The sequence below is a fragment of the Mustela lutreola genome, chromosome 8 (assembly GCF_030435805.1).
Source record: "Mustela lutreola isolate mMusLut2 chromosome 8, mMusLut2.pri, whole genome shotgun sequence".
Lineage (NCBI taxonomy): Eukaryota > Metazoa > Chordata > Mammalia > Carnivora > Mustelidae > Mustela > Mustela lutreola.
In genome coordinates, this window is record NC_081297.1 from 142,558,412 (window position 1) to 142,627,160 (window position 68,749).

The 68,749-nt window shown below is 56.0% G+C and overlaps 2 protein-coding genes across 7 annotated transcripts in view; both read left to right on the plus strand.

Moving 5' to 3' along the window:
- The first annotated feature begins 255 nt into the window (after positions 1-255).
- On the plus strand, positions 256-33,286 carry TAB1 (TGF-beta activated kinase 1 (MAP3K7) binding protein 1). Of its 4 annotated transcripts, none has more exons than XM_059187018.1 (11): positions 256-361; positions 15,214-15,350; positions 15,731-15,884; positions 22,473-22,559; positions 23,023-23,161; positions 24,105-24,218; positions 24,825-24,936; positions 26,629-26,773; positions 28,367-28,589; positions 29,875-30,037; positions 31,586-33,286. In XM_059187018.1, exons 1-11 carry the CDS (start codon positions 329-331, stop codon positions 31,791-31,793), a joined length of 1,515 nt encoding a protein of 504 aa, XP_059043001.1. In that variant the 5' UTR covers positions 256-328; the 3' UTR covers positions 31,794-33,286. The 4 variants fall into 4 exon arrangements, with proteins under 4 accessions (XP_059043001.1, XP_059043000.1, XP_059042999.1 ...); XM_059187017.1 differs by lacking the exon at positions 256-361 and adding an exon at positions 626-792 and having other exon boundaries at positions 29,881-30,037; XM_059187016.1 differs by lacking the exon at positions 256-361 and adding an exon at positions 632-792.
- An 18,497-nt stretch (positions 33,287-51,783) lies between these two features.
- The window catches only part of MGAT3 (beta-1,4-mannosyl-glycoprotein 4-beta-N-acetylglucosaminyltransferase), a 38,828-nt gene continuing 21,862 nt past the window's right edge, over positions 51,784-68,749 (plus strand). Inside the window, exons 1-2 of one of the 3 annotated variants that reach the window (XM_059187025.1) lie at positions 59,359-59,525; positions 64,166-64,312. The gene's annotated coding sequence lies outside the window, so the exon portion shown is untranslated. Of the gene's footprint in view, positions 51,938-59,358; positions 59,526-64,165; positions 64,313-68,749 lie in introns of those variants that run through there. The other 2 variants (XM_059187026.1, XM_059187024.1) reach the window with 2 other exon arrangements.

Consider the following 68,749-nt stretch of genomic DNA (forward strand, 5'->3'; position numbering starts at 1 on the left):
GAACCCCACGCCCAAAGTGTTCATAAAGAACGCAAATCGGTGACATAGGGAGCCCCATCTGAAAAGCGTCCTGGAGAAAATACGCAAATAAAATAGGCTAGAGCCAATCATTTACAGAAGCCTTCCCTTTTCTTCCCAAGAGAGGAAAAGTGGAAGACTGGCGCCTGCGCACACTCTCCTCCATGGCTCCATCCCACTTTGGCCATGGGGTGGCGCTGTGGGCGTGCTCCCCGGCAGCCAGATCCTCCCGGCCAGCTTCAGGCCGCTCTAGCCGCCCTTCTCGCCTGCTCTGCTGGGAGGCGGGCGCAGCCCCGGGGGTCCCTCCAAGATGGCGGCGCAGAGGAGGAGCCTGCTGCAGAGCGTGAGGAACCGACCCGCTCTCCGGGCTGGGGGTTGGGAGCCCAAGGGGGGCCTGTCGGGTGCAGGCGCGGCTCCCTCTCCGCCGTTGGGCCGCCTCCTTCTCCCTGGCGAGGTGTGGCCGCCGGCCTCTCCTCTCCCGGTCCGGCCCCCCTCACTCCCGAGGACGGGGGCGCGTGCAGCCGCGCGTGCGCGCTGCCGCCCGGTCGTCGGGGGCTGGGATTCGCGGTTCAGCGACCCCGAGCGTCAAGGGCGCGTCGAGGGTGGGGTGCGTCCTGGAGCCGGAAGGGAACGTGGCGCGCTGCGGCGGAGATGGCCGGGGCGGTGAGCCCACCGCCGGCCCCGAGCGGCCGCGGGAGAAAAAAAGTCATAGTCGCAGCAGCCGCTGGTGTACAGCTTATCATCTCCCCGGTTTCCTGCCAATTGCTTTACGTTGTAAGCTTAGTTTATGTTCACAGCCCCGGGAGGTAGGTACTACAGTTACTCCCGTTGGACAGGTAAAGAGACTGCGGTACAGAGAGGCAGGCGGTCACTTGTCCAAGGCCACTCGGCAGGAGGCCACACGGCACAGTCAGGGTTAAAATCGGGCCGTCTGATTGCAGAAACCTGTTAACCTCTAGGCGCTGCTGAAGGCATGACCGGAGTGGGAGCCCGGGTTCTGGTCCTAACACTTAACGCACTATGCCTTAGTTTCCTTAACTCTTAAGGGGAGAGCAGGCCGTGGGAGATTTGTCCCGAGACTCACCCTTACCCCGTAGTCTGGACCCCACCCCCACCCCCGCCATGGGTTTGTCGCTGGTGTCTTGCCCCTGTATCGTCCTGTCTCACATGCACGTAGATACACACACATCTTGGTGCCCTGAGCCTATTCTGATAGTGTGTGGGGCCCCTGGGGCCTCACCAGATGGGGCAGTCTGTTGTGCTTGCCTGTGCACTTGTCTGCCTCCCCTACTTAGGATCTATGACGGATCTCACCAGCGCTTACCACCACTAGGTGCCAGGCACTCAATAAATACTGGTGAAAAAAAGCATTTGTAGCCATGTCCAGGCTTGGCGTGGGACTTAGAGCTACAGCAGACACACCCTCCTGCACTTGGGCCTGAAAGCATCAGAATCAGAGGGAGGGATGACCTTCAGGGCTGTGTACTAATGACCGGCTTTGTGTAGACTGTCTTTTGAATTTGCCCTTCCACCATAGCAATTCCCAGGTCTGCCCAGTGGGGACTGCTCTCTTCCCCCTCCACATCTTTGGCTGCCCTTTTATTTGACAAGTGCTCTGCAGGTCAGCCTTGTCATTGAGTTAGGTAGGCCCGGCCCTTTGCTTTGTGAGCTCCCAAAGGGCAGGGCCCCTGTATAAATTTACCCATTGCAAAAATTCCAGAAATACAGGCTGGACTGTAGAGAGTGCTGGAAGTGGTAACTGCTGTGGGCCAGCTCGGCTTCCTGATGGGAGGGGCGTCCAGCTTCCTTCTTTCCTGGGTATAATGGCGCTGAGGAGACTCAGGTTGGACAGAAGCTTTGCTAGCTCCAGAATGTGTTCCTGGGTGGAAGGGGAATCCTTTCAAGACAGGACGATTAGCTTTGAGCAGATAACATCATGATGAGAGGCAAGGCGATGACAGAGATGTCCACACAAGGCCCGTCCCACCCTAAGGATGACCAAGACATCTCTGCTCACAGGGTGTCTGAGTGTCCAGGCTGCATATGTTGCTTGCTGACTGGCTCTCCACTGTCCTGAGTCTGGTAGGAGCAGCTCAAATACCAGCATTGAGCAGATGGCCTTGAGGGTTCCTAGTCTGTGGTTGTAGGACCTGGGGATACAAAGATAAGAAGTGTGCACACCCTCGGGGGAGGGAGCCCTCTACTACTAACACAGTGTGGAAGGCACTGTGTGGTCAGTGTTGAGAGGCCGTGGCCGGCCTGGTTTGACTGGGTCAGTGGAGGCTCGCAGAAAGGGCTGGGGATTTGCTGGCAACATGGTGCCGGGTGGGCATGCTGGGGCCAGGTGGCAGAGCACTGAGGAGTTTTACCTTTGTGGTCCCCAGCCAGCATGGTACCTTGAAAGGTCTTTTGAAGAAAAGAAGAGCTTTTGAAGATCGCTTAATGTGTTCAAAGGAACTTGGGCCCTTCGCAATCTCGCAAAAAGTTCCAGCCCCACAGGGACTTGGGCAAGTCACTTAACATCCCTGAACCTTAGTTCCCAACGGAAAAGACACCCAGGAGTGTTGTTAGGATTAAATGAACTAACACATGACTGTCCTAGCCCAGCATGGTCACAGTCCAGCCATGAAGTGCCACCTTCAGTTCTGAGCATTTAGCTGTCACTGAGCACTTACTGTGTGGCCAATACTGTGTTAGTGCAAGGGACACTTTCCTCACGAAGCCTCTGTTCTTTTTTTTTTTTTTAAAGATTTATTTATTTGACAGACAGAGATCACAAGCAGACAGAGGCAGGCAGAGAGAGAGAGGAGGAAGCAGGCTCCCCGCTGAACAGAGAGCCTGATGTGGGGCTCGATCCCAGGACCCTGGGACCATGACCCGAGCTGAAGGCAGAGGCTTTAGCCCACTGAGCCACCCAGGCGCCCCGAAGCCTCTGTTCTGATAAGGGAGACAGTCCCAGTGAGTAAATACAGATTGTAAACAATATACCTACAGCCTCAGTTGGTGCTGGGAGGAGGAGTCTCCTAGAATGGTGGAGGGACCGTTTTAAGAGTGGTAGGGAAAGATCACTCAGCATCTGATGGGATGAAGTAGGGGAGGGAGTATCCCTGGTTGAGGGACCTGGGATGCCAAGGCTCATGTGTTTGGGGAGCACCAAGGAGGCCAGCGTGGCTGGAGCTGAGTGCTTTGGGGGAGTGGGGGTCGCCGAGGTCCAAGGGACCTTTGTGGACCCTGGTGTGGACTTTGAATTCTATCCTAAGTGTGCTGTGAAACTCGGTGGGTTTTAGGGATATTTTAGGTTTTTAGTGGGGGCTGTATTTTGGAGGACGAGCTGGTCGGATTTGCTGGTGGATCAGATGGTGGGTGTGTGACCGAGGAAGAAGAGTCAAGAAGGATTGCAAGGTTTTTAGTTGGAACAACTGTGCCCTTGACTGGGGAGTCTCTGGAAGTCCAGCACACTTGGGGCCGAAAGAATCAGGAGTTTGGCCTCTGCTCTTCTGTCCTTAATTATGAAAAGAAAATCAACTTGAAATTCGGTTTTTTTAACTTAGAAACCTTGAGCCACTACAGCTATAAGATCACAGGTGCAGGCTCTGAATTTTTTTCTAATATACATCATCAGTTCCCCCATTAAAATAAAAACATCCACGAGGCCATCACCTACAACCGTCTCATCCGCCGTCAGAATGTGGCCGAGCGGCTCCAGCCCGCAGTAAGTGCCCCACAATTATTAGCCCCTTTATGAATGTATTAGGACTATATTTGTGATGAAAACATAGAGAGCCTTTGATGAAAACCCTGCTGGGAGAGGTGGGGGCCAGGAGTTGAGCTGGTCCCAGAGGAGTGGGAAGGAAAAGGGGGTCATTCAGAAAGACAGAGATGGCAGGAGACACTGGGTATTTTAAGCTTTTTGGAGAGAAAGAACAGCTGCCCCCCCCCCCCAGCCCCCACCCTGAGCCATCTTCCTGGGGGCATTATTCTCTCATTCTGAGCTTCCTTTTTGCCTCCAAGGAATTCGGGTGCTTTCACCACAAAAACACTCAGCCTTTTCATACTATAATTTGATATTCAAGCTGTGGCCTGAACTTGGAACCATGCTTTGTCCACTTTTGCTGCCCAGGAGTTGGAGATGAATGTCTGTGGGGACTTGCATGGACTGTTAGTCTGTGACGCGATCACACACGTGTGTGAGGCCGCTGAAGGGTGTGTGTGTACCGAGTACCCGGAACACCCTTCGCCACTGACCGTGCACCTGGAGCACGATCAGTGCTTTTCCTACCAAAACAGGAATTTTGGGACTCCCTCATACAAGTCAAAATTAGGCTTTTTTTTTTTTTTTTTTTTTTTTAAGATTTTATTTATTTGTTTGAGCGAGTGAGTGAGAAAGCGAGCAGAAGCAGAGAGAGGCAGATGGAGAGGGAGAAGCCGACTTCCCACTGAGTGGGAGCCCTGTGCCACCGTGCCGCGCCAGTGTAGGACTTGATCCCAGGACCCTGGGATCATGACCCCAGTCAAAGAAGACAGACACTCAGCCAACTCGGCCACCTAGGTGCCCCTAGTTTCGGCTTTTTGAAATGGCCTTCTTTCCTTACTATATTTTGTGTTCAGTTTCTTCTGAGAAATTAATTAGGAACCCATCAAAGAAAGTGGTGCAGGCTCACTGTGGGGGGTGTCTACGCAGCTCGGTAATGAGGCTGCGTGAGCGCGAGGAGCCCCCTTCTCGGCTGCTGGCAGACCTGGCATTTGTGGGTGTGGGAGAAAGTATGCATCATTGTGCGCGCGGGGGTGGGGAAGGGAGTGGTTTGGGTGACTAGGAAATACGTGACCTTTCTGAATATTGTTCAGAGATGTGGACCGTGTCGGGGTGGAATCAGCAACAGAGCGTTGGTGTGGCTAATCCTTGAAGGAGGGGTGGAGGCTGGGGCAGCAGGATGGCCGCCCACCTGGTCACAGCAGCATCAGAGCCATTTCGGGGGCACTGCTGATATTGGGGAAGACCGGGGACTGTCTCACTCCCTCATGGGCAGAACTGGGAATTCTCTGGCCACTTGTCACTGAACATCCGAGGGGCTGTGGGGACTGTTCCAGGCAGGGCCTCCCCCGAAGGAGCACTCCTAAATATATGAGAAATTCTCCATGTATCTTCGCATCCAAGACATTAATTATAAGGACCCGCCATTATTTTATATACTGCTAAGAAAGAAAACATCCTACTAATTAACTTGTAACACATCAACTTCGGATATTTAAAGATGAGAATATATGTCTTGAAATCAGCAAAATAAGCAGCTAACAGCACTAGGCTGTGAAACAACACAACACAACAGCACAACAGGGACGCCTGGCTGGCTGAGTCAGAAGAGCGTGTGACTCTTGATCTCAGCGTTGTGAGTTCAAGCCCCACGTGGGGTGTAGTAAATTTTTTTTTAGGATTATTTATTTATTTAACAGAAACCACAAGTAGGCAGAGAGGCAGGCAGAGAGAGAGGAAGGGAAGCAGGTTCCCCACTGAGCAGAGAGCCCAGATGTGGGGCTCAATCCCAGGACCCTGGGATCATGACCTAAGACAAAGGCAGAGGCTTGAACCCACTGAGCCACCCAGGCACCCCGAGGGTGTAGTAAACTTTAAAAAAAACAAAAACCCAAGAAACCAGTACCAAGTTAGAGCGTGAAAGTTGCCAAGACACCAGATGGTTAATGACCGCTATGCCTCCGTGAACCCTGAGGATGAATTTCTCCGGAAAGGGGCCCTGTAGCATTGGGCAGTTATTTTCCTGGAGCCCCGGACACGTACCCTGAGAGGGTTTGGTGTATGCTGGCCTAAAACTTATTGTTACATATCCCCCAGGTGTTTTGTTTCTGTTTTGTTTTGTTTTTTTAAGATTTTATTTATTTGTTTACTTGACAGAAACAGCGAGAGAGGGAACACAAGCAGGGGGAGAGGGAGAGGGAGAAGCAGGCTTCCCACCAAGCAGGGAGCCCGACATGACATGGGCTCCATCCCAGGACCCAGGGATCATGACCCAAGCTGAAGGCAGGCCCCCAGGCACCCCCCTTCCTTTTTTTTTTTTTTTTTAAACATATCACACAGATTATTTGCTTTTCAACTCCTTTTCAAACTCTGATGATAATCAAGAGAGAAAGACTTGGTTTGTTCCTCTATGTCCTTAACACCTTTCTGATTCTTGCTAGTCTCCTCCCTGTTGTTTTTGTTTGTTTGTTTTTGTTTTTTTAAGATTTTATTTATTTGACAGAGACACAGTGAACAGCGAGGGAGGGAATACTAGCAGGGGAAGTGGGAGAGGGAGAAGCAGGCTTCTTGCTGAGCAAGGAACCTGATGTGGGGGCTTGATGCCCAGCCACCCAGGTGCCCCTGTTGTTGTTTTTTTAAGGATTTTATTTTTAAGTAATCTCTACCCTCAGTTTTCGCATGAACTCACAACCCCGAGGTCAAGAGTTACGTGCTTCACCAGCTGAGACAGCCAGGTGTCCTACCCCTGCCTTCTTTTTCTTTTCTTTTTTTTTTTTTTTAAAGCAGAACAGAGCTCCAGCTCAGAGTCTATGACCAGTAATAGGTTCAGCTAGAATTTAATAATCTTGTTTTGTTTTCATTTTTTATCTTCAAGATAAAGCAGGTGATACTGGTTTTCTACTTAAAATACTGAAAACATTTATATTCAAAATGAAGTCATTTGAATAGAATAAAATATGACAGTGGAAAGAAAAAAATAGGGGGGCTCCTGGGAGGCTTAGTGGGTTAAAGCCTCTGCCTTCAGCTCGGGTCATGATCTCAGGGTCCTGGGATCGAGCCCCACATCGGGCTCTCTGCTCAGCAGGGAGCCTGCTTCCCCCTCTCTCTCTGCCTGCCTCTTTGCCTACTTGTGATCTCTGTCTGTCAAATAAATAAATAAAATGTTTAAAAAAAAAAAAAAGGAAGTGGCTAGTTCCTTGAAGATAGTGAATGGCTGGTTGAGGTCTGGGAAACATGGGCCTCTGGCACTAGTTGGATCTGAGCAGGGCTCTTGGAGGTGGAACAGGGCTCGGAAAGACCAGAAAAGGGGAGGGAGGCCTTGCCTCACCGTGGATACTTTTTAGTATGCTTTTGGGTAAATTTTTCTTATTTCTCCTTTATCTTAATGCCAAGTCAAGTCCAATTGGTTAAGGACTTTATGTTTAAAGAGTGTCAGTATGAAATAAGTAGGTCTTTGCCCAGCAAGTTTAATGTATATAAATAGTTGTTTTAAAATGTGTGTCTGTTTCTATGGCTATACCTCTGGGGTCAGTAGCCTCTTTATTTGAGATCCCCCAAATACATTGGCCTTTCAAGTAGGGCAAACCTTTGGTAGAAGTGTTGCTTCCTTCCTGTGTCGGTGTGGACTCCTTCTGCCAGAAGTAGGTTAGCTTCCCACGCTTTTTTGTTCTGGTCATAGTTTTTTAGAAATCATTTGGAACACCGTATAGAAGGCCTTATCTGTACAAAATAGACAGCTGAGTGAGATTGTTAATCTTCAAAGGGTGAGATTCAAAATTATGTCAATAGGCTGGAAGGCTGAGATGAAAGCATTAAGATATAATCCAACTAATGTAAATTTAGGTTTTAAAAAAATCCTCTACAGGAGTGTGGTTAGGGGAGACTGACTGGCGAGAACCTCAGGAAAAAGATGCTGTGATTTTAGTTGACAGCAAGTGGGAATTTTCCGTTGGAGGCTGGATGCCAGTCTTTTCTTTAAGTGTATAAAGGCTCTTGGATTTTGTGTCTTGATTTTTCTGTCCTACCCCCCTACTGATTTCTTTGGTTTGAGTTAATTTTAACATTAATTCTTTAGGTTTACTATCCTGTCAACTGCAAATAGAGATAATTGTACTTCTTCAGTCCTTAAGCTCAGCAAATATAAAATAGAGATAATTGTACTGCTCTACTTCTTTTTTTTTAAGATTTTACTTACTTATTTGATAAGACAGAGATCACAGTAGGCAGAGTGAGGGGAAGGGAAGCAGGCTCCCTACTGATGTACTGCTCTACTTCTTAAGCTTGACTTCTTTTCTCTTATCTAATTGTGTGGGCTGACACCTCTAGTTCAGTGTTAGGATAGTAGAGAAGGTGGGCATCCTTGCCGTGTTTCCGATTTTTTTTTTTTTAAGATTTTATTTATTTATTTGACAGGGACACAGCAAGGGAACACAAGCAGGGAGGGTGGGAGAGGGAGAAGCAGGCCTCCTGCCAAGCTGGGAGCCTCACGTGGGGCTCGATCTCAGGACTCTGGGATCATGACCTGAGCCAAAGGCAGACGCTTAACAACTGAGCCACCCAGGTGCCCCTGTGTTTCTGATTTTAATGAGAATCCCTCTTGTGTTTCCCTATTAAGTAAAATGCTGGCATTAGTACCAACTGAAGCATAAATATAATGGCATGTTAAACTGTCCATTGACTACTGTTGTCTTGAGTGTTATTATTGGGAATGGACCAAGACTGTCCTTAAGTAAACAATAGCACTGGAGTCCATACTCATCGACCTGAAAACCAGTTACTAGTTAATCAAATAATACACAGTTGCCGGGGCGCCTGGGTGGCTCAGCAGGTTAAAGCCTCTGCCTTCGGCTCAGGTCATGGTCGTAGGATCGAGCCCTGCGTCGGGCTCTCTGCTCAGTGGGAAGCCTGCTTCCTCCTCTCTCTGCCTGCTTGTGGTCTCTGTCAGTCAAATAAATAAATAAAATCTTTAAAAAAAAAATACACAGTTGCCCCTTGAACAACATGACTTTGAACTATGCATATTTACTTACATGACGATTTTTTCCATGAATACAGTACTGTATTGTGTTCTTTTCTACGATTTTCTCTATAAGATTTATATATTTATTCGAGAGAGAGGCAGCACCTGAGTGCATGTATGAGAGGATGGGCAGAGGGAGAGCAGAGAAAGAATTTTAAGTGGACTCCACATTAAGCAAGGAGCCCAACGCAGGGCTCGATCCCAGGCCCCGAGATCATGACCTGAACTGAAACCCAAGAGTCAGCTGCGTAACAGACTGTGCCGCCCAGGGGCCCCATTCCTTATGATTTTCTTAATATTTTATTTTTTCTAGCTTACTTTATTGTAAAAATTCGGTATATAATACATATGACATACAAAACATGTTAATTAAACATTTATGTTATTGATAAGGCTTCCTTCCAGTCACCAGTAGTCTATGTCAATAGGTGAGTTTTTGGGGGAGTCGAAAGTTACATGTGGACTTTTGACTGCAGGAGGTTGGTGCTCCAATCTGAGTGGCATTCAGGAATCAGCTAGATTTCCAAAATATTGCTAGCTCAATATTATGAAAATCATATGTCAAAGAGAGCACTTAATATCACAGAGGTGGGGCGCCTGGGTGGCTCAGTGGGTTAAGCCTCTGCCTTCAGCTTAGGTTATGATCTCAGGGTTCTGAGATCGAGCCCCACATCAGGCGCTATGCTCAGCAGGGAGCCTGCTTCCTCCCTCCCTCTCTCTGCCTGCCTCTCTGCCTACTTGTGATCTCTCTCTGTCCAATAAATAAATCTTTAAAAAAATTTAACATCACAGAGGTGTCCAGGCTCTAGTCGTGAATACCTTCCGAGAGCAAAGTGCTTGTAAGTAGATGTACCGTTGTCATACGGTTTTTCAGATTCGGGAGAATCTGATTCGGGAGAATCAGATTCGTTTCTCCCACACGAGCTGAGTGTGGCTGCAGCGGTCTGGGCAGCGTCGTCCAGCTCCTGGTAGCAATGTCATGGGCGCCCATTGGGAATTGCTTTCAGATGAGTTGTCACTGTGCCCTGAAACGCCGACATGCCCAGGTCCTCTGTCATCCGTACCAGTTTGTTTCCTTCCTTCCTTGCGGAAGACTCTCATTGGTGGTTTTTGTAGCGTATCTCACAATATCAAGTGGGCCCGTAAGTGGCTTGGGTAGTACTTATTTTTTGCTGGAAAGTATGAATTTGTTGGAAAGATTCGAGTCCCTGAAGCCTGTCTCTGTCCCCTGTGGGAGGTAGAGAATGGTAGAGGAAGCACCACGGTTGCAACACCGATGACAGGTTTTGCATCCTGGGTGACACATTTATATTGTTCATCTCGTATTCAAGGACAAGTTCAATCCATCTGAAGCTCCTCTTTCATCACAGACAGTATGCTGTCTGTACTTTAGAAAGTATAAACATCTTCCATGCTTTATTTTAAAAGATTTATTTATATATTCGACACAGAGAGAGAGAGAGGGAGAAGCAGGCTCTCCACTGAGCAGGGAGTCTGATGCTGGGCTCCATCCCAGGACCCTTAACCGCTTAACCAACTGAGCCACCCACGCACCCCTTTGGCTGCCCTCTGAAACAGCTATGGGCCTTTAGGGTGCTGAATATTGGTCTCTTGACCCATCTTTTCAGGAGGAGGACATAGGACACACCTGACTGGGGAGGTGCTTTTGTGCTTAAATGTCATTTGAGTTGGAGGCAAGAGACAGACCCTAGAAAAAAAAGCTTCTTTTGGAAACTTATTTGCCAGGTTGTCTTTGTTAGGTCTCTGACAGTGGAGATGGATTAAGCAGATCTAAGACCTAAGGAATAATCGGCACAGAGCCGTTCATTGTAAAGTACTTAACTCCTTGGCAGTGAACTCTCTTCAGTGGCGTGGAAGGCCTTACCCTGTTCCCACCTAGGCACACGTGTATGAACACAGTAGCAAGCCACTTTCCCCTCTGGTCACTGCAGAGGCCACACTGGCCTTCTTTGACTTCGTAAATCTCACTCACTTACTTTTCCACCTCAGGGTCTTTGCACATGCTGTTACCTCTGCCCAGAAGGCTCCTTTCCCACTTTTCTGAGATGGTCACTGCTCCATCATCATTTGGGTCTGGTTCAGAAGTCGCCTTTTCTGACCACTTCATCTAAAAGAGCCATCTCTCTGTCCCTTACTGTAATTATTTTCTCCATGGCACATATCCCTGTCTCAAATAGCTGTATTTATTGTATCACATATTTAAAGTTTCTCGTTGACTAGAAAGGAGGCTTCAGACAAGGACCCTCAGTCATTTTCCGCACTGTGGTTCCAGCACCTAGAATAATGCTAGCCTTCTGTAAATGCCTAGTAAATGTTTATGGAATATGTTTGTATTAATGGAATGTACTCCTCCAGCATAATGTCATATGTGGATTCCGAAGACTTAATTAAGTTGTCATTTCTATTAAGAGAGACATGTATATTGCTTTCAGATGAGACAGGTAACGATTTCAGCTAGACAGTTTGTGTCACCATGAAGCAGTTTTTCTCTCATCGTATGTGTCTTGACCTACATGCCTGGTGTCCTCAGAAGCTGAGCAGAATTTCAGCTCTTGTTGCTGTTTCTTTTCCACAGCTAGGTTTCGGTCACATTTGCAGTTTTCGCAGGCTACTACTAATAGACCTTAGTGGCTTTTCAGACCTTGTGGTGACATCATGTGAATAAGTCCTGTAAAAATGTAAGTAAGATTAAAGACACATCACATCGATGAATTGAAAGATTCACGCGGTGAAGATGTCGGATCTCAAACTGATCTGTGAACAGTTCCAGTCAAAATCCAAGCGAGATTTTCTTGTAGATATAGACAAACTGAGATTTTATTTATTTGACAGAGACACAGCAAGAAAGGGAACACAAGCAATGGGAGAGGGAAGAGCAGGCTCCCTGCCAAGCAGGGAGCACATTGTGGGGCTCAATCTAGGGATCCCAGGATCATGACCTGAGCCGGAGGCAGATGCTTAACGACTGAGCCACCCAGGCGCCCCAGACAAAGTGATTTTAAAATTTATAGAGAAGGCAAAGGAAATAGGATCACTGAAGTCATTTTGAAAACGAATGAAGTTAGAGGCCACCCACTACCCAATTGTATAATATAGATTATAAGTAAAATGTAGATTTGATAATAAGAGATTTTGAATATAAGTTTATAAAATCGCGGTAATCAAGAGCATGTAACTGGTGGAGGGATGGACACACAGATTCATGGCACAGAGTGGAGACCAGAGACAGACCCACACAAGGACAGCCAGTTAATTTTTTTTGAAAGAGGCACAGAGATAATTTAATGGAGAAAGGGCAGTCTTTTCAACAAATGGCGTTGGAACAGTTGGATATCCACATATGAAACAAAAAAAACTTAGACCTAAACTTCCTGTCTTAGACAGAGATTAACCCCAAATGGATCACAGGTCTAAATGTAAAACTGTGAAACTATCAGAAGAAAACCCTAGGTCTCTGTGGCCGGGGCCAGGCAGACAGTTATTAGAACATGAAAGCATGCACCGTGAGAGAAAAAGCTGATAAAATGGGTTTCATCAAAACTAGAAACTCTTGGCCTGCAAAAGACACCAATAAGCAAATAAAATGATAAGCTACAGGGGTGCCTAGGTGACTCAGTCGGTTAACCTCTGACTGTTGGTTTCAGCTCAGGTCATGATCTCAAGGACTGTAGGATCCAGCCTGGAGTCAGCCTCCCCACTCAGCGGGGAGTCAGCTTGAAGGACCCCTCCCTCTGCCCCTCCCCTGCTCGTTCTCTGTCTCTCTGTCTCTCTCAAAGTAAATAAATCTTAAAAGAAAGAAAGAAACAAACAAACAACAAGCTACAGTCTGGGAAAAAATATTTGCAAATCACATGTCCAACAAAGGACTTTATCCAAAAGACATAAAGAGCTCTCAGATCTCAACAGGTGAAAAAACAAAACAACCCAACTGAAAAATGGACAGAAGAAAAAAAAAATGGGCATAAGATTTAAAACAGACACTTCACCAGAGATGGTAGGATGACAGTGTAGCACATGGAGAGATGCTTAACACCATTATAAGTCACCAGGGAAATGCAAATCACAGCACAATGAGCTAGCACTACAGGCTTTCTAGAATGTCTCCATTTAACAAAAGGGACCCTGCAATGATGAGGAGGCAGAGCCCATGGAACTCGCCTTGTGCATTTATGGGCAGGAGCGCAAATGGTACACCACTTTGGGAAACAGTTGGCAAATTCTTAGAAAATCAGACAGCCGTCTTATCCCTACTCTAGAGATGTGAAAGGTCACATTCACACAGAAACCTGCCTGTGACTCTTCATACCAGCTGTCCATACCTGCCCCAAGCTGGGAACAGCCCAGAGGCCCTTGAGTGGATAAGCAGATGGGCTTCTATCCAACTGGTGGAAAATTCTCCAATGAAGGGACAAACTTGTTGCCCGCAGCAACTTGTGGGGGGGGGGGGAGGAGGTCTCAGGCATGGTGCTGAGTGAGAGGATCCCATCTCAAAAGGTTATGCACCTTGAGACCTGGAGCAGAGTGGTGGGTTTGCCAGGGGCTGGGGAGTGGGAGGGGAAGTTAGTGTCCAGTGGGGACAGAGTTTCAGTTTTTCATGATGGAAAGAACCATGGGGATGGGTGGCAGGGCTGGCTATGCAGCAGTGAATAGTTAGTACCCCTGAACTATTAAAGACAATAAAGATCGTGAATTTTGCTATGTGTGTTTTATCACAATAAAAAGAAAAAAAGTCATGTACTGCCTAATTGCACCAAAGACATTCTTGAAAAGACCATGTAGTGGCGCAGCACAGGGCTAGAGGAGGGTGTGGCTACAAAGGGGCAACATGAGGGTCTGCTTTAGGGCAGTGGGGCTGTTCCAGATCTTGGGGCGGCAGTCACACGAAACGCCTGTTCCCATTCATAAACTCGCGTGCCAAAAAAAAGTCCATTTTACTATATGTTAATTTAAATACAAAAATAAGCTCCCACATCCTGCAGAAGTTGCTCTAGGGTGCAAAGCACAGAACTAACCCACTAGAATAAATGCAACATGAAAGCAATTAAAAAAGCCATAGAGTCCCTGGCTGTCAGTATGTAAATGAACAGAACATGAAATTTGCCACAAAAACTAACCACAGGCCTTTTATATATCCGATTGCAAAGGCCTGTCAAAGTGGTTTTCGCAGCCTTCTTTGAAGGCCCTGACTACTTCCTTGGAGGCAGTCGTGCACAGTACCCATGCCTGTTTAATACACAGCATCCCATCCAGACTTTGGGATTGTCCCAGTTGTTTCCATTTGCTGTAGTTCAGCCCAGTGGCCCTGGGAATGCTCCTGGAGCCCAGCCAGCTTCGGGGAGGCGCTCAGTGAGAAACAGTGGATGGCACCTGAGTGTTGTGTCAGAGTTGTCTCTGCGGCTAAAATAATGCAGATGCTCAGAGTGAACTCAAGATTTAGGCCGATCAGAATTTGTGTTTGGGCTGGGGCTGGACAGCTGTGTATGTGCGCGCGCGCGTGTGTGTAAGGTTCTAAGCTCCGTGTGTGTGTGTGTGTGTGTGTGTGTAAGGTTCTAAGCTCCATGGTGATGACACTGGGCAGTCTACTTGGAGATCCATGGGGTAGAATGGAAGTCAGACAGGGGCAGGCAGGAGGGAGGGAGCCAGGCGTACTAGGAGTGCATGGGAAGGCTGTCAGTCAAGCCCGGCTGGTGGTGGGGTGGTCTTCCTGAAGGAGGACTTCCTAGAGGCCCTGCCTGACTGCTGAGCCAGAGTCCCAAAGAGCATGGAGTAATGCCAGACAAGGAGTCTGTTCATGCAGACGGAAGGAGTGCGGTGCCGGGAGCCTTGTGCTGATGGAGAAGGCTGTGGCACCCGGCAGGTGGGAGAGTCACCAGAGGAGGACAGAAGCCCCAGGGGCACGGAGCAGGAACAAGGCGGTTTCTCTGGTGTCGGGCTGCCTGAGTCAGTCACCTGAAGGAGCTGCTGCATATGCCAGTGCCCTGGGATCGGCCCTTCTGGGGGCTGGGCCTAGAGGCCTCCAGTTAGAGCTAGTGCCCAAGTGATTGGCATCAGAGCCACAGCAGGGAGAGGTAGGGAGCCACCAAAGAGCTTTCTACCAAGTTTGCTCTCCAGAGTATGTCTCACTCATGTTTTGTAACATAGTTCATGCTTGGAAACCACTGCTGGGCCTTAATTTGGGAGCTCTAGGCTTTTCTAGACTTCCTGGGGAAAAGCATTGCGGACTTCCCATAAAAACACACAGACCCTTCTGTAGGCTTTAGTTCGTATAAGCATCGTTTTCCAGAAGGAAGTGGAACCTTCTCCACAGGGCTCGGGCTACTATGGTTTTGTTGGGGAAGAAGGAGGTGTGGGGCCCAACCTGGGGAGAAGGTGACACTTCTCCGTTTCCTGGTGTCCTTCTCAGGAGCAGCAGCCAAGCTGGACAGATGACCTTCCACTCTGCCACCTCTCTGGGGTTGGTACTGCCTCCAACCGCAGCTACTCTGCTGATGGTAAGGGCACTGAGAGCCACCCACCAGAGGACAGCTGGCTCAAGTTCAGGTGAGTGTGCCAGCAATGTCCCCCTGGGCATTGGAGGCAGATTTATGGGGCAAGAAAAAGCAGCACTTTTGCACCTCTCTCGAATGGGGCTCACTGCTGAGGTGGGGTCCGTGGGAGGCAGTACCTGCTGCTGTCCCTTGCACATCTGGACCTCACCCCCACCACCCAGGGCCTGCTACAGTGGGGGTGGGGAGCGTCCCAGAAGGCCATGCCCGAGTGGCATGAGGGTCAATGTGGGGAGACTCAGGTGGGCAGCTAAAGCCACCGCTGCCGTGTCTTTGGCCTCATCCCAAGTCCTGGCCCTCCTCCCCTCCACTTGGGAACTGGCGTCACTCTCCTACAAGCCCCCGGTCCCAAGCTGCTCCCACTCTCTCTGGCAGGAGTGAGAACAACTGCTACCTGTACGGGGTCTTCAATGGCTACGATGGCAACCGAGTGACCAGCTTCGTGGCCCAGCGGCTGTCTGCCGAGCTCCTGCTGGGCCAGCTCAGCGCCGAGCACACCGAGGCGGACGTGCGGCGCGTGCTGCTGCAGGTAGTGATGCTGGGGCTGGCCGACCGCGTCCCCAGGGAGCTCAGCCTGACAACTGCCAAGTGCTGGGTTCGCCAGGGTTGGTCTGAAGATGCTGCCAGCTCCTTCTGCGGAGGGACCTGCTCTGGGTGGCTCCCCAAGAGGCAGGGCGTGAGGAGTGCCATGGGCAGGGTGTCTAGATTTTTTTTTTTTTTTTAGATTTTATTTATTTGGCAGAGAGAGATCACAAATAGGCAGAGAAGCAGACAGAGAGGGGAGGAAGCAGGCTCCCTGCTGAGCAGAGAGCATGATGGAGGGCTCGATGCCAGGACCCCAGGATCATGACCTGAGCTGAAGGCAGAGGCTTTAACCCACTGAGCCACCCAGGTGCCCCAAGGGGGCTTAAAGTGGTAGGGGCTTCGGGCAGCAAGGAAGTTTACAGGCCGTTTACTGCCCTGTAACTTAAGGAGCAAGGATCTTATTTTTATTTAAAGATTTTTGTTTTATTTATTTTTAAAGATTCCCTTTATTTATTTGAGAGAAAGAGAGAGCACAGAGGGAGAGGGAGAAATAGACTCCATGCTGAGCAGAATCCGATGTGGGGCTCGATCCCAGGACCCTGAGACCATGACCTGAGCCTAAGGCAGAGGCTTAACCCACTGAGCCACCCAGACACCCCAGATGATTTTTTTTTTTTTTTTTAAGTAATCTCTGCACTCAGTGTGGGGCGTGGACCTCGAACTTAAAACCATGATCAAGAGTCACATGCTCTTCTGACTGAGCCAGCCAGGCGTCCCAAGAAGCAAAGATTTTTTTTTAAAAAGATTTTATTTATTTATTTGACAGAGAGAGACATAGCAAGAGAGGGAACATAAGCAGGGGGAGTGGGAAAGGGAGAAGCAGGCTTCCCGCTGAGCAGGGAGCCCTATGCAGGGCTTGATCTCAGGACCCTGGAATTATGTCCTGAGCTGAAGGCAGACGCTTAGCGACTGAGTCACCCAGGTGCCCCCAAGGAGCAAAGATTTTAAGAGCCGGTTATGGCATTCCACAATGCCAGAGGCCTGTGGGCGTGCTGGAAGTTCCATGGAGGCCCTGTTGGAGAGCCCGGTGCTGTGTTCTGATGGGCAGTAAGATGAGCTCCTGGGTCTGGGGACCTGAGTCCGGGGTGTCCAGACGCCTTGCTGGGGGTGGCTTGCACTTAGACGACTGCCCCACGGAGGTGTTCCCCGCGGTGTGGCGGGCGGTAAGCCAGTGCCGCACCACGCTGGTGACAGTGTAGTAGGTCCTGCCCAGTGAACCAGGATGTGACTCTGTGAGTTCAGCCTCCCAGCCGCTGAGAGGCCCAAAGAATGGCAGTTGCCAGCCTTTGGTTTGGGAGCATAATTTGCCATTCAAAACAATGCATTTTCAAGTTCTGTGGGAGCCCAGTCCCCCTGCTGTGAGCTCAGGCCTCTTGGGCTATTGTGTCTTAAGCTCCCCCAAGACCAGGAGAGATAGGGGACCTGAGGACCTTCAGGCCAGGGAAGAAGGAGTAGGGAAGCAGTGACCCAGAAAGGCTGGAGTGTTGGAGCAGAGGGTTGATTGCTGGTGGCTGGCACGGGGAGGAAGCTGGGGAGTTATCCTTGGAGTTGTGGGCAGAGGGTTGTGTTCGGGAGCCACAAAGATGGGTGGTGACTGAGCTTCAGGCAAGGGAGCCCTCCTGGAGGTTAGAGACGGCCTCTGGTGCGCTAGTGTTCGCCTGCACTTAGAGGCGGGTGACCTTCATCACCCTGGTGTCCTCCAAATTGGAACTGCCCATGTGCGTGGGACTTGCGTATGAAAGTCATCCCACTGCCAATGACCTGACCAAGCCACTGGCCTGTGAGCCGCTGCCCCTGAGTCGGTAACAATACGGACAAGGACAAGACGCTTGTCGTGGGCAGCCATGCACTGCATGGACATTTGTCCTGAGCAGGCTGAGCTGACCCCGTCTTGCCACAGTCCGAGGGGGCGCACAGACCCCCCCTTGGCGATCCCAGCTTGCCGGGGGAGTGGGGGGGGGGGCGCTCAGGCAGTGGCGGGCTGTGCCACTGCTAACCCCTGGGTCCCTGGGCAGAGTGCTGAGGAGCCAGAAGCTGCGTCCTCTGGCCATTGGGAAAGCCTTCCCCTGCGGGATTTAGCTCCTTCCAGAAAGGATCCTCTCCACGGTGGCGAAATGGCACTTGTAGCTGTGTCACGCCACTGCTGGGAGCCGTCCCTGATCTGTGATCTCACGGGGAGGGTGAGTAGGGCAGCCCCACTCCGTGAGGGCCTCAGTTGCTAATAAAGCCCACCAAGGAGCCAGAATCTGAGGTTCTGGGGGAGGGGTGCAGCCATCTGGGCCGGAAGCCCACAGGCAGCCAGGAGGGGCCACGGTGGTCCATTGTCCCCAGGACACCCAGTCCACGGTGGCCGGTGCTGCTGCCTGAAAGGAGCCAAGGGGAACAAGGGAGTAGGCTTCGTGAGTTGACCTTCAAGCGAGCTGGCTGTCAGCTGTGGCTCTGTGGGTGCCCGGATGAGGAATGGAGGAGAGGTGTGCTGTGTGTTGCCTCCAAAGTGTAAGGAGATGCCAGGTGTGGTGGGAGGCTGAGTAGTTCACAGCTGGTGTTTAACCTCAAGTGGGGTTTCCCGGCCTTTACAGGACCAACTAAGGCCCTTGAATTTTATGTGGGGCAATAGCCCAGCCTCCATCGCAGATGAATCCTGCCCGAAGGCGGTTGAATGCCTTCTATATCCTGCCTGTTAGGCCTCGTCATTTAAAGGGTGCCCCTTGCTGATGTGGGGTGGGGTTCCCAGGAAGTGTCCACAAGAGCAGTAAAATGTCTCTATGTGTCCCAGTGGGTCGTTAGAGAAGTATACGGTGGTTGTCTCCTAGAGGAAGGACAGGCTCCAGGGGACAGCCGGGTCCCTCAGGCAGGGTCATGGACAAGTGCCCCCCTCAGAGGTCAGGATACAGGCTCCAGATCCTGCTGTCCGGGATGGGGCCGGCCAGGAGGTGGTGGCGTCTGCAGCACCTGAGCCAAGGCCTCTAGTTTGTGTCCTGGTCTTCTTGAAAGCAAGCATCAGGGTTCCCTGATCCCCAGAGCTGCCCATACAGAGAGGCCTCTGCATCATCTCGGGAGGGAGGGAGCTGGGTGGCAGGCCACTCTCCATGGGTACCCAGAAGAGGCCCAGAAACACCCTGCCACCGTATCCTTTAGAGCCCCTCCATTGGTTCCTGGCTGTAGCAGCAAACAAGATTTGAACTTTAAAAACATTCGTTTTTCATCTAGTTAGAGCATTGATACCATCTACTGCCCTTAGTACCAGCTGACATTTCTATAAATTATAATGGCATGGCCTTTTATTTGTGGCCAACTCCTAAGATTCTGGCCCCAAGGGTGCCTCCTCTGGGTTGGACATGGTCAGGGAGTGTGGAAGCTCAACACTGAGCAAAATGACATGCCCACCGAACCATCTAGTGTCTACCTACGAGGGAATGGGCTTCATCCATGGTCGCCCATGGTGGGCTTGAGCTCTGATCTTGACAGAGGGATGGGCCCAGCACCCAGCTATAAAAACTCGTCAGGAGAGGCAAAACATCTTCCCCCCTTATCTCCAAGGGCACCGGAGTCTCGGGGATCTCTTCCTCAGAGCCCACCACCGCCTTTTGGATTTTGTCTGTCTCCTGCCTTTGTGGCTTGACACATTGGGGAGCCCCCTTGCTGTGGTGACAAGTCTGGGGGTCCTCTAGGGTGTCTACTAAAATGGGTCCTCGATACCTTGGGTGTTTTGTTTAACCAGTTAGAAATTTTAGAGTCTTTGGCCAGACTAGCCAGACGGACGCATGTCAGCCACTGCAAATAGCAGCTGGGAGCCAGTTCCAAGTCCCGTAAAGGTCAGTACCGTTCTCGCCACTTTGGACAAATGTTTCTAGAAAACCTTGCATGGCCAGCCTGGTGTGGTTACCTGTCTCCATTTCCAGGTCACGCTGGTCGTCATCGGATGATCTGGTGCAGAGGAAGGTAGCTGAGAACACCTGGGATGGAGGTGGTCTCTTTCCCCATTCGTGCTGCCGCCTCCTGCACTCGGGCGGCCTAGTCCGTGTCCGAGGAAGTGGCTCCAGCTCTGCCCGGGCTGTGTCCCCCAATGTGTCCAAGCAAGCCTACCCCCGCCAGCCCCCAAGAACGTAGCAGCCCACCACGCTCAGTAAGGCTCGGGCCACTTCAGCAGAGCTCTTCCAAGAGTCTAGTAGTTTTTCAGCCTCCTCTGGGGACTGGGAGGGAGCCAGTATTGTGTGCTCAGGGGCCCCGCTTTTAGTGAGGGTTTGTTCTGCTGTAGCGTGCCAGGGATGGGACTCCCAGTATCCACTGGGTTGGGGGACCATCTGTGACAGCGGCAGGGAACACAGCCACAGAGGCGGTGCTGACCTGGGACGCCATGATGCCCCTGGTGGCGTTGCCTCTGCCGTGGGTTAGGGCTGGCTCCCCCAGCTCAGCAGCCAGCCTCCCTTTCCCACGCTAGTCTAGGGGAGCTCTCCTTGGCTCCCGGGGGCTGCCTAGCCTGCGCCCCTGCTGGGATGGAGGCAGCGCCATCCTGTCCTAGTTAGCTCACTGGGGCTCGACTTTGACCCACGATTAGAACCAGTCACCTCCAGACCAGACATCTGGTGGGGTCTTGTTCCTAGACGAATGGGAAGCACATCCACCTTGGACTGGGGCCTGCTGGCTAGTCTCTGCAGGGGAGCCTGACCTTTTACTGCACTAACAACCTAGGGCATTTGTGGCCGCACCCCGCAGGGGGCCAGACCACACTGCAGGACTGCCAGCAAGCAGCACTTCATTCCCAGGGAGCTGGATCTATCTGGGGGAGGACGATCGCAGGCCATTCACAGCTCCCAGGCATAGTATAGGAGGACAGACTGCCCCGCACTGTCCTTGTCACCAGCAGTGCTGAGAAACCAGAGCAGGTGTATTGAATGAAGATGATGTCCTGAGGTTGGCAGGTCACCCCCTCAGCCTCCAGGCCCCACCTCTGGGGACGTGAGACCCACAGGACTGTTGTGACTGGAGGTGCAGTCCCAGGACACACACCCCCCCCCACCCCTCCCCCAGGAAGCAGTGCTGCAGATTTGTCGTTACTTACAGATCCCAGAAGCAAGACGGCGGCGCCATTGAGCGGTGGGGAGGGGAGGGGGACAGTCCTCCCTCCGGAGTTGAGAGAAAGGGCAGAGTGGCAAGCTCCTGGTACTTAGGAGGGCGTTGGGGTGGAGGTCACTATTTCCCATAGCCTTAACTCGAAGTGGTTATTTTAAAAGGTGCGCTAGGAACTGCGAAGAGGGAATTTTTGGTGGGACTCCTAAGCTCAGGCCTTCATCTGTGTCCAGACTCGGGTTAGGGGCGGTGTTATCATGCCTTTAGACGTCTGGGCAGCAGCTCAGAGGCAAAGTTGTTTATTTCAGTTGTTCTCGTCACACAGAGGCTCCCTACATCCCCAGGGGCCAGGCACAGGCAGCCGGCGGTCCTTACCCCTGAGTGGCAGGGTGGGCTCTGGAGGCGATCCTCCTGGGGAGAGGGACGTCAAGGGTGTTCCTTGGATGAAGGGGTGGGGGGAGGCTGAGCTCTGGGAGAAGCAGGGTGATTTGAGGTGAACCCTGTCCCCTGGCTGAGGCTCGGGTGCTCAGCCTCCTATTTGTAAGCACCCGTGGGCCTTGTCTCCTCCCTTTGGTTCGCTGGTACCTGCTGGCCGGTCCTGCTTTCTGCCGGCTGAAGAGCTCGAGGTTTTCCTCCTGTCATCTCTGTTGGAAGCACGTCCAGAGGCACTTAGTCTGAGACGAGAAGGATTGATTCCTATTCCTCGAAAACCGTGTTCCCGGCCGTTTTCCAGCCTTGGCACCTGGGCCAGAGGGCCTCTGTGGCCTCAGGGCCCTGAGCCAGTGAGTCTAGGCTGGTTCCCTCGCCTCCCGGAAGGCAGCAGTGGGACCAGCGTCAAGGGACCGGCATTGACCGGCAGGATGTAGTGAAGATACAAGGTGTCATTGCCTCAGGCTCCCGCTGGCCCAGGCGCTGGGTGCGCGCCATCCCCGCTCCCCAGAGCAGCGCTTGTCTCCTTCGTGGGTAAGATGGAGACTGCCTGGCAGGCAAGCATCAGAGCCGGAATTCACCCTGGGTGGCCTGATTCCAAGCCTTGCTTGGAACCTCTGTGCCAACCCCTGCCCCTCTGGTGTCTGCAGTGCTCTCTGGAAGGCTCCAGGCCCCTGGGCTGAGGCTCGGAGCCACAGGCCTTGGAGTGCCCTGTGGGAAGCCTCTGTCACGTGATGACCTGCATTTCATGCAGAATTTGTCACTTTTTTATAAGATTTTATTTGAGAAAGAGCAGAGTAGGAGGGAGGGGCACAGAGAGAAGCAGACTCCCCGCTGAGCAGGGAGCCTGATGTGGGACTCGATCCCAGGACCCCAAGATCGTGACCGAAGCTAAAGGCAGATGCTTGACTGACTGAGCCACCCAGGCGCCCCCAGAATCTGTCAGTATTAATAGGCATTTCAGTATCTGGTGACAGTGGTATTTTGAACTGGCTTTTCCCGTGACACCCCTCCCTGTCCTCTGTGCGTCCAGGCCTTCGATGTGGTAGAAAGGAGCTTCCTGGAGTCCATCGATGATGCACTGGCTGAGAAGGCAAGCCTCCAGTCCCAGCTGCCAGAGGTAATCTCCCCAGCCTGCTCCCGGGGGGTAGCACCCCAAGGCCTAGCTTGGTGAGGAGCAGGGACTTACTGCCGTGTTACTCCCCAGCCATTGGCAGGACTGGGCCATAGTGTGTTTGCAGAGGCCCCTCCAGGGGGTATCCTGGGCCCACTGTGGGCAGCTTCAGTCAGGCTTGGCACGGGGGTGGGTGGTGAAGGATGTGAGAAAAGGCCCTTCCAGATCAGTCCTCGGCCTGAGCCTGTGCATCTCATCATCACCCACCTGCCCACATCAGCCACCGGCCCTTCCAGAACCGACAGGGCGAGTGCGGTCCTGTCTGGCTTTCCTGGGAGAAGGCTTCCCCGGAGCTGCGGTGCGGCTTCATCCCGGCCAGGCCCTCGGAGCCTCGCCTTTGAAGGGAGGGCCTGCTGGGGAGATGGTCCTGAGCACCCCGCCTGCTCTGACCCCCTGGTGTGGCCTCTAGGGTGTCCCTCAGCACCAGCTGCCCCCGCAGTACCAGAAGATCTTCGAGAGACTCAAGGCTCTGGAGAGGGAGATTTCCGGAGGAGCCATGGCCGTCGTGGCTGTCCTGCTCAACAGCAAGCTCTATGTCGCCAATGTCGGTGAGCCAACTGCCTGTCACAGGGCGGGAGCACTGGCCGGGAGAAGGCCAGCCTCAAGGTCTGGGTGTTCTTTGGGCAGCCTGCTTCCCAGACACATAGGCCCTCCAACCCATGTCTCCTGAGACCCTGAGGTCCATTTCCCCATTTCTGCCCAGGAATGCCCCAGTCCCAGCGCAGAGAGTGAGAGGACCCGGCTGGGAGGCAGGCGTCCCAGCTTTAGTCCCCGACTCTGCCCCAGCTGGCTGTGGGCGAGTTGCGTCCCCTCTCTGGGTTGCCTCAGTGGCTTCCTCTTCTGGCGGAGATGACCTGGCTATGGAAGACCCACTCAGCATCTCACAAAGGGCTGTGGGATGGGCTAAGTGAGGGGCCCCGGGGATATTTGGATTTGTGGGAAAGGAGGCCATCTGGAAACCCAAGAAGACCGCACTCACAGATTACTGTGGGAGCAGTGCAGAAACCCCACTGATCATGTCTGTCTGTTCCTTGGGATCTCATGGACAGAAGTCAAAAATACGAAAAGACAGGGTGAAAAGCATAGAGCGAACACCCGTGTGCCCAGCCCCCAACCCCAGCAGTCAGAGCCTCAAGGCCAGTCTCATTTCCTCGCCAGTCCTTTGGCTCCGCAACCCCAGACATCCTGTCAGGTTATCTTTGTCAATAGTTCAGTACATCTCCCTAGAGAAAAGGTCTCCTAGTAAAATCATAATTATCCTAGGATGACACTGGAAAAGTTTAACCTAATTCCTTAATACCATCAGCACGCCTCAGAGACTGGTGACTCACCCCAGTGGTCTAAGCCTATTTTCTTTGCTCGGTTCAAGGATTTCCCGGTGTGAGATGCTGCCTCCTCTCTCTCTCTCTGTGTCTCTGTCTTTCTCTCTGCTCCACCCATCCTGTTCCTCCTGTGCGCAGTCTTGGCTCAGCTGCTCAAATTCCCCTGCAGGTACAAATCGTGCCCTTTTGTGCAAATCCACGGTGGACGGGCTGCAGGTGACCCAGCTGAACGTGGACCACACCACGGAGAACGAAGATGAGCTTTTCCGCCTCTCTCAGCTCGGTGAGTCGGGGCGGGGCCGACCCCCATGGCTCACCCTCAGTCTTCTTCTGGGGGGCCGACTAGGGAGCGGCAGGAAGTGCTTGGGTTGCGACCTTGGGCTTGGGACCAGCCTGCCTGGGGTTGGGTCCCAGCTCTGCCCCTTACTAGCTGGTGATGTCCGGAATTTTGGAAGTTTGTGCCTCAGTTTCCCCATTTGCGTAATGAGGATCGTAGTCACACCCGCCTCAGGGCCTTGTGAGGATTAAGACTCTTTATGTGTGAAGTGTTTCCAGGAGTACCGAGTGTACGTCCAGGAATACCGAGTGTACCCAGGTACTATGACCGCTAGAGACTAAGAGGCCAGAGAAGGCTCAAGGCTGCAGCTCTCAAGGCACAGCTGCTCGCTCCCTGCCCGGGGCCTCTGAGGAAGGGGGCGTTCTGATGGGGCTGAGCACGGTGGACGCTGGGGCCCTTCGGGTGAGCCGCTCCCGGGGGCACCCTGGCGTGACTTCATTTTCCACCCAGCGGGTCCTTGTTGTCTGTTGGGGGGCTGTGTCTGTATGCTGTTCGTTTCCTCCTTCATGGTGAGCAGGGTCTGGGATTGTCCTCTCGTTCTCCTGCCGGCAGGTTTGGATGCAGGAAAGATCAAGCAGGTGGGCATCATCTGTGGGCAGGAGAGCACCAGACGCATCGGGGATTACAAGGTCAAATACGGCTACACTGACATCGACCTACTCAGGTAGGGGGCCGACCCAGCTGCCCCCTGTTTGTGAGGCCGGAGGGTCTAGGCAGAAAGATGGTCTGGGGACAGAAAGATGTGGTTGAGGTAGCTGGAAGCCCGAGGAGAGCTGTGCCCCTCCCAGAGAGGCTGGTGTGTGGCCTTAGACCCAACAGGCTGGGAGGTTCTGTAGAGCAGGGCTGGCAAGGGGTCCGGTTGGGGACATGAGTGAAAGCCAAGGGCAGCAGCCAGGGCCACGGGGCCTGACAGGAGTGGCCAGCGTTCTCATGAGCTGCCGCAGTTGGGCAGCGGTGGTGACCGCGGGTGGCGTGCCCACCTGTGCCCAGCTCTTTACACACGGTCTCACTCGCTGCTCGCTCAGACCCTGTGAGGTAGGTACTGCTGTTGGCCCGAAGGTGGGTTCATCAGAGGCAACCGATGTGGAGACCGCGGGGGGCCACCTGCTCACAGGGCTGGCAGGGGCTGAGGCAGGGCTTGAACCCAGGCATCCTGAATCCGAAGCAGTGTCCTTAACGGTGATTGGGAAAACAGACATGCGGCAGGCGGGGGTGGGGTGGGGTGGGGTGTGTGTGTGTGTGTGTGTGTGTGTGTGTGTGTGTATAGGAGGTGTGGTATAGTGTGGGGTATGTGTATGCAGTGTGTATGTGCTCAGTGTGTGGGGGGGTGGGGTTGGGGGGTGTGTATGTGGGTGTGGGGGGTGGGGGGGGCTGCGGCATGTGTGTGATGTGTGTATGTGGGGGTGGCACGTGGGGGGGTGTGGTGTGGGTGTACAGGGAGTTGGGGGTGCAGGGAGGATTTAGGCAGTTGAGTTTGGAAACTTTGTCTCTAACTGCGGGGAGGTTCTGTTGGCTTAATTGGAAAGTCCAGATTCAGAACAGGTCAGCTAGCACCGAGGATCCACAGTGAGGGTTCCCCCCACCCGAGCCCGGACTCCTTCCCCAGAGGCTGCTGGTCTCCCCATATCCTGTCCTGGGGCTCCCGTGCGCATGTGTGTGGGGATGTGTCGGGGGGCAGCCACCTTCCTAAAACGCCCTCAGGTCCTGGCATACCCTTTCCTGTGCCCTGCACCCCCCTCGTTTCCCGATGGGTGCTGTGCTCCCCACTGTGCAGTGCAGGGGGGCGGGCGGCGCCCCCCCGTAACTGCAGCCAGGGGCCTGTAGCAAGGCTGCAGCAGTGCTCACCGGCCCTGCTCATGGGCTCCCAGGATGTGTCCAGACTCTGCTCTTCCACGTACCATTGCCGGGAACATCTCAGACTTGCCTCTGTGTGTGCACGCACATGCTGGAGCTTTGTGACATTCGCTGGCCCTCCTGGGTCCCTGTGCACCTGGGGAGTGGACTCGGGGTCTGAGTGGGCGTGGTACTTGTTCTGGAGGAGCCCGGGCGAAGTGGCCTTTTACAAGTGATCCCCACCTTCTTGCCGTCCCTACCGCCACCGCACAGGCTCTGTGGCCAGGAGGTGGGGACTGGGGCCAGGGTCGGGTGCCCGCAGCCGCCCCGCTGGCTCTCCAGGCTCTCAGAGCTTTACGTTAGGAGCCACGCTCAGAAGATAGGTCCGTTTTTCTGGTTTCTCTCTTTCCTCTTGTCAGATGTGCATTTGACTTTACATCCTGGGTGGATTCTTGCCCTTAGCAGCACAAATGTCCCCCGGGGCCCTCCCAAGCACAGCTCTCCCCACGCTCTCTTCCCACAGCGCTGCCAAGTCCAAGCCGATTATCGCGGAGCCCGAAATCCACGGTGCGCAGCCCCTGGACGGAGTGACTGGCTTCCTGGTGCTGATGTCGGAGGGGCTCTACAAGGCTCTGGAGGCCGCCCACGGGCCCGGGCAGGCCAACCAGGTGAGCCCGGCCCCAGCAGAACACCGCCAGCCCACCCGCAGCACGGTGTACCCCCCGGGGGACCCAGCCAGCCCTCGGGCCCGCTCCATGGTGCTCAGGGACCTGGAGCTCCAGTTCGCAAATGCCCTCACCAGGCAGCTTCTGCGCCTTCAAAGCTCCCGGGAAGAAATGCCCGGCGCTCCAAGAACACACACCCCACCCAGAAGCCTGCTCGTTCTGGGCTTGAAGCTGGGTCAGTCCCCAGGGCCCCAGGAAGTGAATTTCCCCAGGCACATTGCTCTGGAGTGTGCCTGAGAAGGGCCCTGGTCCAGAGGAGAGCCCAGAGGGTATGACCTGAGCCTCAAGGGTCCCCTCCCTCCGCCTCCTCCTTCCCTGCCTCTCCTCTCCTCTCCCCTTCTCTCCCCTCCCCCCCCCCCCCAGCCGCACTTGCTTACAGCTTGTTCCTTTCTCTAACCGGTGATAACATCCACCTTTCTGGGATTGCGGTGAGGGCGAGGTGTGATAAGCTTAGGTCCCCAGTCAGTGGGAGCCCCTTATTTTTCCTGTGCTGAGAGCACACGTGTCAGACAGTTGTCCCTAATGCGTGGCTTCGAGACAGTCAACCTCAAGGATGATTTTGAAGGGAGGCTGCCTTTCCCCGACCTTGGCTAGTGAATTCAGGTTGTGTCTCTCCTTCCATTTGTGCTTCCAGTAGGCAAGTAACCTTTTCTGCTTTGTCCTCCTTTTAATTAAATATTAGGAGAAGAATGTCTCATGTGTCTATCTCCTGATAACCTATGTTCAAGGTTTTTGATTTACTTTATTTTATTGTTCCTGCCAATAGCCTTATAACCCAGGAGATGGGCTCGTGTCCACGTCGAGTTAGGCAGCTTGGGGCTGATGGAGTTCAGGGGCTTGTCTGAGGTCTTGAGGTGACAGCCGGTCACTGACAGAGCTGAGCTGAGCCCACCCCAGACAGGGCTCAGGTCATCTCCTGTGACCTGTCTCAGCCCTCCTGCCTCCAAGAGACTCTGGCCAGCCATCATGTACAGGAGTTTGTGTTTGTTGTCAGTATGATTTTTTTCTTTGCCGTTTTTTTTTTTTTTGGTCTTTGCCAAAGAATTACCTAGTGGCTTTTGCTGGGTTCTAGAATAAACTGGATAGTGGACTTCTCTGAGGCATGTGTTCATTCTGTATTCCGTGTTTATAACAAAAATGGCGTGACTTAGCCTACAGTAAGTTTGTTCCAGGAAAGGAAACTTGGTAATTAACAGCAACTGGTACCAGGCTTTTTCGTGGTCTCGAGTGCTCTCCCATCCATTGTGCAATTTAATCCTCTTAATAACCCAGTGAGGTGGATATTATCCCCCATTTTATTGGTGTGGAAGCCAACAGTTGGAGAGATCACAAGGTCACACCTTTTCTAATGAGAAAGTTCCAGAAGAATTAGCCAGAATACCTTGAAAAGTTCAGATTACAGGCGGGACTGCTGGAGACTTCCTTCACCTGCTCGGCTGATACTCCTAAATGCCCTGATTAGACTCTGGAGTTGCGGGCGGCGTCCTGGGCGCCCCCTCCCTTCTCCTCACCAGCTTTTGCTCCCCCTCCCCGCAGGAGATCGCCGCCATGATCGACACGGAGTTCGCCAAGCAGACTTCCCTGGATGCCGTGGCCCAGGCCGTGGTAGACCGGGTGAAGCGCATCCACGGGGACACCTTTGCCAGTGGCGGTGAGCGCGCCAAGTTCTGCCCGAGGCACGAGGACATGACCCTGCTGGTGAGGAATTTTGGCTACCCTCTTGGTGAGATGAGCCAGCCCACGCCATCCCCGGCTCCAGGTATGCACGCGTGTGACCGGGGAGCCTCCTGAGGAGGTCGTCCGGGGCTCGGGGTGACTTTGGAGGGGTGACTTTGGAGGCGTGGGCCTTGCTGCCTGGAGTGGACGTGGATCCAGAGGCCTGGCTTGAAACCGTTCTGATCTGGTCTCTGACTGTAAAGCTCTCTGAGCTGAGTTGTTGTTGTTTTTCCCTGTTGCCTGTGAAATGAGAATCCTAGCACGTGCCCGGCTGATCTTCTGAATGTCTGAGTACGTGAGCAAGCTCTTTGCCAACCTCCAAGGCCACACAATAGGGATGGTGGCTGCCACTGCTGGGGTGCCTACTGGGTACCTGGCCCTTTATGCACAGAGTTCCTTCAGGCCTCAAAACCCTAGGCACAGGGGCTCCTGGGTGGGTCAGTGGGTTAAGCCTCTGCCTTTGGCTCAGGTCATGATCTCAGGGTCCTAGGATCGAGTCCCACATCAGGCTCTCTGCTCAGTGGGGAGCCTGCTTGCCCCCCTCTCTCTCTCTGCCTGCCTCTCTCTGCCTACGTGTGATCTCTGTCTGTCAAATAAATAAACAAAACCCTAGGCGCAGGGGACACCCCCGTTTACCGAGGAGCTGAAGCTCTGGAAGGAAGAGAGGGAAGCGAGGTTAGGCATGTGGACAGAGGGGCCCCCGAAACCTGGCTCTGTCCCTGGGCCCCGCTGGGGGTGAGGCTGAGATGCTTTATTTTCTCCCTTTGGAATAACGTGGTCAGGTTGCTGGGGAAGAGAGGCGCTAGTCTTTCTCTGTTTCGCTCCCCGGGCTGGTCAGTGTCGAAACTATCCATTCCTAGGGGCTGCCTTTCTTTGTCATTTTTCAGACAAGCAGGGCTTAGCACGTGAGCAGCACAGATGGGCTTGTTCCCCCACAGACACCGGGGTTACTGGAGTTTCTGTAACTTGTTGTTATTGTAACCGTATTTTCTTGGGCCAACCTCCACTTAACCCTGGGCTGAGAGCGCCATGGGGAGCCCGGCAGTCACCCTGTCCTCGAGGCAGCTCAGCGCATGTTCTCCTCCTGCTTTGAGCACCGGTGCCTTGCTGCCGAGAGGAGCCCCCCGTCTGCCTGGAAGAGTCTGCCATTAAACAGACGCCCCTTCACTGTCCCAAAGGGCAGCCCCGGGAGCCAGGCCTGGCTGCTGCCCACCTTCTCAGCCGCTCAAACGCTGTCCCCATGTTGCCCCTCGGCGGCTGTGTTCCCACCACCCCAGCGATCCCCGCTCAGCCACTCCCTGCAGCCCACCTCTCTCTCCCCCGACAAGCTGCAGGAGGACGTGTGTACCCCGTCTCCGTGCCGTACTCCAGCGCCCAGAGCACCAGCAAGACCAGCGTGACCCTCTCCCTTGTCATGCCCTCCCAGGGCCAGCTGGTCAACGGGGCCCACAGCGCTTCCACGCTGGACGAAGCCACGCCTACCCTCACCAAGTAAGCCCTCCCCCGCCCGCAGCCACCCCCAGCCCTGCCTCCTGGGACAGCCCCTCGGTGCAGGGATGGGAGTGGCCACGGGGCCTAGTCCTGGGCTCGAGTGATGTGGGGTGAGGTACGCTGGGGTCTTGTACCTCTCACATTCCCCACTCCATCCCTGGGGGTCCTTTCCAGACCCGGAGGCAGGAGGAGGCCGCCCTGCAGGTTCCAGCAGCTCACTGAACCCAGACCTGGGCGGGGTGGGGGATCAGGGGCCAAGTGGGCGAGGCGGGCCGGAGGAGACAGGCCCCCAGAGGAGACAGGCGGCCGGAGGAGATAGGCCGCCGGAGGAGACAGGCCGCTGTTTGTCCTTCCCGCGGGTCCCACAGACTCGCTTTCCTTCACTGGGAAGGTTCTCGTGTTCTTTTCTTTTTTCCCCATCTCCTCCCCATCTCTGAGCCTCCGCAATGACATCCATGCTTGGGGGACATTGTTTGGCCTGTGCTGGCTTGTCAGAGCCTGGGCTCTGACTAGAGTGTCCCATTTTAGCTTTAAAGTGAGTCGTCCAGTTTAAGGCGGCAGGGGGTTGGTGCGTGGAGGCAGCAGGAGGCCCAGAACTTAGGGGTGAGCAGGCTGGCCCCCCTCGTCGCTGCAGACCTGCCTCACAGGTCCATGTCTCTCCGGCCCCTTCACTTCTGTGGAATGTCCACCCCCCCCCAGCCCCACCACACCAGGGGACCGGGATCTGGTTTCCACATTCCAGCCCTGCACAGAATAATAGGGATGCCACACCCAGCCCACGCAGAGGATGTGGCCAATTGGAAGGGCCACCCAGGAGGGAGTGGTGCTGTGGGCCTCTGCCCCCCAGGGGCCTTCCCCTCTCCCTGCCCCCACTGCCGCCACTGCTGCTGTGGGCCAGAGGGACCTGCCGGGCTGCTGAGCAGGGGGCGTCCCGAGTACGCAGGGCTGCCTGGAGGAAAGAAACCCCAGTTGGGTCCTCAGAGGCAGAGCAGGACAGCAGGGTCAGGAGAACTGACCCAGGAGAACTGGCCATCCTGCCGCACCTCTGCTTCTGGGGCCCCTGAACGACCCCTTTCCTTTGGCCTATCTCTGAGTGGGAGGTGGGCTCTGCTGTGCGTGGGCCAGGCCTGGGGGCTGGGCAGGCTGGTAGGTAGTGCCCGGCTGTGGGGTATTTCATGACAGAGCAGGTACCCAGGGAGCTCTGGCAACAGGGGGCCTGTCCCCACCAAGCCAGTGAGGAGAATGAGAAGGGGGGAATGAGGAAGGCTTTTGGGGAGCAGCTGGAATGGACCGCCTCTGTCTTGGCACTGCCCTGAGGGAGATGGTCTGTGTCCCATTCTGTCGCCATTGGGATGTATGGCGATCGAGCCCTGGAACCGAGTGATCCATTCTGTTAAATTCTAGTTCACTTGACGATTTACATAGAGCTCAAGTTTGGGAAATACACTTGATTTTTCACCTGTCATTAAGAACATTGCCCGGGCTGGCTCTGGCCTGAGGCCGGAGGGCCTCTCTATTGCTGACTGATTGTCCCCTGTGTCCCCACAGCCAGAGCCCAACCCTGACACTGCAGTCCACCACCACGCACACGCAGAGCAGCAGCTCCAGCTCCGACGGGGGCCTCTTCCGCTCCCGGCCCGCCCACTCTCTCCCACCTGGCGAGGACGGCCGCGTCGAGCCTTACGTGGACTTTGCTGAGTTTTACCGCCTCTGGAGCGTGGACCATGGCGAGCAGAGTGTGATGACAGCCCCGTAGCCCCAGCTAGGGGATGTGGCCTGAGCAGGACCTTGCCCGGGGACAAGGGGGCCCAGCTTTGCGGCCGGATGGGCCTTTTCCTGGCATCTGCCTGTTCTGAGGTGGGGCAGGGCGCTGGGGAGCACCTAGTCCTCAGCCTGCACCACACTCCCACCCCACCCGCACCCAGCCGTACTGGGTGCAGCAGAGAACGTTCTCCGAGAGCAGCCCTGCATACCAGACCTTGGCCCAGCAAAGGGGGCTGGAGGCCCCCCCCTCAGGCAGACTGAGCTGGGACCGCTGCAGTTTCTCCAGCAGGGCAGGGCAGAGGCCACGCAGACTGCAGGCCTGCTGTGTGGGGCGGACCTCAAGGAGTTCTGTGGCCCAGCCAGGGGCCTGGCAGCCGCTGCTTTCTCTAACCCCGCAGCCCTGGGCAGGGTTCCTCCCTCCCTTCTTCAGCCTCCAGACTCGAGCCCTGGGTGGCATCTGCGCCTTCGAAGCCTGCACCTGTCCCTGGGCCTCCCCAGGTTGTTTCCAGTGGTCAGTGTTCACGAAGGCCAAGGGAAGCTTCGGGAGCCTGGGCTGGCTATACCTCTGGGCAGATCAAGTCGAAAGGGGCGGGAGGTCCAAGAGGAGCCCTGGTCCTAGAGCCCACCGAAGGGGTGGTCTGGGCATGGCTGAGCCTCCGCAGGCCTGGGGGTACAGGAGAGGTCAGGACGTGCCGGGACTGAGTGGGGATAGTGGCCGCTCACTGACAAGTGAGTCTTTACTGGCTTTAAGGGAAAAACAGGTCAGGAGTCAGGCTGGTGGGGGCGTGTTGCAAAGACCCGTGGGAAAGAGGTTCTTGGATACCAGGTGGCCCAGGTGACCGGGAACCTCAGAGGCATGCCCCACTTTTGCAGACACTTAGGGATGGAATCGGAGCAGCCCAGGCCCCGAGAGCACACATTCTCTGCCTTCGGTGGGCATAGTCTGGCAGGGCTGTCCCCAGTGGCGGAAGAGGAGGCAGGCCCAGGAGACTCCCAGCTTGCCGTCTCCCACAGTCCGCAGTGGAGCAGAAGTCAGACCTCTTCATCAGTCTTGGAGGCGGCCCTGGATCCCTCCGCCCCTCTCCAGCTCCTGCCCCACAACACCCCAGACACAGCTTTTACCAGGGACCGGGAGTTGCGTGCAGCCTCCAGGGTGCCTGGACTTGAAACAGTCATAGGCAGGCTCCAAGGCCCCGCTCGCTGGGCGGTGCAGGACCCCATCTCCCTGCGGCTGAGCTGAGCGGGCAGGTGCGGGGCGGGCGGGGGACAGTCTTCAGGGAGAGCAAGAGCCTCTTGGCCAGAGGGCCGCCACCACCCGTCACTACAAGGCCATCACTGTCCCGCAGGTGAGCAGATTTAAAGTCTGTCTCTAGGGCTTGCAAACAAAGAGAATTCTCTTCCAAGAATGTCTCTGTGATGCTGTTTGGTGTCTAGAAATAGAATCCCTTTTTTACGGCAATAAAGAAAAAGTAAGAGGTGGTCTTACATGCCGGGTGTTGAGTGCTGCTATTCAGGTCTCCTGTGCCTCGCCGTGGCCTGGGGGGCTGGGGCCTCCTCCATCCTTCTGCTCAGCGGCATTGCAGGAACGCAAACCCTAGCCTTCTAATGGGACCTGCGCGGCCGGCCTCCCAGCCCAGGCAGGACAGCACTGGGTGTCCAGCGTCCCTCCCTGTCCCCACACATCTGGAGAGGGGGGCAGTTTTCTCGAGCTACAGGCCAGGTGCTCCAGGCTCCAGGCCAGTTCTTGGTGCGTGAGGACCAGTGTGGCGGACAGAGCTCCGGGTCACCAGGACGGGCCCCCTCCCCTGTCACCAGCTAGTGGACATTCAGGGAGTGCCTTTGCTTTATTTTGGTTTTGTTTGGGTGGAGGGCTTTCTGTAAATCCTGATCTGCAAGTACCAGCCTCTCCCTGCTCTGTGGAACTTGACCTGCCTGTCTGACAAGGGCGAGTCTGCTTAGAGGCGAAAGCAAAGCTCAGTGTTCGGGTGCCCGCATCTGAGGCTCCTGGGTTCCCCTGCCCCTCCCCTGGGAAGAGCCCCACTGGCAGGATGGGCCTTTCAGGGTCTGTCCCCACTCTGGCTTCCCCAGCTGACCCTCGGGAAGCCCTCGGGAGCACTGCTGGCCTGAGACCCGGAGTCCTGGTGTCAGCCCTGCACCCTGAGAGGGAGGCGTGGGTCCCCCGTCTCTCAAGTGAGTGACTGAGGCGCAGACAGGTGGGCCCGCTCTGTCACAAATGGCCGTCCAACTCCTAGGCCTCCCGGGCCTGCCCTAGCACCTGCTTTGGCCCCCCAGGCCCTGCCCAGCTGGCTTTGTGTCCCTGAACCCCGTCCTCGGTGTCCTGCAGCTCCTCCTGGGCTGGCCTTTGGGGGCCGAGAGGGGCGCCGGTGTAGCTTCCTGGTTCCCTCTGGTGGATTAAGCTGTGAGGCAGAGAGGGCTAGTTTGGGGTGGGGGGGTCTGTCTTAGGATTTCAGAAATGGCAGGAGTCGGGCCCAGAAGGGAACAGGGCACCGGGGGGCCAAGCTGCGAAGCGCAGGCCCGAGCTCACGCACACGCTGGGCTGAGCCCAGCCTCTGGCCGCCTCCCACCGCCTCACTGGGGAGAGCAATCTCCCTGGGGCTGGATCACAGAGGACCAGAGAAGCCCTGTGTCCACTTGTCCCTTGAAGACATCGGTCCCCTCACGGGATGGGATGCAGTCCCTGCCTTGACTGAGGACCTGGCCTGGGTCAGACCGGATGAAGCAGGCATTCCTGAGCTGCCGTCATCCCGGGGCCCGAGGCAGCAGGGCAGGGGACCGGGACCTCTGGCAGCACCGGGAGCCCCATGGACACTCCCCATGGGGGTTTGTTCTCTGGAGTTTCCAGCCTTTGTTGGGTCCTCTCATTCTCACAAACTGACCCTGCTGCCGAGCTGCAGGAGGCACCTGGCAGGGTGTCCCCACCACTGGTGGCATTGGCAGTGGGACCTGTCAGGGGCCACTCAGGCCGCTGGAACGTCATTGGGAAAGGCACCTGATCGGGCTCTTTACATGGTTGGCTCTTTATTGTGCCTCAGGCCTCTGTGCAAATGCTACATCCCAAGGGAGGCCTGCCCTGGTCCCACTCCAGCCCCATCCCAACCCCATCTCCCTGTGGAATCTGCTTCATAGAAACGGCCTGGCATTTCTGGCTTGTTTATCTGTGTTGTCTCTCACTCACTAAGATGTACCCTCTGTGAGAGGGGGACTCTGTCTACTTTATTCCACTGGGTCCCGGCCCCAAGGTCCGTGCCAGCCATACAGTAGCTCTCACATCCGTGTTAAATGAAAATGACAAGCTGTGTGACCTTGGACAAGTTACTTGACCATGCTGAGCCTCTATTCATCTATAAAATGAGGAAACCAGCTTTTTTTTTTTTTAATTTTTTTATTTTATTTTTTCAGTGTTCCAAAATTCATTGTTAATGACCAACTTCTTAATAAGATTCCCCGCAGGCTTGAGTCGCCATAGCTAGGAGACGGTAAGGACTGCACTGCCCCACAGATGTGGAAATGGACAAGAGCATGAGCACGGATTTCCGCGCTCTCCCTGCACACCCCCCACACACTCAAAAGTCCCGTATAATGAAGGCTCCCCCCGGGACCTCCCATGGAACAGGTGTATTGGCAGCTTCCCCCAGGAACCCAGACATTGGGGAGTGGGGGTGTGCCGCTTGCTCGTCTCAGCCAAAGCCCGGAGGGAGGCGATCTGCTGGGCTCCTCGACGTTTCTTCCAACAAGGGCATCTTTCATGATTTTTCCTTCTGGGCCCCCTATTTTGAAACCAAACAAGGGCGCAGATCACTGCCAATCCAGACAGGCTCGGCATGAGCACGCGCTTTGTTCCCACGCAGAGGTGATGTCAGCCCCGAGCAAAGACGGGCACTTGACATTTCCACGAGCCTGGGCAGCCTCCCCCAGGACAGACACAGTGTCTGGCAGCCGGCTTTGAGGAATTACGGACACCAGTTTGCAGATGCCGGCCCTGCCTTCGAGACCCCCAGAGAGGTCAGGGGACCCCACGATGTGCGGATCGGTTGTTTGGTCCAGCACCTTGCTTTGGCTCCCCCAGCTCATGCGGTGGGCTGGAGCAGGGACGCGGTGGGGCCTGGACCTCCACCGCTTCCTCAAGGCCAGAGCCCCAGACGGTCTCCACACCTTCCATAATCAAGTTCCTATGCTTGTAACCTCAGCAAAGCCATCCCATGGGCCAGACGGGACTGAGCTCGAACCTTCCAAAGCTCCAGCCTCCTGCTTCCTGGCCCCTACTGTGTTGGAGTCACTCGTGTGCTTGCTCCTTCCTCTCCCCCCGCTCTGAGACCCCCCGCCCCGAACCCCCTCCATCCTAGTCTCCTCTAGGCATCTCGGTAGCCATCTGGGCAGCGTCTAAGGAGTGTCAGAGGAACACGGATGGATAGACGAATTGCTTAAAGAAGAGCTTCTGAAACTTTCTACAGCAGATACCATTACCTCAGAGAAAACTACTCCTACCCCAGCAACCCCAGAGTTTTAGGGGTTCTAAGAAATTAGATGTCTCCGTTTATTTTGAATTTCAAGGTGAATTCTGTAGTCATATTCATAATATCAAATGGGTCTTTTTTTAGTATAAAAGCAACTTTTTTTTTTTCTTTTTTCAGATCTAACATTTAAAATTACATTATCGAGTCATTTGATACTTTAAGAAGTGAACCACGTTGGCCCCGTGGCTCCCTAGAGCCAATTGCCGAGGGCCAGGTTGGGAACTTTCCAGACCTTTGTTCCGCAGGGGGCCCACCTGGGCTGCTCCCCACACCCAGAGCCTCCGGTCAGAATTTGTCTGTAGGTCTACTGGGTCCTATCATGAGACCCCCTCCCCATGGGACACATGTGGAAATCAAATACAGGCAGAAAGTTTGGGCAGAGATCTGGGGAGAGAGATGTCAGCTCAGGCTCAGAAAGAACTTCCCAACAGTGTCCAACGTGGACAGTCTCGCCGGCTGCCTGTGAGAGGTGAGGAGCTGCCCGTCAGGACGGGTGTGTGAGAAGAGGCTGTCCCCGCCTGGCACCTGAGGGTCTGGGGGAGGACAGAGCCGCAGGCCCCCGCCTGGCTGCCCATTAGGGCCAGGGGGCGATGAAGACCAGAGCTAATACAAGGACAGATTCTTCAGCTCCACCCTCGCCTCCCAAATCCAGAGGGAAGCCCAGGAGTCTGGACTCGGACAGGAGTGCAGGCTCTTCCCCAGAGGCAGGGCTGGCCGCCTTCTGCCATCCTGCCCCCCCCCCCCCCCACCATGGCTTTTCTTGATCCGGTGCTTCTGGAAGTCCGGCCTCTGCATGCCCCTGGGTGACCTTGGATGAGGACCAGAAACTCTCCTATCCTAGGCTCTTCCCCAAATACAGCTCAGTTTTTTGTAAAAACAAAACCGCGACGACTACTGTTTAATGAGTTCTCACTACGTGCCAGGCACATGCTGGACACACAATGTCGCCTGTCACAGTTAACGACTTAGCAAGGAGCAGATCCCCCGCCCAAGAGAGAAGGAAACCCAGACCTGGGACAAGCAAGCTGCCCGGGTAACACAGAGGGGAGACGTGAACTCAGGACTTTTCTCTCGGCACCACGATGTTTCCTCCTGACTTTCAAACCCCTTCCCAGGGTTGGACGGGGATGTCTCCATGCCGGTTTAACCTGCTGGCACGTGCCGACGCCCCCCAAGGCAGGAGGGAAGCTCTCATGCCAAGGACGCTCTGAGATCTGAGATTGTGCTGGGGTTGTGTTACCTGGTCTGATTCATCCCTTGGGTCTGGGGACAAGGGAGGTACCAAGCCTTTCCCAAGCCTTGCCCCTCCGCTGCCGACCGAGCAGGAATCAGCCACAACCTGTCCTGAAGAGCTCACACCCCGGGGGTACCCCTGACGAAGACTTGGGGGCTCCTGGCAGGTTGCCTGGAAGAAGTGAGCCTGCCTCTTGAAGGAAGGACAGGAGTCGCCGGGTTAAGGAGAGAGGAGAAGCAGCCTCTGAGGACAATGAGAAAGGCCAGGAGAGAGCACAGCCTGGGGGGTGGAGGGCCTATGCGTGGCAAGGCCTTGGGGTTCGGGCTGGCCTTTCTCCAGAGGCCGAGGGGAGACGGGGCACTTCAGTGAGGGAACGTCGGGCTGTCCACAGGGCAGGTGGGAGGGGCCTGGGAGGGGAGTCCAGCGGTGGAGATGGCCGAGGTGGCTTTCCAGTCCCTTTGGAGAGAACCAACCCCTCTAGCTGACCCCCAGCAGGACCTGGGAGGTGATGCACACAGCAGAAGCAGCTTCTATGACTTTGAGGAAGGCACATGAAGATGACGGGCATTTCAGGCACCGGGAAGGAGAGTTTTCAGGCTGTGCAGTGGTTCCACCATGAGGTCCTCTGGCCCTGGCCCGCCAGCTCCCAGCCTGCACCCTCCTGGGCCAGATCAGTTCTCCCCAACCTCCTCGGACTGGGCCAGAGCCCTTCGTGCATCTCTGTGCCGATGCTTTCCCTGCTGCCCGGGAGGCCGTTTCCTCAGAGTGAGAACTATTCATTCTTCAGGACCTGACTAGGATCAGCTCTCTCTCCAGGCATGCCTTCCCTGGCTTACCCTCTCCCCGGCACCCCTGCCCTGGGGCCACGGTGAACCTGGGGCTGAGGTACGGACCCACAGACTCTGGTCTCAGGGTCCCAGCCATCAGCGCGGGGCTGTTTGTGGCCCTGGAGGGAGGTGGACCCAGCTGTCCCGAGGGAAGGAGCAGGACCCCACTCAGAGCAGCCAGGAGCTCAAGCAGGTGGGTGACCCCGGGCTGGGGCAAAGACACATTGTGACGTCGGTTGCTGCTGCCCTTCGGAACAATTTGTTACTTAAACTGTAACCCCTGGAGGATTTTACTAGTTGCCAAGCACATTTAGATATGGCCTTAAGAAACACTGATACTGGGCGCCTGGGTGGCTCAGTGGGTTAAGCCGCTGCCTTCGGCTCAGGTCATGATCCCAGGGTCCTGGGATCAAGTCCCGCATCGGGCTCTCTGCTCAGCGGGGAGCCTGCTTCCCTCTCTCTCTGCCTGCCTCTCCATCTACTTGTGATATCTGTCTGTCAAATAAAGAAAGAAAGAAAGAAAGAAAGACCCACTGATACTGACAACAGGTCTTTGGGGAGAAGGACGATGGACGACCGGGAAGCTGGGCAGCTGGGGATGCCCGGCTCGCTCAGGGCGGAATGCCGCCCCCTTCACCGAAGCCGAGCACCCGGGAACGCTCAGGGTGGAACGGAAACCGCCTGCTTTCCGTTTTTCGTGATCGCTCCTTTCTCTTCCCAGAAGTGCTCGTTGTTAGGTAGATGAGTCCTTTGAATGTGCTTGGTTAACTAGAAACCTTGCCCTCCGCCTTGCTGGCCTGCAAGACGTGACTAACGTGTGACCTTCATCAATCCTTCTGTTGGCTATTGTTTTCTATCTAATAAAAGTGAGACTGTGGAGTTGCTCGTGGCAGCCGTCCTTTTCGACTGTTGTCCCCTGCTCCCAGTCTTTTGCAGCTGACTTGTTTGTGCCTAATTCTTCTCTCGTCGCCGTCGCCGACTGGAAGCGGCCATCGGTGGGTCTCTTCTCCTCGCCAAAATTACTAGACATGGTACTTGACAACTGCAGTGGTATCAAGACGAATGGATTATTATAGAGCAAAACATTTTCTTAGAACCAAAAGTTAATTCTTGGGGTGCCTGGGTGGCTCAGTCCCCGCCTCACCCCAGTCTCTATCTCCTTCCCTGTGTGTCCTTGCCTTGGTTCTCCAGCAACAAAGTGGTCTGGGAAGCGGCCATGTGTACCGTGCAGGGGCTGTGGCAGGGAGACAGAAGGCGACCAGAAGTGTCACAGCTGACACTCCTGCCTCAGAGGGGCTCACAGTCTCTGGGCTACAGCCAGCCAGCCCTGAGCTCCAGCCAGAGTGAGTCTTGAGACCCGGGCTGAGGGGGGAACCCTCCTGGAACAGGCTTCCCAGAAGGTTGCCCACAGTGGGGGGCGGGGGTTGCTGGAATCTTGCTAAAGGACTCGGGCTTCTTGGAACTGGCAGGCTGGTCTTGGCCTGACAGCTTAGCTAAGGATGGCAGATCGAACACACACACCAAGTGTCCCCCCTCGCCAAATCCCAGGAAGGCTTTCATTCTGAAGTAGAGACACAAGCGTGGGGCAAGCTGGACGGAGACCGAACCGTGCAGCCCTGAAGCTGGGGAGTTAAGTGAGGGTAGAGGCGGCTGAGTCGGGGGCTCAGAAGAGCCGCCTCCCAAGTCAGCTGGGGCGGGGATGTGCTGAGCCCCAGCATGAGGAACGCCACACAGCCAGCAAGGGCTCGGCCCCAGCGGGCAGCGCCAGGTGGGGATATTGGATGGGGGCAAAATATGGAGCAGCCGGACTCCTGAACCCCCTTTCAGGACGTGAGACCTCGGGGGCCACCTGCCCACCCCAGCCCCAGCAGAAAACTGGAGTTAGGTTTGCTGATGGAAAAGCAGCTGTCCCTGGCCTGGGGATGGGGCATCGAGCTGAAAACAGGGAGCCAAGTACAGGGAATTTCGAGTGCTGGGGACCCTGTCCCCTTGCCCTACTCCCAGCAACAGCCAGGCCTTTGCCCCCCAGGCAGCACACTGAAGGTCCTCTCCAGAGAATCGGGTCCTCCCAAGGATAAAGTCCTAAAAATACTGACAAGCTGGGGCACCTGGGTGGCTCAGTCGATTAAGTATCTGACTCTTGATTTCAGCTGGGATCATAATCTCGGGGTCCTGGGATCGAGCCTCATGTAGGGCCCCACTTACAGCAGGGAGTCTGCTTGTCCCTCGCCCTCTGCTCCTCCCCACCCCTGCCCCTCTCAAATAAATGAATAAAATCTTTTTTTTTTTTATATTTTATTTATTTATTTGACAGAGATCACAAGTAGGCAGAGAGGCAGGCAGAGAGAGAGAGGAGGAAGCAGGCTCCCTGCTGAGCAGAGAGCCCAATGCGGGACTCGATCCCAGGACCCTGAGATCATGACCTGAGCTGAAGGCGGCGGCTTAACCCACTGAGCCACCCAGGCGCCCCTAAATGAATAAAATCTTAAAAAAAAAAAAAATACTGACATGGACTTCTCCAAAAAGTACGCCCCCCATCCCGCCCAAGCTCCCTTCAGTGGTACTCAGGTATCTATCCTAGCACACCCTGAGAACCCAGGTGACTCTGTAACAATGCGTGTCCAGAGCTCTGAGACATAAGTAAGAAGAATGCTAAAACGACGAAAAGCAGCAGCCACATGACCCGGCAATTCCCGCCCCAGGAAACAAAAACATAACCACCACACAGAAAGCATACACACACGTGCATTACTCAGAAGGCGGAGACGACCCCACTGTCCATCCGCGGGGTTGGCAAGTAGTGGGGTACCCACACGACAGGGTCATCTCCAACCATAAAACCAATGAGGCTCTGACACCTGCCACAACCAGGATGAGCCTTGGGGACATTGTGCTGGATGAGAGAAGGCAGACATTAAAGGTCCTATATTGTATTATTCCTTTCAAATGAAATGTCTGGAATACGCAAATCTGTAGAGACAGAAAGCAGATCGGCGTTTGCCAGGGGGGAGGCGGGATGTTGAGTGATTGCTTAATGGGTGCATTTTTCTAGGGCGATGAGAAACTCAGACTCTAGAAGGAGGTGATGGGTGCACAGCACTGTACACTTGGAAATGGATTATTGTGTGTTATGTGAACTTCACCTCAACTAAAAATAAATAAGAGAACAGCCAAGTCTTCCGAGCTCTAGGCGGCTCCTCTAGGCTTGGAAAGCACCTAGATGGATGGACCTGCTAGATTTAGCATCCCAACACAAAGACAATGCTAGCCTGAAACACCAGGCTAGATTCTCCAGCAGTCCCATTTTAAAAAGGAACAAGTGAAATTAATTTTAATGTATTGTTTCTTGAACCCGGTATAGATAAAACGGTATCATTCTGACACGTAATCAACATAAATACTACTAACAAGATCTCTCCTTCATATGAAGTCTTTGAAATACAGGTGTATTTCCCTGCGCAGGACATCAAAACGCAGCCAGCCCCATTCCGGGGCTCCTGGCTCATGCTCCCCTCGCTGGAAGGGACAGCTCTAGGGTGTCTCACACTGGAGTCTCAGGACAGAAGCTGCAGAGTATGAGGATTTAAAATTCTGTGGGTGTTGGGGCACCTGGGTGGCTCGGTGAAGCATCTGCTTTGGGCTCAGGTCATGATCCCGGGGTCTTGGGACCAAGTGCCGCATCGGGCTCCCTGCTCAATGGAGAATCTGCTTCTCCCTCTCCCTCTGCTGCTCTCCCTGCTTGTATTCTCTTTCTTGCTCTGTCAAATAAATAAATATCTTTAAAATATAAAGTAAAAATTCGTGGGCGTTGAATCTGTGAAATTTAAAAATAAAGAGGCTATAAGCCTACTTGGGGTCATCTGAACAATCGCATTAGAAATAAGTCCTCAATCAAACATAGAATTACAGTTTGATTCAGCAATTGCATATCTGGGTATCCATGCGAAGTAAGAACAGGAACTTGAACAGATCGTCATACACTAACATTCATGATGGTGAAAAGATATGAGCAACCACTCACTGATGCCCCTGAGGAACGAATGAATAGAAAAGCCAAATGTGGTGTATACATACAATAGGGTATTATTCAGCCTTAAAAAGGAAGGAAACCTTCAGGGGCACCGGGCTGGCTCCGTGGGTGGAGCATGCGACTCTTGATCTTGGAGCTGTGGATTTGAGCACCACGTTAGGAGTAGTGCTAAAACATAAAATAAAAATTAAAGGCAGGAAACTCTGATGTTGCTCCAACACGCAAACCTGGAGGGCAGTAGAATAAGTGCAATAAGCCTGTGGCAAAAGGACAAATAGTGTGTAGTTCCCTCCTAGGCAGAATGTGGAGGACTCAAGTTCACGGAGACGAGACGGAAGTAGAATGGTGGTCGCCCCCAGCGTTGGGTTGGGGGCGGGGCCTGGGGAGGGATAGTTTCAGCCTGGGAAGAGGAACTAGGTCTGGAGGTGGCTAGTAGTGCAGGTTGCACAGTGCCGTCCGGTATTTGATGCCTCTCAGATATACCCACATGAATGGTTAAAATGGTAAATTTTATCTTATGTATATTCTACCCCAGTGAAGACAAATACATCCTACCACCCGGGTTTGGGTTCCTGTTGCTCAGGGTGGTTGAGACTACGGTCACTGGTGGGGGGACCACGCAGGCAGTGACCCAGCTGTGCCCCGCAGGATGGGGGACAGGGAGGTGACCAGAGGAGACTCAGGGAGGAGGGAGGACCGCCACCCTCCCTCCCACTTAAGAACCAGACCCGTCTGTGCTGAGAACCAGCAAGATCCTTCCCTGTTGTGAGTTTGAACTTGCGTTGCTTCTGCTGCTGGTCACGTTGGGTTCTGTGACTTTCCTTCAGTTTTTTTTTTTTTTTAAAGATTTTATTTATTTGACAGACAGAGATCACAAGTAGGCAGAGAGGCAGGCAGAGAGAGAGTGAGAGAGGGAAGCAGGCTCCCTGCTGAGCAGAGAGCCCGACACGGGACTCGATCCCAGGACCCTGAGATCATGACCTGAGCCAAAGGCAGCAGCCTAACCCACTGAGCCACCCAGGCCCCCAGCTCCTTCAGTTTTCATGTTGGAGGCCAGCACGAGCAGGGGAGGTTTACTCCTGGCTCTGAGTCTGTGCATAATTAAGAAACACTGTAATAGGGGCGCCTGGGTGGCTCACTGGGTTAAGCCCCTGCCTTCGGCTCAGGTCATGGTCTCAGGGTCCTGAAGCTCTCATGCATTACCTAGTTTTGAGCAATGCTGTGACTTGGCTTCTAGGTTTCTGTCCCCCTGCCTTTTTAAAAAGATTTTATTTATTTATTTGACTGAGAGAGCAAGAGAGGGAACACAGCAGGGGGACTGGGAGAGGGAGAAGCAGGCTTCCCGCTGAGCAGGGAGCCCACTGTGGGGCTCGATCCCAGTACCCTGGGATTAGGAACCAAGCCGAAGGCAGACACTTAACAACTAACGATGGAGCCACCCAGAGGCCCCTAGGGTGTTTTTGTTTTTTAATATTTTATTTATTCATTTGACAGTGAGAGAGAGAGAGATCACAAGTAGGCAGAGCAGCAGACAGAGAGGGGGAAGCAGGCTCCCCGCTGAGCAGAGACCTCCCCCAATTCGGGGCTCGACCCCAGGACCCTGAGATCACTACCTGAGGCAGAGGCTTAACCCACTGAGTCACCCACGCGCCCTGCCCCTAGGTTTCTGTCCCTTGAGACATAGTCATCTCTACATCCCCAAGGGGCCAGCATCTGTGGCCAATCTCAGAACCATTTCCTGAGTGAGGAAGTAAGTGCATGCAAGCATAGAAGGAGGAAGACTTTATGGGCAGGAGAATCTAGGAAGGCTTTCAGGAGGAGGGGAAAGAGGGAATGCAGGTTGAGGAGTAGAAGATGGGGCAGGGCGGAAATAGCTTGGGGCTAAGCACCAGCCCGGGCCCAGAGGATATTGAGCGAGATGAGACGAGGCCCTGCCCAACTGCCCTGTCACACCTGGGACCCAGCTGAGTCCTGCTGTCTTGGTTGGTGGGCCAAGGGGACCGCCTTCCGCATCAACCCCCGCACCCCCCAGTGAGATGCCCCTCCCTCCTCCTGCCCCACACCCGGGACGGTACCACCTCCTCTCCCAGCCCCACCCACCTGGCCCTGCCTCCAACACCTCGGAACTGACCTCCCACGGCCCTACTGCGGAGCCACTCATTCACTTACAAATATGCAGTGGGAGGGAGCCTGATTAGGTCTGCCGTGATGGAAACAAACTATGGCCCTGCCCGGGGAAAGACAGACAGCAAACAAGGAAACAGTAAGTATATTGTATGACATCAAGCAGTAACAGGTACAGAAAACAAAAGAAATCAGGGGAGGGGTCCTTCTGCCACCTTCTCGGGGCCCTCAGCTAAGTCCAGTCCAGGCCCCTCCAGGGATGGCCGCCTGGCTTCAGGAGGGCCTGGCTTCGGAGTCTCAGGGTCTCCTCCCGCAGGATGGGCTCAGGGTTACGGGAGAGAACACTGCTGGGATCAGTGGGGCCCAGAATCCCCTGGGGCTGGCCCAGGGAGGGAGAAGTGGCCGTCCTCCTGGCTCCCGAGCCCAAGACCCAGATCTATCTCACAGGTGTTTTCTAACACAAAGGTAAGAGGCCTGGCTTGTGCCCACTCTCTGTGGGCCAGGAGTACAGGTAACAGATGGTCCCTCTGTGGCCTCGGGGTCTGCCATGGGACGCTCGTTGCCAGGGGCCCAGTGCCAGGAGGGCTGGAGAAGGAGGGGCCGACTGCTCTGAGCTGGGTGCTGAAGGAAATGCGGCAGGAAAGCGGGAGATCGGGGGCGCCTGGGTGGCTCAGTGGGTTAAGCGTCTGCCTTGGGCTCAGGTCATGTTCTTGGGGTCCTGGGATGGAGCCATGCATCAGCCTCCCTGCTCAGTGGGGAGCCTGCTTCTCCCTCCGCCCTGCCCTACTGCCCGTGCACTTGCGCACACACGCTCACGCACACTCTCTCTCTCTCTCAAATAAATAAACAAAATCTGAAAGAAAGAAAGAAAGATAGAAGGAAAGAAAGAAAGTAGGCGATCTGAAGTTTAGGGCTCTCTCCATATGTGCCAGCGCCGGGTCCTCCAGACCTCCCCATGCCTCAGTTTCCATGTCTACGAAGTGGAGATGGTCCCTCCCAAGGTGGTAGGAGGAGCAGACCGTGGTGGGGAACCTGTCCTCCACGAGAATGAGCTGTTTTTTCAGTTGGTGATAATCTCGGTGGCAGAGGCAAAGTGGACCCTGGAAAAACGGGATGTGGTTAGCTGGAGCCGTGTCATGTCCTCCCGTAAGCTCCAGAGAAGCCATTTCCTGTGAGCTGCCGTGAATATGATCAGGAAGCAGCCCTGGGGGCGGGGGAACACTGGATGGGATTCCAGGCTGGGCTCCATCTCTTTCTTGCTGTGTGGCGTGGCCAGGTCACTCCCCATCTCTGGGCCTCTGCTTCCTCTTTGGGGTCTGGTCATGATGATAGCTCAGGGCCCCGAGAGCACCCCCTAGGAGGCCAGCCCGAGGGACCCAGTTGCTTTGAACCCCCACCCCCTGGGGGGAGTGATATAATCCTCTTAGGCAGCCCTGGCACCCATCCAGGCTCCTTCCTGTGCAGAGATGACCAACAAGATAAAGCGAGGCCAGCATGTGGGGACAAGGCTGCCAGGAGGCAGCAAGCAGCGAGCAGTGTGTCCAGGCCAACAGGAAGGAGGGGTGGGGGGTGGGGAAGGGCAAAGCACACGCAGGTGGATATGGACCCCCCACTGGGGACAGACCATCTGTGGACGGCAGCAGTGGGGGCCCCTGGGTGGTCTTTGGGGGATCCTGGTAATCCTCCAAGCTCCATCAGCCCCAAATAGGCCTGCTGGCTACAGAGGGCAGTTTAAGAAATATCCCTTCCTTGGGCACTGGGCTGGTCCAGTTGGTAGAGCACAGGACTCTTGATCTCGGGGTCATGTGTTCAAGGCCCACGTGATAGATACGTAGAACTTACATGTAAAAGAAAAAGAAAACATCCCTTCCTTAAGATCACCCTGCCCTGCACAAGCCCTTCCTTTGTAGAAATTTGGTCCCATGGTCCCTGGGGGTGGACTGCATGCCTCACTTTCTGGCAGTTTCTCCAAGAGGAGGGCCAGAAATGGGCTGGTGGGAGAAGGCGGAGAGCCCAGCGAGAGGGTGAGAGCTGGGGCTTGGGGGGCGCTCTGTTCTGGGCTGGAGGCTCCCACCACCCTGGGTTCTGTGGACCTGCAGAGCCTGTCCACACCTTGCCTCCATGAGGGTAACCCCAGTGGGTGACCTCAGCGGGGGAACAGGGGTTTGGTGGCCCTGGCAGAGGTCCGGCAGCACTTGCCCTGCGCCCCTCCAGTTAGCCTCTCAGCCTCGGCTGGTGGCCACGGCTCACTCAGTCTGTATCAGATTGTCCCAGAAGAGGAAGGACCAAGACCTCTGGGCCAACCCGTGTTCCGTTCTCCACACTCATTTCCTCTGCCTCCTCACCCCATTCCCTGCATGTCTCCCCGGTTTTTTTGGGTGGGGGGAGACGGAGGGGGGAGCAAGTCCCAGAGAGGCGACGTTCCTTACCCAAGCCACCAGTGGAAGCACGACTTGAACTTGAACCTGCCACATTGTGGTGATCCTAAGAGTTCAGAAACAAGAGTTCAGGACTTAAGTGTATCAGTTAACTGTTGCTGAGTAACAAACAACCCCCAAGCCCTGGACCTCAGAGCAAACACCAGCATGGATTAGCTCACGACTCCGTAGTTCGGGAAGAGCTGGCAGGGACCCCTTCTCTTCTGCGTGCATTACTGTGTGGGGCGTCCGACCTGCCTCTCTCTGGGGTCTGGGGCTGCAGCAGGGGAGCTCGGCAGCCAGGGGTGGGCAGGGCCTCTCTCCTCCATGGTTTCTGGGGCTTCTTCCACGTGGCCTTTCTCTAGTGGGGTCCTCCTCTTTCCTTATGTGCCTCTGGCTTCGAAGCTGGAGGAAATGGACACAGTAAAGCCTTTGAAAGCCTAGGCCTGAATTCTGTCACTCCCAAGTCCTTCTTTTGGTCAGTGCACACCCCACACAGGCTACCCAGATGCCAGGGGAGGCAAGATCGCAGACTGCGTGGCCGAGTGATGGGGATGGGAGGAATTGTGGGCAGTTCTTCTTCCACGCGAGGATCCTGCCCTTAGAGTGGGCCACTGCTTGCTGTCAGACTTCTGTGTGATGGGCTTGGGAGAGTGGATGGTGACCCCTGGGATTGCAGAGGAGGGCGGGCCCAGGGAGCTCCAGGGCCTGGCTGCGGGAGGCCGAGAAGGCGAGGCTGGCCCTGGCCAGGCCTAGGGGGCCAAAGGCCTCAGAGCCTCTCTTCAAACCTCTGGGTCTTACCCTCCCTGGTAAGCTCCTCTGCTCAGCTGCCCAGTTCCCCCAGGATAAGGTGGCTGAGCCCTGGGCGCCTGGGTGGCTCAGTGGGTTAAGCCGCTGCCTTCTGCTCAGGTCATGATCTCAGGGTCCTGGGATCGAGTCCCACATCGGGCTCTCTGCTCAGCAGGGAGCCTGCTTCCTCCTCTCTCTCTCTGCCTGCCTCTCTGCCTACTTGTGATCTCTCTCTGTCAAATAAACAAATAAAATCTTTAAAAAAAAAAAAAAAAAAGGTGGCTGAGCCCTAGTGGGGAATGAGGCCGGGCCTGCTCGTCTTGTTGGTGACAACTGTTCACAGGCCCTTGCCTGGGCTTTGCGGAGATGCTGAGCTGGCTGGGAACAATTCCGTAGCCCCGGCCCTGCCCTGCCCGGGGCCCCAGGGAGGGCGAGAAACTTCCTCCCTGCAGCCCCACCCCAGCCTCACAAGTTCTGAAAAAACGTTGGCTCGAGATTGTGACATTCACTGGTCAGCGGGGAAGAAGCTATGCAGATCCTTTGCCCACCTCCGCCCCCAGACATCCTCAGAGACCTGGCAGCGGCCACCTAGCGCGGGCTCTGGAGGTGGGTCCCCACCCTGCCGCTCATTAGCTCTGTGAGCTTGGGAAATTTCATTCCGTCTCTGTGCCTCAGCGTGCTCATCTGAGACATGGGAAAAGAAAAAGGCGAGCACGGCCACTCTGCATGGGCCGTGCTCTAAGTGCTTTCATCCAGCTGCTTATACAACCCTCCTGACAACCGGGGGGTCAGGGTGTGCGCCCCTCTCTTACTCACTCAACAGCTAAGGAGTTGAAGGCACAGAGAGGTCAAGGGACTTGCCCGGGGTCACAGAGTAAATCACCATTCCAGAGCCCATGCTCTACCCACCCCCTTGCCTGCTGCCAACCTCCTGATTCCTTTTCCTAATCATTACAGTGAAATGCACATCACACGAACTTGACCCTGCCCAGGTCTGTGGCACGCTGTGCCTTCGTGCTGTTGGGCTGCCTTTGCCACCCATCCGTCTCCAGAGCTCTTCGTCCTCCCCAAATGAAACTATACCCTTTATTTTTTTCTCTTATGATTTTGTTTATTTATTTATTTATTTTAGAGAGAGAAACAGAGCGAGGGCATGAGGGGAGGGGCAGAGGGAGAGGGAGAGAGAAGCAGACTCCCTGCTGAGCACGGAGCCCCATGTGGGACTTGATTGCACATCTCGAGATCATGACTTGAGCTGAAATCAAGAGTTGGACACTCAACAGACGGAGCCACCCAGGCACTCCTGAAATGACACCCTATTTAAACCGTAATTCCTGGGGCGCCTGGGTGGCTCAGTGTGTTAAAGCCTCTGCCTTCAGCTCAGGTCATGATCTCAGGGTCCTAGCATCGGGCCCAGCATTGCATCGGGCTCTCTGCACGGCGGGGAGCCTGCTTCCCTTCCTCTCTCTCTGCCTGCCTCTCTGCCTACTTGTGATCTCTGTCAAATAAGCAAACAAAAAAATTTTTTTAATGTTTAAAAAAAATAAACCGTAATTCCCCATTCTCCGGCCATCGTCACTCTTCCTGTCTCTGTGAACTTGACTCCTCTGGGTACCTTGTGTAAGAGAAGTCACGCAGCATTCGTCCTTTTGTGACTGGCTCCCTGCGCTTTGTATCGTGTCTTCCAAGTTCGCCCGTATGGCCCCACGCGCCAGCATTTCCTCCCTCGTGAAGGCTGAGTAATATTCCGATGTACACAGACCGTTCATCCGTCACTGGACCCTCGCGCTGCTTCCCCTTTTGGCTATTGTGGATAAAGATGCTATGAACATGTGTGCATCAGTGTTTGTTAATACTGCTTTCGGTTTCGGGGTGTATGTACCCAGGAGTGGAATTGCTGAATCGTATGAGAAGTCTGTGTCTTACTTCTTGAGGAACTGCTGTACTGTTTCCCACAGCGGCTGCACTGTTGTATTTTCCCTCTGGCAAAGCACAAGGGATCCTGATTGCTTCTTGTACCCCAGGAGAACTTCAAGTCCCAGGGAGTGCCAGCAGCCTTGGTGGGTGTCTGGCAGGCCTGGAGGTGGCCCGATAGCTCCTGGGGGCTGGGCATGCAGGTCAGGGCAGGGGTGCTGGGAATCCTGGTGGGCTCCAAGACAGCCTGGCCCCGGCATTCCCTCCCATGGACACTGAGCCCTGGCCTCGGTCCCTGGGCTCTGGCCTTCCCCACCCCCGCTCTGCCAGGACAGGCCACCCTGGGGCAGAAGGGATGAAAGGGGCCAGTGTGGGGCACATGTCTTCACTGGCAGGCTTAAGGCCAAGGGACAGTCAGACCCTTGGTCCCCATCCTGACCTGCTGCATGCCCTCTGCCATCCCCCACCCGACAACTCCCCCCTTCCCTGGCCTGGGTTCACTTCTCCCCTGCCAGGAGTGGCATGCCTTGTGGGGACAAGTTCAGAGAATTGGCTTTGTGACCTGAGAGAGGTGCCCATCTACTTTGAGGAATTCCCAAGGCCAAGTCCCTCATTGTACAAGTGACTCATTGAGCCAAGGGGTGTGGACTGTTCTAGAACCCTGACCCCTGACTCCCACCCCAGCTGTCTCAACAGCCTGCCCATGTCACCAACAGCCCCCCAGAAGGTAGAAAGCCAGCAGGCTCCACAAAGTCTGGATCACTGAAGATCCGGAGCTGAGGCCGGGTGGCTCTGCCCTCCAGAGAAGGTACCAGAAGCAGGATGTCTCTTCTGCACAGACCCCAGCCCTGGAAGGACGTCTTCACATCATGGAGCCCCCTACCTCTGTGGCCCCAGTCCCGGCTAGAGGCAGGGGTCAAACATCCTGAAGGATGGCCCAGTGCCTCGGGCCACGTGCACTGACATGGTTGAAGGCCGTGGTTGTGGGGTGTTGGGCAAAGCAGGTAGCTGCTTATGGCCCCGGGCAGGCCCCAGCTGCGCTCTCATCCATTTTCTCACTGGTGCAATGGACTAGGCTGGAACTCCCTGGCCTTCAAAGACCCCTTCCACCTAGAAGGTTCCTGAAGGAAGTCCGGGAGGGGGGGCTGTGAGCAACTGGTTTCGGAGCACCGACCATTTATGAGGCGCAGCTGCCGTGGTGTGTGGTAACAATGGAGCTCACTATGTCCTAAGCGCTGGGCGGTCTGAACTTACTCATTCCTGACAAGAATCCCACATGGTAGACACGCTTTGCATTGCCCTGGTACAAAAGGAGAAATGGAGGCGCGGAGAGATGAAAATGACCCAAAGCAGCAATGGTAGTGGAACTCAAGCCCCACCGTCTTCCTCCATGTTCCAAGCCATGGTCTTATGGACCCCAACATGGCTGAGCTTCCTGTAGGCCAGATTTTCTGGAGGACCTGAGTCTCTCCAAGCAGCAAGCAGCAGCGGCCCAAAGTCCAGCCACAAAGCCTCTTGCAGAACCTGGAAGACGGGCCATCAGGGGCCCAGGAGAAGCCTTCTTCTTCTGTGTCTGTGCTAGTCAGGCCGCCGCGAGGGGCAGACGGGGGCAAAATGGAGTGCGGCTGGTGTGGAAAGTTCTGGAACATCTGTCACAGGAGGAGCTGCTAAAGAACCTGGGAGAAGGGGTGGAGTGGCTCACCCTAAACTTCTGCAGGCCCCGGGGGTGCCGATGAAGAGACTGGTTTGCTCTGCCCCGTTCCAGGTAGTGGGAGGCAGATCTCTGGCAGCGGAAGGTGTCACACGACCTGGGGCAGCAGCGGTGGTGGAGGGAGTGCCCCACCGCAGGCGTGAGCACCTCTGGCTGGGCGCAGCAGGCGATGCCCTTGGGGCCCCACCCAGGTCACAGGCGTGAGGCTCAATCAGGACTTTCCGAGCAAGTCCAACAGCCCCAGGCCTTGACAGTCCCTGTGTTTGGTGGCTGAATGCTCTCCCCCAGCAGCCCCGCCCAGCAGCCCTGCTCAGCCGCGCAGCCTGGCCCCTGACCGAGGCACCCAGCAGCACCCTGTTATTTGGATTCCAGGGCGAGAGAACCTGCTCACCCCCCAGAACCCCTAGTATGGGCAAGGACTTGGCTGGGGCTGGAACCTCGCTGAAGGGCCCCCGGAGCCAACGCAGCAGGACGATGGACAGGCCGGGACTCAGCCTCGCTCCGCTCCTGTCCCACCTCCGTTGACGGCCTTCCAAGGCCCCTTCGCCAAGGCAGGTGCTGTGGGGTGCTGTGTGAAGTGGGGGTGCTGGGAAGCAGGACGGGGGTTCTGGGGGCGCCGTGCTTTGCCCTGCCCTCCCTGCCGTGGCTCTGTGGAATGTCCTGTGAGTCTGGGGGGAGTGCCCAGCGGAGCTCGTGGGTTTAGGGGCGTGTTCTGCGTGTGCGCACGGTGTCTGTGGGTCTGTGTACCAGGCTCCACGTGCATGTGTGGGACACAAGGGGAGGGGGTCTCCCAGTGGGTGCTTGTGTGACCACTGGTGCAACCCAGCCCCCCAGCCTCCCTCCAGCAGGCCACCCTTGGGGGCTGGCCAGAGGCGGCAGTGGGTATCACTGCCAATCCCTCCCTTGGCACCTGTGGTGTCCTTGGAGCTTGTGGGGGTCCTGAGGCTGAATTACTCTCTCCACACACACAGCCCCCCCATCGGCCTGTCCGTCCTTCCTAGCTAGGACTAGTCCCTCTCCCATCCATCCGTAGTCTGCATGCCCTTTCCCTTCTGCTCTGTTTCCAAATCTGCCCCAACCTCTGGGGTCCGGCTGAGGCGGCCTCCACCCTCCCAGCCCCGAAGTGGACCGTGGCGGCCCCCTTGCTGTCTCTCTGGCTCCTCCGGTGGTCTGGATTCCCCTGGGGGCCAGGGGGAGAGTCTGGTTCCTCTCCACTCCACCAAGCCTGGAGCCCAGAGCTTGGCACACAGGAGGCTCCCAGGCAGTGAGTGGCTGTAGCCCGCCCCACCATGATCCTGCCTTCCCCGCTCTCTTTCTCTCTCTTTCTCTCTTGGGTTGGCTGTTGGGAGAGAGAAGACCGGGAGGACATCTGGCACCTGATGCCCCAGTGCCAGCTCTGGGGTCCAGGTCCTGGCTCTGCCTCTCAGCCATCAGGCGGGCTCTGTCTGCTTCCTCACATGGGGATCCAGCACGTGGGGCTGGTGGGGGCTGCCCGGGGAAGGAGGGGGGTTCGCTGACAGAGCAGGCTCCCGAATTTCTAGGAGTGGTTGTCAAGGCCCAGCTGGGTATGCGGCTCAGGGGACCTAGGCAGCTTGGCGGCCTGGGTCACAACGGATTTGCAACCACGCCCGCCCTACCAGGACTGGTTCAGTCTCAAGGTCCCTCCTGCCTGGAAGGCCGGTGCTGCTTCCTCGAGTTCCCGCCACCTCTCACGCCTCCCGTAGTAGGCACGGCGCAGGAGGGCCAGGGAAGGAGGCCGTCTGAGGCTTACGCAACAGCATTTACAGGCCGCCTAGTCTGTGCTGGGCTGACCGCAGCGGGGGCAGGGCGGACAGGATCCTGTCCTGGTTGGGGTTATGCTGGGGAGACAAGCAAAAGAGGAAGAAGCAGAGGAAGTTACCTGTAGGCTAGATGGTCAAAAGGGCTATGGAGAAGGAGCAGACAAAGGGATCAGGGAGCTGCACCCTAAGAGGTGCTGAGGCGGCGGGGGTGGGGGGGTGGGGGGGTGGGGGCGCTGCATTTGCATTGAGACTCCAAAAAGGAGGAGCCGCTTGGATACCTGAGGGAGAAGAGAGGTCGGGATGGAGGAAACAGCCAGCGCATGGCGGTGACGAGCACGGGGACAGTGTGGAAGCACGGGGCGAGGGAAGAACCAACCTAGACCAGACAGGGACTTGAGACCCCCTGAAGCACTCTGACCTCATTTGGGCTGAGATGGGAGCCACAGCAGGATCTGAGCCAAGGAGGGAGGTGATCGGACTTGGGCCTTCCGGAGTCACACCAGCGGCTCTGTGGGAAGGGTCAGAAACAGGAACAGCGTGGGGAAGCTACTGCAGAGACAGAGGTCAGAGCCGTGGAGGGCTGACCGGAGTCCCCACTGAGGGAGAAACACCAAGGAATTGTGGGGGAGGGCCTGGCAGTCCTTTACCCGGGTCCCGAACCCTTTGAGAATCCAGTAACAAGCACAGACCCTCTCCCAGAGACCCATGCATGGGTGTGTGCATGTGCGCGCGCACACACACGTTCACACAAGCAAGTGCACGGTCACATCCAAGTGTGCCTGGACTAAACCCATGTTTATATGTGTGCATGTGTACGCCCACGTGCTTATGCATGCACATGCCATGCGACAGGGAATGTCAGGAGATTCCTGATTCCCTGTCTAATCCGTCCCTTCTACTTAACACGTGTGGAAACTGAGGCTTGTAGAGAGACTTGTCCAAGGTTAGCTAGGCAGCGGGACCCGAACTGGACAAACCTGGAGCCATTGGCGACCCCTGCCTTAGAGTCCTCTGTCTCCCAGCACTGTGCAGGGTGTCAGGGCAAACCCCATCGCATTCTTGAGTCCGAGAGGCTGGGCCGGGAGGCTGGGATCCTGAGCACTTCCTGTCTGGTATCCTGGCCTCCCTGTGGGGCCTTTCTGGAAGCACTTTGGCACAGGATGAGACGGGGTTTGCCCTGGAGGCTGGGATGGGTGGAATGAGCACTTAGAGATGGGCTGGCAGGCTGGGAAGGGCACTGTGGGTAGAGTCCCGGAGCAGCAAAGGCCTTGACATGGGAACTCTCCCAATGAGGCATGAGGAAGCCCTCTGGGAACCAGAAGTCACAGTGGTCTCTGGGGGAAGGGCACACCTGGGTTGGGTCTTGAAGAGTGAATAGACGATTTGCCAGAAAGACTAAGATGTGCCGGGGTGTGGGGCTGAGAAAGGTGGTTGAAGCAGCGTTTCCGTTTCTGAGGGCCGCCTCTGCTGTGCTCCTGGGAAAGGCTCATTCCTGAAGGAAGGGAGGGAGTGCAGGTGGGGGAGGGCAGGACGAGGCTGCCTGGTCTGGAGACTTCATCTGGCAGGGGAGAGAGAAGGGAACCCCGTTTATCGACTAGCCCTGCTGGGGCCCGTCTGCGCTCAGGCCATCCTCGAGCCCATTCTGCAGATGAAGATGCCAAAGGCTTGGAGCCAGTTCACAATGCCTGCGGCACCGCCGTGCTCCCCGCCTGCCAGGAGGAGCCTTGGCAGGGCTGGAACTTGGCCCTGGGCAGGGGTCAGGGACTCCTCACCTCCCGGGACCCAGGTCCAGGAGGGAGGTGACCCAGGGAGGGAGGAATGTGGCTCCCAAGAGCCAGGCAGCTGCTGCAGGAAGGGATAACAGACCTAGCAATTGTTCACAGAGCCAAATCGGCTCCAGGTGAACGAGGGCTGCCCCAGCTGTAAGGTGACACCGCCTTGGGTTGGCTAATCTTGTATCTAGGCTGGGCTGCTTTCAGCTTCCTAGTTTGCTTAGCTTCCTGGTCAGGCCCAAGAGGAGGGGGTGGGGAAGGAAGGCCACCTACCAAGCCCCCTCACTCCCGCCCTCCCCAACATCCTCTCTGATGGCTTAGAGATAGGACAAGAAGTGCATCAGGAGGGAGAGATTGGAAAGGTCTAGATTTCGGTAGTACCCGTGTGATGTTGGGCGGTGATGATTCCCATTTTACAGAGTAGGAAACCGAGGCCTAGGGCCTTGAAATGACCGGGACACCCAGAGGAGCTGGGGTAGTCAGTCACACCAGTGTTCAGCTTCTCCACCAGCCGAGCACCACTGTGTCCCAGACCTTTAAATGCGGGAGAAAAAACCGAGGCTTGTCTCCCCTCCTGGCCAGCTCTCTCAGATGTGGGCTCCCCGTGTTGGGAGGGTGGAGAGGTGGGGCCTGGTACACCGGCTCTGCCTGCAGCCGCTGTGTCTGATTGCACAAGTCGCTAGTTATCTCTGTGGAGCTGGGAGGGCAGGCTGGCCACACACAGCCCCCACCACTCTCTGAGACTGCCAGAGTGCGTCGGGCAGGCCAGGCGGAGACTTTGGTATGGCCCCACCAAGGCTGACTCCCTTGTGACCTCACCAGAAGCCTGGAATCTAGAAAGGTCAGGAGAACAAAGACGGAGCCGTGGGGGGAGGATGGAGCACAGTGGGTCAGAAGGAACAATCATTACCTTTTTTTTTTTTTTAAAGATTTTATTTATTTGACAGAGATGACAAGTAGGCAGAGAGGCAGGCAGAGAGAGAGGAGGAAGCAGGCTCCCTGCTGAGCAGAGAGCCCGATGTGGGGCTGGATCCCAGGACCCTGGGATCATGACCTGAGCCAAAGGTAGAGTCTTGAACCCACTGAGCCACCCAGGAGCCCCAGTCATTACCTTTTTTAATGGCAGGTAATATGCACACTGATGGCATAAATCATTTTTTTTTCCCAGCAAATATTTATTGGGTGTCTCCTCTAGACCCAGTTAAGGGTGCTCAGGCGACCGTGGCTGGGCAGTGACTGTGCCAGCTAAGACAGTGGCAGGCCCTGAGGCAGGACTCTTACGTACAAGGACCCATTTCAGGCGCTTGAGGAGGGAGGCTTCCTTATCCCCACTTCATAGATGTCTAAACTGAGAGGCGAGCCACTTGCATGAAGACCCAGACCCAAGCCAGATCTCTCCAGTTCCTGAACCCTGTCCCCCAGCCCCACCTCCCGAACAGTGGGACCCTCCCCATGGATCCTTACCTTGCAGGGCCTGGAGGATCAAGGACAGAAGAAAACATTGGTCTCATACCTTATTTTAAAAAAATTAAAAGGGGGGGACAAGCTATAAATGTAATGGATTGGTTTTTAGGTCACAACAAAATGGCTTCACATCAGATGAACTGCTTCCCCCTCCTCCCCACAAAAAAAAAAAATATCATGAAGGAAAGTGGGTGGCTAGGGCCGGGGCTGGGAGCTTCCTTCCCACTGGACGTCTTTCAATAATTTTCAAATTTGTGCTGTGTGCAGCTATTATCTGTCCACCTAAATCAATTAAAAAATTTCAAGGGATGAAAAGGCATATTTATGGCTCAGGTCTTGGTCTGGACCTTCCTGGCTCCCAGCTTTGGGAGCCAGAGCTTGTCACGGGAAGAAAGAGTACACACTTGGTGAGAGACGAATGCTATCGGCTGCTCCCTGTGAGCACCCCAGCGTGGAGAGTGAATGAGCGTGTCCCGCAAACCCGGGTTGGAGTCCAGGCTCTGGAGCCTCCCAGTCTTGTTACCTAGGCCACTCTTGGATGGGAGCTGTGAATGTGGAAGAATATGATACTTCATTCCCAGTGTGGCGCTAATGGGCCAGCTTGGAGGTTTCCAAGATGCCCAGAGCAAGCCAGACCTGAAATAGTACCTCTCTCATGGGCCAAAGGATGCCCAGGTATCCTGCAGGAGAGGCCAGGGGAGGAAGAGCTGATTCTCCCGGGGAAGTCAGGGGCAAGGAAGATGTCTCTTGTCTCTGAGATGGTCCTTTCCAGAGGACAGGAGTCCCCAGGCAGAGGCACAGGGAGAGGCAGGAGAGACAGAGGTAAGCCTGTGTGAGCTGTAGTGAGGGTTCCCCTGGGAACCTTTTCTATAGTGGTTAGAGAAGGGCAGAGAGTCAGCTGGAGGAGCAGGTAAGGAAGAGCATGCTGACATTTGGGGGTAGAATAGGTGGGATTTGCAGGGAATGACAGGATACCTGAAGCAAGTGAGTCATAAGGATGTTACAGAGGGTTCAGGGATGTGCTTAGAGTGATGCCAGCTGCGAATGATTTTTACATTTTCAGATGATTAGGTAAAAAAACAAAACGAAAGAAGAATAAGGTTCCACACACAGGAAAATTATATAAAATTCACACTTTAGTGTCCATAAATAAAGTTTTATCGGAACACAGCCATGCTCATTCCTTCGCATATTGTCTGTGGCTGATTTTATGCTACAGTGGCAGAACTGAGTAGTTTGAGACGTAAACCCTACAGGCAGCAAAGCCTAAAATACTGACTAGCTGGCCTTAACGCAAAATAATTTGCCTACTCTTGGCTTAGAGGGAGTCTCCATGGATAGGAGCGGTGCGGATGAGGCTGGAGAAGAGACAGAGCCAAGCCACCAGGGCCTCCTGCTCTGCGTAGTCACTGAGCTTAAGCTGAGGGCAAGTGGGAGCTACTGAGGAGGAGTCAGGGGGGAGAGTGTCCAGCGCAGATCAGCGTTGGAGAAGGGTCACTAACTGTTTTTCAAAGATAGATGAAGGTGGGCAGGGGACATCTGGAGCCAGAAGCCCAGCCAGAGGCAGCTCCACAAAGGCCTAGCAAAAGCCAGTGGGACACCTCCCCCTCCCCCGTTGAGGGCCTTTGCGGGGACCTAGCCTTGAGGGGTCTTCTGCCCTTCCCATGCACCTTCGTCTATAGTTTAGAGCCGTGCTCCCTGTATACCCAGAGTCCCCCGCGCACGGGGCGGAAGCGACTGCCTCACCCAGGAGTCCCGGAGCGGAAGTAACTGCCAGAAGGGCGGGAAGCACGTGAAGGCCACCTCGGAGCCCGAAGCAGGACCAGGAGGAGCCAGGGTATAAAGTGGTGGGCACTCGGAGAGCCGCTGGTGGCCCGATGGCAAGAGAGGAGGCTCAAGAGGTAGGCAGGGAATGGACCTTGCGGCCTTGAGTACCTGCTTAATTGTGTGGGGGAGGGGAGGCCTACACCCAGGAGCCCCAGGAGTTGAGTCACGGAGCTGGGCCTGGGAGAGCGCTCCGTGGTCTGGCATACACGTACAGGGACCAGTCCAGGAGTGGGTCGGAAGGATACAGGCAGACAAAGGCCCGTGGACCCCTGGCCACCCAGGCAGACACACAGCTCTGTGTAGACTCGGTCTAAGGCCTAACACTGTGCATGCACCACAACGGAAGACCAGGCCTCTGCACCCCATCCGAGATGGGTATAGAAATAAGCAGAGCTCCCCGGAGTCACGCCCGCACACGGGCTCTAGAGGCCCCTCCGCACGGTCACAGATCTGTGCACACAATCACGGCCCAGGTCCACGCAGGCACGGCCACCGATCCACGCGCACACCGTAACGCAGATGTGCACGCAGGCACTCCCGGGAACTGTAGGTCACCCAGTCCCATATGCACACTGCAAAACACAGACGCACACATCCGCGCACGCACAGAACCGGACACGCAGACCCGTGCGCACACGAGACAGACACGCTCTCTGACCCGCCCCGCCTCCCATCGCACACACAACCGCCCAGGACGCACCGGGCCGTGGGCCGGCGCACGCACGGTCACAGGCAGGGGCGCGCACACAGACACAGACACACAGACACACACACTTGGTCTAACGCGCGGGAGGCGCGGAGCGGCGGCGGCGGGAGACTGCGGCCCGAGGCGCCCCGGCCCAGCGCGGCGCAGCGAGCGGAGCGCGGCCGGCGGCGGAGGGGAGGGGGCTCCGGTGGGGGCGGGGCGGGGGCCGGAGCCGCCGAGCTGGGCGGGAGCGGGCACCTCTGCGCGCCGCGCTCGGGCCTCGCCTCCGCACCCCCTACCCGCGCGCCTCCCAGGGGGCCCTCCCCCGCGCCGGTCCGCTCGCCGGTCCCCAGCGGCGGCCCCGGGGTGCAGCCAGGCGGCCGCGCCGGGCCCGCGGGACGGGGTGGAGGTGGGGGCGGGGGGCGGGGATCGGGGCCGGGCCGGGCCGGGGCCGCGCCGCCCGCGATGCCGGGCGCCCGCCGCAGCCGCCGCCGGAGCCCGGGATGGGGCGAGAGGCTGCGGCGGACGCCAGCATCTCCCCGCCGGGGGCCCCGGGGGCCGCGGAGCCGCCGCCGCCGCTGCTGCCGCCGCTGCTGAGACCCAGCGGGCGATGGGTGAGTTGACCCTGGCGTCCCGGGGACCCGCGCCGCAGCCCCGCCATCCCCGCACTCCCGGCCCCCCGCTTCCATCTCCGCGCCGCCGCCTCCGCACTCGCGGCGCCCCCCCGTCACGGCTCCCACGGCCCCCTCCCTGAGTGTGACCCGGGGGCGGGAGCAACGGGCCGGGGGGTTGGGGGGGCCCCCGAGATAGGGGGCGGGATGCCGGGCAGGCTACTCGGCTCCAGCTCCGGCGCCCCCTCCCCCAACCCGGCTGCTCCGCGGAGCTTTCCCCGGCCCCGGAGGGCAAAGCCTCATCTCTCTGATCCCCTCCCCCGGCCTGGGCGGGGGGCGTCCCCGAGGCGCGGGACTCGAGCAGCGCTTTGTGCGCGGTGCCCCCACCCCCCAAACCTCCGGCGCCGCACAGGGCTGGGGGCAGGAGGCCTCAGCGCCCACCTCCCCCACCCCCCGACCCCGGGCTGCTGCGGCGGAGGCCCAGGCGCGGTCCCGGAGCAGGGCGGGTGCGGGGGCTGGGACTGGGGCTGCTCGTGGCGACCAGGCGGAGTGGGGAGAGCACCCCCGGTTCTTTTGTCGTGGCGGGGGGGCTCCCGCTCTTTGCACGGCACTGCCCAGGGCGGGGGAGGGAACCTGGCTGGGGGAGGGCGCTATAAATATCTGCAAATAGTGAGTTCTGGAACCGGGGGTGGGGAGGGGAGCGCGCTTGGGTGTAAGTGGGAATGGCGGTGCCTGAGCCAGGGTGCCATGAGAAGCAGAGAAGCAGAGATGGGTCTCGGCCAGCCCTGGTGGCCTGAGGTCAGGTGACTCTCCCAGCTCTGGAAGACTCCCTAGAAGGGATGTGGGCAGGAATACTACTCTAGAGAGACCCCTCCATGGCCCCCCAGCACTGGCACTGCCCCCATCCCGATGGTACTCCTTCTCGCTCCTGGGACCCCCATCCAGAGCTGCGGATGGGAAGTTGTGGGATCCCCGTGCCCCATCTCCCAGAGCAGTTACTAAATACCCAGGCAGGGGGGGTCTCTGAGGGCTAAGGAGAGAGGCACAGGGTCCTCTGAAAGTTTGAAAGAGGTGCTGTGAGCCCAAGGAGGAGAGAGAACTTGCTGGAAGAGTTGGCTTGCTCAGGAGAGGAGGGAAGGGCACTTGAGGTAGAGGGAATGGCAGAAGGAGGCTCTGAGCTGTGAGTGCCTGGTATCTGTGGAGAGTTGGAAGGGGCTGGAGGGGGCTTCGGGTCAAGCAGGGCCAGGAAGGAGACCCAGGTGCGGGGTGAGACTTGGGGCCCTCCCAGGGAGCTGGCGCTAGTTCCTGAGGACGGTGGGGACCAGCTAGGGCTGGGAGTGCTGCCATCTATCTGGCTGGGCACCCCCTCCGGAGTCTGCCCAATGCCCCTGTTGTGGTCAGGGCTGCCTGACCCACATCTGGGATCCCTCTTACTGTGGTGGCTGTGCCACCACGAGCAAGTCTGCTTTCTGAGGCTCAGTTTCCATATCTGTCAAATGGGGAGAGTCTACCACACGGTCGCGGAGAGGTCTGGATGAGATGATGGGTTTAGGGTGCCCGGCACCTGAGAAATAGTCGGGAAATTTCTGTCTGCTGTGTCAGGATGATTACCTGGGACACTGATGTGGTGGCCCACTGGTGGGCCAGGCTCCCTTCCCTGGCTCACCTCGTCCCAAGTGGTCTGAAGCTCATGTGGGGCTGGAGGTGACGGGGAAAGCCAAGGGCTGGGGGAGTTACATGTCCCTGTCCTCACGTTATTCTGGGAGAAGAGAGGAGCAGTGGGCAGTGGTTGGAGCCGGGTGGTCTGCATTGACAGCCTGTTTATCCTCACGGGCACCTTAGCCAAGGCATCCAGCAGACCCTGCTGTGTTCCCCAAGGCCAAAGCCTCTTTGTTCTCTGTGCTGCAGTCCTTCTGCTAGCCAGCTCTAGCCCTGCACGGGGGACCAGGGTCCCTTCTAGAAGGTTCTCCAGACATTAAGACCAGCAAACACAGTGATCTCCTGTGAGGGGCACTGTCGTGGTCAGCCAGGTGGAGACCTTAGCCCCAGGAGAATGGATTCTAGTTGAGCAGCAAATCTTCTTGGGCGTCCATGATCTTGCCTAGCCCCGTGCTGGCTGCTTAGGGACAGAGAGAGGGTGACAGTGGGAGGGTCAGGTGCAGCATTTAAAAGCATGGATTTCAGATCCAGTGGTCCAGGTTCAAATCCCAACTCTGTTGCTTCTTCCTGGGCAGCTGGGGACTAGTGAACTTGGCCTCTCTGGGCCTCAGTTTCCTTGCCTCTAAAATGGGAATGATGCGTAGTATTGCTATTTGAACTGCTTGGTTCTGTTTCTAGTGAGCATTCACGCCCCCTCTTTCAGAATAAATCTCCTGGTTCACCCCTGCCTCCTTGGAGACGACGCAGCCTGCCTCACTAGATCAGGGGTTTACATCGCTGTTGTCTAACTTTGCTGTCTGTGAGTCTGTGTAGGCAGAGGCCTGCCTTTCCATGTCCATTGCTGGGGCCAGGGACAGTGGTGTGCTGGCAGCGAGTCTCTGGGAGAAGGTCCTTGATGAACACCGATGGCAGGTTTCTGTGGTGTCAGTCTTCCAGCAAGGCCACTTTGAAGCTGTACCAACAGCTTACTCATGTCACAGTGGGCCCTGGTACATGTCAGCTTCAGCACCCAGGCATTCAGTGGGTGCTTAATAAATGGCAGTTGAATGAGGAGACTATTGGTCAGGTAGACTTGGGGAGCTGCTGGGCCATAATTTAGCTGGGAGGAAGGGAGGGGAGGAGGTTGGATAGGATGAGGGCATATCAGAGGGCAGGAGCAGAGATCCCTCTGAGCCAAATAAGTTCAAATAAGTGAGATGCAGGGCAGGGGGAAGGAAGGCTGGTGCCCTTCCTGGGAGCCTCCACTCCTCTGACCCTGTCTCACTCCTTCTCTAGCCTTCCCTTGATCTTGGCCTGGTTTGGGCTGTCTGCACAGAATGACCCAGCTAGATCCCAAGTTTCAGCCTGGCCGAGCTCTGAGATGTGGTCCAGATGGGCCACAAATGTCCAGTTCTGTTCCCTTGCTTATGCTGTTTCCTCTGCCTGAATGTCTGTTCCCCCCCACCTCTTCCAGTGTCCTCTGAAACACTGTCACCCTTCAAAAGCCGCCTCCGTGGTGTCAGCCCTCCCCAGATCAGTCCCTTCTTCTCCTTCTGCCGTCACACCCAGCCTTACAGCCCCTCTCAGGCACGCTGCCTGCCCATCAGAACACCGACACCTCTCATTTATTGCATCTTGACTACAGCCCATGATGGAGGTACCGTGATCATCCCCTTGGCTGATGGGGAAACTGAGGCACAGGGTCTTGTTAGGGATGATCCATCCTCTCCGTCCGAGCTGAGCGTCTGTTGTGCAGGGAAACCCCTTGCTGCGGGCTGGCAGAGAACCACATCTGTCTTGTTCATGTGTGTGCTATTTCGTGTCGGGCTAGGCTGTGAATTCCGTGTCGTATAGGAACTCGAATGAATGAATGATTAAGTGAATTAGTGATAGTCAGCTCCAGGGAGTGCCTCTGTTCTTCTCCCCATCCTTCCCCCTTTTCGTTCCCATTAGGGGAGACTAGCCCTCAGGAGGGTGGCCTCAGACCACAGAGGGATGGTCCCAGGGACCTCCTTATCCACTCCGTGTGGAAGGGGAAGTGAGGCCCCGGGTGGGGCCGGAAGTAGGTGCGGTGGAAGGCTCGCGGACCATCCTGCTGTGGTCTAGAACAGGGGCACATGGGGGCCCCATGGCCCTGCCGGGAATCCAGGAAGTGAACAGGGTCCCAAAATACTTTTTTCTTACACCGCTTCAAGTGGAAAGTACCCTGTGGGCTCACTTGATTTTCATCTTTTCTGTACAAATAAAATGGGAACAATGGGAATCATTCACGGACCTCATCACTCCGTTGTTTTACGAATTTAGAACTTACTTGGCTCAAGACTGTGGTTCCCACTGAAGTAGGAATCCCCAGGGAGGGTCAGCATGAGGGCCAGGACAGGAGGCCAGAGCCCTGCTGCCACCGGGGCCTCCTCCGAGTCTGCCTTCCATCTGCCCTCTCTGGGCAGGCTGGGAACTTCCCAGAAGGAGCAGCACAGATGGGGGTCTGAGCAAGGGAGGGCCGCCAGAGACAGGCTCCAGGATTCTGGTTGACAGAGACCTGTGATGGATGACTTCCCAGGCTGTTCCCACCCCACCTTGACCTCTGAGTCATGATCATTTGCTGCTATTTCTCGAGCACTTACTATGTGCTGGGCATGGGGCCAAGCCCTTTGCATGATCCCAGCGACGCCTCCTAACTTCCCTCGAAGTAGGTACTATTATTATCCCCATTTGGCAGTTTGAGGGTGCCTGGGGCCCGGGGCTCAGGGCCAGGCCAGGGCAGGGCTGGGATCGTATCCAGCCTGTAGGACCCCAGCCCCTGATGGGGCTCTGAGTCCAGGCCCCTAAGTCACTTCTCTGAGAATGGCTTCTGCAGTGACTTCTAGCCTAGACCCCCTTGCCCTCAACCTGGAGCCTGGGACCCTGCCCCTGCCCCCCCGACCTGTGTTCTCTACCTCTGCTCCCTTCCACCCTGACCCAACTCTGCACCCACCACACTGACCCCCCCACACCCTTTTTTCCAGACACCTGCTGCTGCTGTTTCCTTCTGGAAACGGGTCCCAGCTGGCCTGTGGACCCCACGTAGCTTGCTTAACACCCTCGACAAATCACTCATGGCCCCACTCTGGCTACACCAAGCCTGGCACACAGCCTGGGTGGAATCATGGTGGGTGAGTGATGGTGGCCAGGGGAGGCGGAACAGGGAGGGCTGCCGATGGCTGGGCAGAGCTGGGCTTCCAGGCTGGGCTACACAGGCAGCTGTGTAGCTGGGGGCTGGCCCCTTGCCTGACATGGAAAAGGCATTTGATACATATTTCTTAAGTATTTGTTGAATGGTGATAGTGAGAGAGGCGAGTGCAGGCCCCTTCCGGAAGCTGCACAGATTGGTGGGTTTGGGAGAAAGACTGAGGGCGGGGGCGCCTTCCCAGCCATCTCCTTGGGCTGTGATCGTGAGTGGTTGGGGTTTGGGGCTCATTGACGGCTCGAACGGGAGCGAGATGCTGGTGCTTTCTTGCGTGATTTCATTGCCGTTATCACAGGAACCGTGGGCTGTGGGGCTCAAGTAATCCTCATTGCATTCTAGGGAAACTGAGGCCTAGACAAGGCGGGCAGCTTGCTGGGCTCACGGCCAGGAGGTGGTTCTGCCGTCCGGAGCCTTGCCCCTTGGCCGGAAGAAGCAGCAACTGTGCCGCTCTCTGTAGTGTCCAAACCACCCTTCATGTCACCCCAGTCGGTTCCAGCAGGGTCGGATGGAGGCTTAGCGCTGGGTTTTCAACTGTGCCCATATCAGGGAGTCAGAAGACCTGCCCCCGAGGGGCTTTCTGCATCTCTAAGGGGTAGTGGTGGGAAGAGAGCCCTCCTCTGGGCCAGAGGCAGAGAGAAACAAAGAGGCGAGCTGGGGGCTCTGGCACAGAGTAGGTGCTCAGGAGCCCTTTTGGTCAGAGGAGGCGGAGCCAAGCCTTTGGTCCCATCTGGTCCTTGGAACAGCCCCCAATGGGCTTCATTCTTTGAACCGAGACCCACAGAGCGTGGTTGATTACTGGCTCAAGGTCACACCTGCCACACCCAAGGTGAAGAGCAGAATGTTGAGGCTCCACCAGGGGTGGGAGGTCTGGGAGCTGGGCAGGCAGAGTCTGGCTGTGCAGGAGGAACTGGCCCCAAAGGGCCGGCGGGCAAACCCCTCACAGGGGTGTCGAGGGCAGCCACTGGGGCCCTGGCATGTCATCAGAAATGTTTGGAGCCACACCTGGGTATGAGCAGTGGCCTTGTACCTGCCGCTGGGGGGGCAGGTAATGGAATCTGTAGTGCCTCCGCCTCCAGGCACTGGCCCACGCACAGAGACTGGAAGTCCAGGTGCTGGCTTTCATGGCCTTTGCAGACTCTTTCCCTCCGGAAGGGCCCTACCCCCCTCTCCTGGCAGGTGCTGGCTCATCCTTGAGAGACTAACCCCCTGCCACACCAGGAAGCCCTGCTTGACCCCCAACCTCAAAGCCGAGGCTGATCCTCCCTGCCAGGATTTCCCTCTGTCTGCTCCAGGGGATGCCGAGAACCCCGAGGGCTGGGCAGGTCTGCCAAGGGCCTGGTTCCAGTGTAGGGCCTTGTCGGAGACGCCCGTGGAGTAGACAGAGAAAGAAGGTGCAGCCCAGCTCAGGGGACTGTCAGTTCAGTCCAGAGAGGGGACCAGGCTGGGGAACCTTGAGGCCCTGTAGCCAGCCAAACACGCCCATTTCACAAAGGGAACATTGGAGGCCCTGAGGTGCTTGGAATGACCTGAGTACCCCGGAGAGCGGCTGAGAGTCGCTTTGTGGCTTGGAGGAGAGCCCGCAGCTGTACGGCCGCACCCCTCCCCCTCTCCTTTCCCAAGCTGGAGCGCCTCTCTACAGGTTCCAGGTCAGGTCTTGCAGGGGGACTGCTGGGAAGAAGCCCAGGAGAGCACAGTCCCCAGGGCTCAGGTCTGCACTTGGCCCTCCCATGTGGAGGGCAAAGCTCCTTAGAGGAAATGCTTGGTGTCTAAAAGCTGGCAGGAAATCCACATGGATGGTTCATTCCAGCAAAAAGATGTGCAGGAAAAAAAAGTCTGGGAGGGACGCCTGGGTGGCTCAGTTGGTTGAGCAGCTGCCTTCGGCTCGGGTCATGATCCCAGCGTCCTGGGGTCGAGTCCCACATCGGGCTTCTTGCTCCGCAGGGAGCCTGCTGCTCCCTCTGACTCTCCCTGCCACTCTGCCTGTGCTCGCTCTTGCTCTCTCTCTCTCTCTCTGACAAATAAATAAATAAAATCTTTAAAAAAAAAAAAAAAAGTCTGGGAGAACTTATGCCAAGGGGCTAGCGCAGGGGATGGTGGGACAGTGGCTGATAGGGTCCTGTTGCTTTTGCTGTGATTTTTCAATTCTCTAGGACATGTGCGACAGCTTTATCATCAGAAAGAAACGCAGCTATAATCTAAAGAAGAGCGGTCTAAGAAAAGGTGCCCTGAGAACAGCCCAGTTCCCCATTTGTTTGACGGTGGGGTCACTATCCGTGGGTGGCTTCCAGGGGGACCAGTGGGAGCTGCCTGGCCCCAGGCCCATCCCCGGAACAGGTGCATCTGTGACTGACAGCTTGTGTTTCTCTCATCCTTGCAAAGGGGTCAGTGAGAGTCCTGGTGTGGGGCTGCTGGCATGTGGCACCCCGAAAATCCCGTTCAGACCTCTCACCTTCCTGCGTTGCCTCAGGGCCCTGGCCTTCCCACCTCCATCGGGAGAGCCTGCCCACCGCACCCCCCCAGGTGCTGCCATCCACCTCTCCCAGCCAGAGATGGCCCTGGGGCTGTTTGTGTCACCACAGTCCCAGGTGCCCAGTGGGGGTGTTGATAACCGTTGACCCGCGTCCTTACTGTCTCCTGCCCCGAAGCGCCTTTCCAGGGGTCCTCCTGCAACACGGTCAAGTTCTGCCTGGTGGAAATGGTATTTATCCTCACAGCCAAGCCCTGATCCTGGGTGAGGATGCAGTCTCGGTCTCCCCCAGGCCCCCCTGCCCCTGTGCTCGGTACAGAGCTCTCATTCATTCGTTCGGCCGCTGTCCAGCAAGTGCCCGAGCCCAGGCTAGGTGCCGGGGGCACGGATCAGCAGACTTCGGGGTGTGACCGTGTGTGTGTGTCTTTGTGCGTGGGTTTTGTGCACGTCCCTTGCCCCTCCCCACAGTAAGAGCAGCTCTGTCCGTTATGACCTCTGTTCCGGGCCGCCCTGCTAATTCATTCAGCAATGAATTAGACCCGCTAAAAGGAGGTTCCAGGCCCTGACCCCAAAGAAACGTGACCCAAGGTTTCTGTCCTTGGGAAGTGCCGTCTTGGGGGCCGTTGCAGTGCAGACTGGTGAGGGCCCAGGCCAGCACTAGGGGTGGTCAGAAGCATCATCCTGGAGAGATGGGAAGGCACAGTGGGGAAGGGCATCCCGCCCGGCTGGCTGCGGGTGTGCACTCCGATCCCCCGCAGCCCTGGGGTCCTGGGCCTGGGAACACCGTGCTGGCCCTCCTTGCTGCTCTCATGGCTCTAAAGCAGGCCTAAGGGGCAACAGAGCTGGAGCACATGCTCCGGGGCTGTGAGTCCTCCTGCAGGGCGGCTGGGAGGGAATACAGGGCCCTGGAAAGGAAGCACGTTGACTAGAAGATACAAGACAGAGCCCGCTGGCAGGCAGGAGGACCTGGGCTGCAGAACTTTCTGAAGGAGAACCTGGGGACCAGACCCTAGAACATAGCACCCCTCGATTCAGCCCAGAGAAGCCGGGTCATGGAACTCAGACCGAGCAGCAGACCTAGAATGCGGCCCTACCCACTGATGGCAGCTGGCAGCTGGAGGATCCACTCCCGCAGTGGTCAGTGGGGAAACTGAGGTGGTCCAGGGATCAGGAGGTTCTGGAGCCTGGGGGAGCGTCGGTGCACATGCTCATGGTCTCTGCTGAGCTGGGTCCTCCCCAGGGTTTGCTGCTGCCTGACCTTGGGCAAGTCCTGTCTCTTCTCCAAGCCTCAGTTTCCCCATCTGTGAGATGGCTGTGTGACAGTGAGATGAGATGGGACAGGTCACTTGGGAAGGGGGTGCTGCTCTTGGTGCACAGGCTCCCCTGCGCGGTTTGTGGCATGGTGTGGCTGAGGCCAGGACCCTGGCCACCCGCCTCCTGGAGTCACCTGTCCCTTATGGCGATGGTCTGCTCACGGCCATTGCTCCTTCTCCTTCCCCACACTCAGTGGGACCTTTGGGAATTTGCTGCCTTTCTTGGGATGGTCTCTGGATTTAGCAGATGGGAAGGACCCAGTGATTAAAGGAGCAAGAACAGATTGGTGGCTCCGTATTAAGGAGCAGACGCCTGGTGCCTGCAGCCCTGCATGGTGTCCCCTACCATTTGGTGGGGGCCTCCTGAGTGTCCCTGGTCAGGCCCTGACCCGAGGCAGCTATGGCCCCTCCTAGGCAGGGATGGGCTAAGATTAATTGGGGAGGAAAAAGAAAAAGAAAAGGCTTATTGTTCCAGTTTCACGGGGGCTCCCCAGGTGTCCAGTATGGCAGAGTGAACCAGCTGTGCACCTGCTCCTAGCCCGCCACTAACACAGGAGGGGGCTTGGGCTGCTTGGGTTCCTGA

What these genes read in the sequence shown, in the direction of transcription:
- TAB1 (XM_059187016.1), top strand. Translation starts at nt 670, where the DNA reads ATGGCCGGGGCGGTGAGCCCACCGCCGGCCCCGAGCGGCCGCGGGAGA. An exon ending in GACAGCTGGCTCAAGTTCAG is followed by an intron (nt 15,351 to 15,730) that starts GTGAGTGTGCCA and finishes TCTCTCTGGCAG; the next exon opens with GAGTGAGAACAACTGCTACC. An exon ending in TTTCCGCCTCTCTCAGCTCG is followed by an intron (nt 24,219 to 24,824) that starts GTGAGTCGGGGC and finishes TCCTGCCGGCAG; the next exon opens with GTTTGGATGCAGGAAAGATC.